The sequence below is a fragment of the Uranotaenia lowii genome, chromosome 1 (assembly GCF_029784155.1).
Source record: "Uranotaenia lowii strain MFRU-FL chromosome 1, ASM2978415v1, whole genome shotgun sequence".
Lineage (NCBI taxonomy): Eukaryota > Metazoa > Arthropoda > Insecta > Diptera > Culicidae > Uranotaenia > Uranotaenia lowii.
The window spans coordinates 119,505,676-119,577,764 of NC_073691.1; positions in this window are offsets into that span (position 1 = coordinate 119,505,676).

The window sequence follows — 72,089 nt, forward strand, 5'->3', positions numbered from 1 at the left end:
TAGAAATTAGTTTAGGTCAAACCCTTTTCACTTGACCAGTCGAAAGTTGGAATCGTAGCAAAACTAGTTTCTACCTGTACTAACATTAGTATCTTGTACTAGCGAGCTCGTGACACTATTTTTCGTCACCTGCAAGTCAAACCCTTTCACTTGACCAGTCAAAAGTTGAAAGCAGAGCAGAACTTATTTCTACCTGTACTAATACTTGTAGCTTGTACTAGCGAACTCGCGACACTATTTTTCGTCATCTTCAAGTCAAACCCTTTCACTAGAGGTGTCGCATGTTGAAATCGGAGCTAAACTAATTTCTCGCGGGTACTAACACTAGTAGCTTGTACTAGCGAATTCACGACACTATTTTTCGTCACCTACAAGTGCATCCCTTTCATTTGACTGGTCGAAAGTTGAAATCGGAGCTAAACTAATTTCTCGCGGTACTAACACTAGTAGCTTGTACAAGCGAACTCGCGACACTATTTTTTGTCACCTACAAGTCCGTCCCTTTCATTTGACTGGTCGAAAGTTGAAATCGGAGCTAAACTAATTTTTCGCGGTACTAACACTAGTAGATTGTACTAGCGAACTCGCGACACTATTTTTCGTCATCCACAAGTCAAACCCTTTCACTTGACCGGTCGAAAGTTGAAATCGGAGATAAAATAATTTCTAGCTGTACTAATACTAGTAGCTTGTACTAGCGAACTCGCGACACTATTTTTCGTCACCTATGAGTCAATCCCTTTCATTTGACCGGTCGAAAGTTGAAATCGGAGCTAAACACATTTCTCGCGGTACTAACACTAGTAGCTTGTACTAGCGAGCTCGCGACACTAGTTTTCGTCACCTACAAGTCAAACCCTTTCACTAGAGGGGTCGCAAATTGAAATCGGAGCTAAACTCATTTCTAGCGGTACTAACACTAGTAGCTTGTACTAGCGAGCTCGCGACACTAGTTTTCGTCACCTACAAGTCAAACCCTTCCACTAGAGGGGTCGCAAGTTGAAATCGGAGCTAAACACATTTCTCGCGGTACTAACACTAGTAGCTTGTACTAGCGAGCTCGCGACACTATTTGTCGTCACCTGCAAGTCAAACCCTTCCACTAGAGGGGTCGCATGTTGAAATCGGAGCTAAACACATTTCTACCTGTACTAACACTGGTAGCTTGTACTAGCGAGCTCGAGACACTATTTGTCGTCACCTACAAGTCAAACCCTTCCACTAGAGGGGTCGCAAGTTTAAATCGGAGCTAAACTCATTTCTACCTGTACTAACACTAGTAGCTTGTACTAGCGAACTCGAGACACTATTTGTCGTCACCTACAAGTCAAACCCTTCCACTAGAGGGGTCGCATGTTGAAATCGGAGCTAAACACATTTCTGGCGGTACTAACATTAGTAGCTTGTACTAGCGAATTCGCGACACTATTTTTCGTCACCTACAAGTCAAACCCTTTCACTAGAGGGTTTGCAAGTTGAAATCGAAGCTAAACTTATTTCTCGCGGTACTTGTGCCGTTAATCATCATTAATTTGTTTTAATTTCGCGTTTAATCTCCCCAAAGACACAACAACTAATTAATATTCCAACCATCGATCAATATGATCGATCTAAACGGTTTCATTTTAACAACCCTTGCGTAAAGCTCTTTAATTTGGCCTTTTTCGCGAAATTTTACTAGTTCATGGTAAATATTTCATAGTTACTAGTGTTGGTAACTATAACTTATAAATATTTTAAAACTTCTAACATTCATTTTAATAACCCTCCCACCAATCCCGTTGCGCGCTACAAACTGTTTAACCAATTCTATTAATTAAATTATTCGTACAGATTTCTTAATCGCCCCCAAAACACGAATCACACGGCCCACACACCGTGTGCTAAAGAGAGCCGCCGTGTGCTCACGGTAGATGCTCGGTGTTCCTAAACGCACGCGGCTAGATAAACGCAAACGCAGTTTTCGAACCGCTCGAGCTCTCGAATAGACGCGCGCAAATTCGCTCAGCTCAAAAATTTTCAATCTGCGTTTTGGTCGCAAATTTCTCGAGAGAATTTCGAGCAATCAAATGTGCCCGTGAACCGAGAACGAAAGAGCTGCGTTTTATTTACTCTTTCTCATTCGACGCACTCCTGCGTGTTGAACCCTGTTTGTACTAGATATACACGGAATCGAAAAACGAGATTTCACGGACGAACGTTTTAAACAGATTTTTTCACTAGATTCAAAATTTGCTCCATTTACTACTCCAGTGTACTAAATTACAAACGAATACACCCATGGTTTCTGTAGGTCAGTGTACTAAATGAATTCACCCATGATTTTTTATATTTCAGACCTTTGAAATACATACACCCTGTCAGCCGATTTAGGTTTTACAGACTGAATAAAAGTGGATAGCTCAAATTGATTAATCGGTTGGCCCTGAGTTGTGATTATTTTTGTATATTTTCCTCTCTCATGCCCAATCATTATTCCTTTGACGCGATGCGTTTTGATCTTGCTGGCTGCAACGTATGTAGTTGAAGCTACGCCCAGACAACCAGAACTCGTATTTTGTTTTACAGATTATATCATATAGAATGTTATTTAAACTCATTTTCGTATATCTGCACTTACAATGTGCGGCCATTGCATATTCTTTGTCGTATTTGAATGCATTGACTTTGGCTCCTTAAAGCCTAATGGTATGAGCCGTTTCAATTAGAGATATTATTTTGAAAAAAAAAACTATAGATTATCATTTATCATCTAGTACCAGGCTAAGCAGATAAGTTGACTCGAATCTTAACAGATCCAGCCAACTTATCTACTTTACCGACGACATTGACATAGTCGGCAGACCATCTGCGGCGATGGAGAAGATCACCGCAAACTAAAACGCCAAGCAGGAAGGATTGGGTTGATGATTAATACGTCTATGACGAAATTTATTCTGGGCTGCGAATCCGACATAGTTACCTTTCACGACCCCCATTAGACCGGTTGTTCTCTACGGTATTAATTTTAATGAATTTAGCTAGTAATTTTTTTTTGTAGTATTTTTTTCTCTTAAATGTACCCATATGTTTCTTCTTTAAACACATTTTTGACAGAAAAAAAAAAATTAACTTAACCAAAAGCTACTGCAATTGGTTTTTTATGCGTAATGAGATCACCAATTTATAAAAAACCATTAATTTTCAAACGTTTTTATTTGATTTTATCATTAAGTTGTTGTAATTGAACCCTTTTTCTTAAAATCTTCTTTTTTTTAGAAATTTTTAAATAACTGGTGAAACCAATTAATTTTGTGACTATGTCAATTTGCCAACATTTTTTTCGAAATTCAGGGAGCTTGGAAATGAAAATCAGGATAAATCCAAAGACGAAAGCAACTGTTAAATCACATACAAGCGGATCATACTGACTTTTTGGAATTAGAACATCAGTTCCCCTTTTAATTTAAATGGCATTTTGGTAAGAAAACGTCAGTGCGGTACTAAAGTGTCAGTTCGGAAATTTTCTTCTTTTTCAGCCCCTTGGATAAATCAGGCTAACAAAAAATTATCGAGCAGAGTGTCTTTTTTAGTCACCGTTGTAAAGTTTTGTGATACTGATACACAGTACCGCTCATAAATATTTTAAATAAGCTACATGCTCACTATCACTTCATCCTTTAAACGCGATATTTTTTGTTTTCATGTCTTTTATTCATACAGGGCCCGGCAATTGAAGTGCTACATTGAAATAAACATATAAATTGATCAAAACAACAACTTTTTATTTAAAATTCATTCAATTTCTCTAGAAAACAAATAACTTTTTCAAAATGCACTGGTAAAGTTCGACTTGTTCGCCCTTGAGTTTAACCACTCGCCGCAGACTGTCGAGGAACGCATCGTATGAGGCCCGCAGGTGTTCTTGTGGTATTTTACCCCAGGCTGCCACGAGATGTCGCTTCAGGACCTCCACACCTTCATGTTTCTTAGAGCAGACTTCGGCCTTCAACATACTCCAAACAGCGAAGTCCATAAGGTTCAGGTCTGGCGAATTCGCCGTACACTCGGAGCTCGAAATGAACCCTGGAAAATGTTGCGCGATCCAAAGTTGGATTTTCTTCGCTTTGTGAGGCGGCGCCGAGTCCTGTTGGAAAACCTAATCCCTGGAACCAAAATGTCGACGTGCCCACGGTTCGACGACGTTCTGTAGAACTAGTTCCCAATATGTATTTTGGTTGATCTTCACTCCTTCAGGGACAAAAACCAGCGGAGTCCGGCCATCACGGGTGATTCCGACCCAAACCATCACCGATGCTGGTCTCTGTCGCCGAGTGGCCGTCAGCAAGTCGGCATGGCTTCGTGATCTGTCTGGCAACCAAACTCGTCGGTAAACACGATATTCTTCAACCTTCCTTCCACGGCCCTCTTCAGCAGCGCCTTCGCTCTTTTTACCCGTTCTTGTTTCTGCTTCACCGTAAGGTCTTGAACCTTTTGGATCTTGTAGGGCTTGGTCTGAAGTTTATCTTTCAGGATCCGACAGAGACTTCGACTCGATATGTTGAGATCCTCTGCCAATTTAGTGGCTCTACAACGAGGATTTCTCTTAAGGCGCTTCTTGACGATCTTCAACATGGCAGTTGTCACCACAGTAGGTCGGCGTTCCCCACCATACCGTTTTTTGGCACTTCTGGTCTCCAGATATATTTTAACTGTACGGTATACTAAACTTCTGCACACATTTATATTGGACAGCTCACGAACTATGTCCTTCTGCCGTTTGCCAGCTAGGAACAAGGCAACCACAGCACTACGTTTCTGTTCGAGATCTATTTTTCCGGATAACACCTGATTACAAAAGTAACACTTACATCCAATGATAGCTAAGACTTAATGTAAACAAAGCAACGAAGGGTCGTTCAATACTATTTCGTGTGCAACGAAATAATTACTGTTGAAGTAATGTAGCAGTTCAATTGCCGGACCTTGTATTTCCTATCAAAGTTTGACCAGGTATTACACGTTTAGCTGATGAAATATATTGTTTTCAAATATGTGATATGTGATTCAGCAGTTATTTTGAAAATTTACCTTTTTGGACTTGTTTTATTTAAATTGTAATATTTGAGATGTTAATCAAAGCCTTTTGCAAAAAATCATAATAGTACCTACCTACATATGTAGTTCTCGCGATGTTAAGCTGAAATGTGGCGGATTTGAGGTTTCGTAGAAATAGATACGCGAAACCAGTTTTATAAACATGAAACAAAAATTCTATTTTTTATACAAATGCGAACGAATGTTTGCATAAGACAGTCATATTATTCAGTCATTAATTCTCTAGTCAATTAATTTTGATAAAAGGTACATTTGGCTTGGTTTTTGACTTTGAAACTCAAATAAATTGTTCATTCCGTTTCTATACTCATTATTTTGAACATTATGCAATTGACAGATTGTTGGGCGAAAACATTAAATGTTTTTCCGTAAAACGTCCAGCTTTCGCAATATTTAAGATAAATATTGTAGTTTGAATGATTTTTTAAATATATTACTTACAAATACTGTTACATATATATGTACTCACATACGTTTTAGAAATGTGACGATTTTTAATTTTTTCCATACATTAATTGTTGCAAATTTGTTACTTTATGAAACGAAGGGTTAAAATTAACTTATGTTTAAATTAAAACTATGTTAAAACTAGGGAACGTTACGTATTGCAACATATTTAAACATTGATTTGGATACATTGAAGTCAAACAAGTGTGAAACATCGTTGAAGACTTGACAACATCGATTCAGCGGGTGGTTTTGTCCAAAAACTGTTCTGCTTCTAGGTAGCCAAAGGGTGGTTTTATCACGCAAACGGCGGGCTGGGGCGTGCAAACTCAAGCTTTGGAGCAATTGTGGACAGTCTACAGCGTTTGTCAGGATATCTTATACAAACATTCGCTGCAAATATGTTCTTCTTTTGCCTAGGGACGGTATAGACAATAGAGCACACCTTTGTGGGTAGGGTGGTAGCCTTACAGGGTCTCGCCATGGCAGTTGACGCAACGCGTAACGAAGAAATTTTCTCTGAATTCGTTCGACTCGTTCGATATGAACAGAGTGGTAGGGTGCCCAAACTGGTGCCGCATACTCCAAGACACTTCGCACCAAAGAGCAGAACACTGTCTTGAGAGCGTATGGGTCCTCAAAGCTCAAAGTATTTCGTCGCAGGCATCCAAACAAAGCGAAGGCTTTAGCTGTTGTTGTTGCGATATGCTGATTAAACGAGATTTTCTGATCAAAGGTTACACCAAGATCCTTAATTGTGACAACTCTTTCGAGCGGAGTGGCACCAAAAGCGTAATCGAAGACCAAAGAGTTTCTGGTTCTAAAAAAGCTGATGCACTTGCACTTATCAGCGTTTACTTCCATTCCATGTTTTCCACACCATGCGAGAAGTCTGTTAAGGTCTTCTTGGAGCGCAGCGCAGTCCACTCTTGAGTCAACGATCCGGTAGATTTACAAATCATCTGCGAACAGTAGTTTTGGCGATTGAAGGACGGTTGCTAAGTCATTTATGAAAATCACAAAAATAAGTGGTCCTAAGTGACTACCTTGCGGGACACCAGACGGCATAGTAAACATAGAGGAGTGAATTCCTCGGATATTTACGAAGCCTTGACGATTAAGCAGGTAAGAGTGCAACCATTTGCTTACCCATTCAGGGAAACCATAGCGTTTTATTTTCTCCATCACGACCATATGAGGTACTTTGTCGAAGGCCTTGGCAAAGTCGACGTATATTGAGTCCACTTGCAGTTTTTAGAATTTATAATTTGGAATTTAGAATTTAGAATTTCGAATTTCGAATTAAGAATTTAGAATTTAGGATTATGAATTTAGAATTTAGAATTTAGAATTTAGAATTTAGAATTTAGAATTTAGAATTTAGAATTTAGAATTTAGAATTTAGAATTTAGAATTTAGAATTTAGAATTTAGAATTTAGAATTTAGAATTTAGAATTTAGAATTTAGAATTTAGAATTTAGGATTTAGAATTAAGAATTAAGAGTTTAGAATTTAGAATTTAGAATTTGAAATTTGAAAGTAAGAATTTAGAATTAGAATTTAGAATTTAATAGTAAAATTTAGAATTAAGAAGTATTAAGAATTAAGAATTTAGAATCAAGGAATCAAGAATTGAGAAGTTAGAATTTAGAATATAGAATTTATAATTTAAAACTTTGAATTAAGAATTTAAAAATACGAATAAAGAATTTAGAATTAGGAATTCAGAATTCAGAATTCAGAATTGAGAATTTAGAATAAAGAATTTATATTTAAAAACCTAGAATTAAAAATTAAGAATTGAGAACTAAGAAGTAAGAATTCAGAATTCATGAATTAAAATTTCGAATTGAGGTTTAGAAGTTTGAATAAGATTTCAACAAAAAAATTGTTCTAGTGGACAAAGACCAAACCCCCACGCTTCGTGAAAAAGAGTGGAAATTAAACTCTTTAATTTGTCCGTTTATTTATCCACGCAATGTGCAAAAGTTCACTTTTTTACTAACTACATAAATGCTGAATGATCTTATTCGAATATAAATTGAAATAAAATCCTAAGAAAACAAACCATCAGCGAGCGCGGGGGCTAAAACATGCACATGATAAGCCGAAAAACAAGCACCTGATGGCGCAATTCTTTATGTGTTTCGACATTCACTTGCGAATCAATTCATCCAACGAACGTCGTGGTGAAAATAAAAAACGATCCAATTGAACGCGGCGAATGTTTCGGGCTTCGTTTCGTTCACCCAAACGTATTCAAAGTTCATGCCTTCGGGATTGCAATCGTTAGTGTTCATTCTGGTGTGTGAACTTTTTCCTTTCCCGATTGCTTCGATTGGCAGTTAGAACTGAATGAGTTCACCACGGATTGCAGATTGAATGTACACCTAGGTTTTTTTTTACGCGGTTTTTTTTTACACGTTTTTTTTTACACGGCTTTTTTTACACGGTTTTCGGGAATTAACACGGTTTTTTTTTACACGGTTTTCGCGAATTAACACGGTTTTTGAGAGAAAATATTCAAAGGTCCTTTTCAAAGGAAAACACTTAGAATGTTTTTGAAGTTGGGGAAATCTTAGCTCTGAGACTAAGAACGTGAAACATGAGACCCCTGAGACCTGAGACATGAGACTTGAGACCTGAGACCTGAGACATGAGACCTGAGACCTGAGACATTAGACCTGAGACTTGAGACCTGAAATATGAGACTTGAGTTCTCAGACACGAGACATAAGACATTAGACCTGAGACATGAGACCTGAGACCTGAGGCATGAGACATCAGACCTGATGTCATGACATGAGACATGAGACCGGAAATATGAGACCTGAGACCTCAGACACGAGACACGAGACATGAGACTTTAGACCTGAGACATGAGACCTGAGACCTGAGACCTGAGACCTGAGACATGAGACATGAGACATTAGACCTGAGACATTAGACATGAGACATGATACATGAGACATTAGACCTGAGACATTAGACATGAGACATGAGACCTGAGACCTGAGACATGAGACCTGAGACATGAGACCTGAGACATGAGACCTGAGACATGAGACATTAGACATTAGACATGAGACATGAGACATGAGACCTGAGACATGAGACATGAGACATGAGACATGAGACATGAGACATTAGACATTAGACCTGAGACATGAGACATTAGACCTGAGACCTGAGACCTGAGACCTGAGACCTGAGACATGAGACCTGAGACATTAGACATAAGACATGAGACTTGAGACCTGAGACATGAGACATTAGGCATTAGACTTGAGACATTAGACCTGAGACATGAGACATTAGACATTAGACATTAGACATGAGACATGAGACATGAGACATGAGACATGAGACATGAGACATGAGACGTGAGACATGAGACAAGAGACATGAGACCTGAGACCTGAGACCTGAGACATGAGTCCTGAGACATGAGACCTGAGACATGAGACATGAGACATAAGACCTGAGATATGAGACATGAGACATTAGACCTGAGACATTAGACCTGAGACATTAGACCTGAGACCGGAGACTTGAGACCTGAGACCCATGCCTCATGTCTCATGTCTCATGTTTTATGTCTAATGTCTAATGTCTTATGTCTCATGTCTAATGTCTAATGTCTCAAGTCTCATGTCTCATGTCTAATGTCTCAGGTCTAATGTCTCATGTCTCATGTCTCATGTTTAATGTCTAATGTCTAATGTCTACTGTCTAATGTCTAATGTCTAATGTCTAATGTCTAATGTCTAATGTCTAATGTCTCATGTCTCAGGTCTCAAGTCTCAAGTCTCATGTCTCATGTCTAATGTCTCATGTCTCATGTCTAATGTCTCATGTTTTATGTCTAATGTCTAATGTCTTATGTCTTATGTCTAATGTCTAATGTCTCAAGTCTCAAGTCTCATGTCTCATGTCTAATGTCTCATGTCTCATGTCTCATGTTTAATGTCTAATGTCTAATGTCTAATGTCTAATGTCTATTGTCTAATGTCTAATGTCTAATGTCTAATGTCGAATGTCTCATGTCTAATGTCTAATGTCTCATGTCTCATGTCTCAGGTCTCAAGTCTCAAGTCTCATGTCCAATGTCTCATGTCTCATGTCTCATGTCTCATGTCTAATGTCTAATGTCTAATGTCTCATGTCTCATGTCTCAGGTCTAATGTCTCATGTCTCTTGTCTCATGTCTCAGGTCTCAAGTCACATGTCTCATGTCTCATGTCGCATGTCTCATGTCTCATGTCTCATGTCTCATGTCTAATGTCTAATGTCTAATGTCTAATGTCTCATGTCTCATGTCTCATGTCTAATGTCTCAGGTCTCATGTCTCAGGTCTCAGGTCTCATGTCTCAGGACTCAGGTCTCATGTCTCATGTCTAATGTCTCAAGTCTCATGTATTGTGTCTCAGGTCTCAGGTCTCAGGTCTCAGGTCTCAGGTGTCATGTCGAAAGTCTCAGGTCTCACGTATCAGTTCTCAGGTCTCATGTCTCAATTGTCAGGTCTCAAGTCTAAGGTACCAGTTCGCAAGTCTCAGATCTCAGGTCTCATGTGTTAAGTATAGGGGAGAATGAGGATACTTGATCCCAGGGGATACTTGATCCTTTAGCTATATCTCGAAACTGGAATGTCTTACAAATATCAAATGTTCTAGAAAAATGTGCCAAAATGAGCAAAATAACAATGCTTCTAATTTAAAAAATTTTAACAAAATAATTGTTTGAGTAATTGAACTTTGTTTGAAAAATTTCACAAAATGTAACTTGAAGATCTTTTTTCATCACTTTAAAATGTTCCTTACTTGGGAAAATTATGAAAAAAATATTTGTTCCAATGAATCAATCGTTCGAGCGTAAAATGAACTTCATAATGCAATATTTTCAAAGCAATGGAAAACTCTCAACTTTTTTCAGAAAAAGTTTTCTAAAATGTTGATTATGGGTACAATTGATCCCCTAGAGTTGGGTACAATTGATCCCCCTTCCAAACGGCATATTCTTCTTCTGAATTGATCGTTATGATTGCTGATTACGAAATTACTAATATTCATCCAAAAACTAATATTTATCAAACAATTGTCTGAAGAAAAGTGCAAAAATAATTAATTTTCTCTTAATTATAAAAAATAGCGCCTTTAAGTATGCAATGATATTAGCGTTTAGACAAAGTTATAGAATTTTCTTCTTATGTCTGCTATAAATTGTGAAATGAGAACAAACATGACCAAAATAGTTAATAAACATTCTATCTTGGGGTTTTGTTTGATTTTTATACAAGGATTAGGGCTTCCTGAATAAAAGATCAAGTCTCCTTCAATAGGGGATCAAGTCTCCCCTAACTTCAGAAAAATCGCAATTTTTTTACTCCCACGAAAATGCTTCTAGTTCATCAACGGGTTCAAGTATCGTTCTAATTTTTGCAGCATAGAAACTTGAAGTTACTAGCTATAAGAAACTGGCAAAGACGACGAGTTGCTAATTTTTTCCAAAAAGATATGATGAAAATAAGAAAAGGGGATCAAGTATCCCCACTCTCCCCTAAAGTCTCAAGTTTCAGGTCTCAAATCCCATGTCTCAGGTGTCATGTCTAAGGTCTAAAGTGTCTAGTTACATGTCTTCTTGTTTCAAGTTTCAAAGCCGCATAAATTTAAAGTTCGTTTTTTACACGGTTTTCCGCAATTAGCACGGTTTTTTTTACACGGTTTTCGGGAATTAACACGGTTTTTTTTTACACGGTTTTTTTTACGCGGTACGTATATCAGTGTAAAAAAAGACCTAGGTGTACTTCGATCCGATTTTTTCCATGCCTGGAAATGTCTAATTGACTCAGATAAAGGTGCGTTAACACAAGGCTATAAAATTAAAATTTTTCCGAAGTTACAAAAATGTGAAAATAGGTTTTAACTAATTTTGAGGCGCAACCAAAAAAAAGCAATTTTGAATTGTTTTCTATCAACTCTGGTTTTCGAAATAACTTTTGAAATTAGATAAAAATCATTTAAGGAATTTTTGCACTTTTCCACAAAACTGTAGAACAAAACATAATTTTTAAATTATAGTTTTTACACAATAATCAAGTTCCCCGAAGACCGCAAGTAATTTTGACTTTGAAATTACAGTCATTTTTTTTGCTTTTCGTTCTTCCCCGTTCTGTTAATGCGGAGTTCAAATGAAATTTCAAACCACAATGAATTTTAGATATTTTTTAAAGTATATGCTAAAACGCTTTGCAGCCTTTAACAATAAATTAACAAATTATAAAAAGCTATCGACTAATGATTTATCATAAAACCGATTTTTTAAATATTCGCCTTAATAGAAAAAAATAGTTGCGATGGACTAAATCTGGCCAAAGGTTCCAGTCTGAACACCAAAATCTTCTATGACTAGACATACAGTGAGCGAAATAAGAATAGCACCACTATGTGTTTTGCTTGTTAAAATATGAATACTTGAAAAATACGAAAATTTTCTTCCACAGTTTGTTCTGAATTGCTTAAGGGATAAATCAAGCATAAGTTCACTTTTTTTGGACGTAGCAATTGGCGTTGAGGACCAAAAATGTGAAAAAAGGGTGCGAAATAAGAATAGCACCACTTGAGTTTTTCAACAAAAACAAGATTATTTTTCAAAATTTACTGTATAAAAGTGAAAAATAATGCTTCTACGAATTATTTGAATAGATAACTGCATTTTAAGGAGTTTTCCATCAAATCAATGTTTCATCATTTTGCATCATACTTATGAATATTAATGAAGAAATCAAGCAGTTTGATACAGTTTTAAGGCTCATATATCAAATTACTTAACGCTAGAGGAGCATCTCTTAAAACCCCCTTTTAAAACCTTTGAAAACCTTTGGAATTCTGGAAAACTCCTTAAAATGCAGTTATCTATTCAAATAATTCGTAGAAGCATTATTTTTCACATTTACACAGTAAATTTTGAAAAATAATCTTGTATTTGTTGAAAAACTCAAGTGGTGCTATTCTTATTTCGCACCCTTTTTTCACATTTTTGGTCCTCAACGCCAATTGCTACGTCCAAAAAAAGTAAACTTATGCTTGATTTATCCGTTAAGCAATTCAGAACAAACTGTGGAAGAAAATTTTCGTATTTTTCAAGTATTCATATTTTAACAAGTAAAATACATAGTGGTGCTATTCTTATTTCGCTCACTGTATAAAACATTGATAAAAGTTTTGAATCCAACAGAGTGTGAAGTTATTGAGTTCAATATTGGAGTGACGACCGCGCGCTGCGAACGCTGAATTTCTATTGAGTTTTAAACGAATCTGTTCAAAGTTCCGCTAACTGAAACATTTTTGGTTTTTTTTAATAAACCGGACAAAAATATTTAGATATTCTGGTGATTTTTTAATGGAAAATTTTGATTTCCTTTTCAAATTTTCAGGTCTGAATGAATCGTTTTAAAAAATTTATTGCTATTCGTGGCAGTAGAAACAACCAAAAAAGTTACGAGAGCTGTAAAAATTCATAAATTTTAAATTTTCAAACCAAGCTTGCATCGGTCGGTCTAATGTTCATTAGGAGCCATGCATTTACCGAGCTATGCGTCTGGATACTATGCAAATCCAAAGCAAAAAGACAGGATTTTCAATGTACTCCATGTACCCTTACACGAGATTTAACTTATCAGAGGCATAGTTCACAGCCTAGCAATAAGCGCTTCGATAGTAGCATTTGGTCCCCAGAAGAAACTCCATTGAATTCCAAAAAAAAAGTGATAATAGTGTTTATTTTTCAATGAATGAAGCTATATTTTCTAGTAATTGACTGTGTTCAACATTAAGAAATTAGTTGTTTCAGAAACAAAGTTATTATATCACCCAGTTAATTTCGCTTTTTATATGAAGTGCAAGAAAAAGGCTTTTCATTAAGTCTATTCAAATTAAGAATCATAGAACTAACTTTACATTTAAGACAAATAATGTAGGGTGTAGGTATATCTTATCAAGGTTGCAAAATGCTCTCGAAGCTAAAAATGATTGAAAATTTTTTTAACCTATATAAAATGAAAAAGTCTTTCAAAAGATTGAGCGTCTCTCAATTCGTTTATTAAATTAGGATAATTTGTCTCGATATAATTTTCTCGTTTTGAATCGATTGAAAAGCAGTTTTTGAGAACATCACTTCAAGTGTTTTGGCCTATAACTCATCATTTACTTCTCTGAAAGCGTGAAATTGAATATAAACACCGCTCTTATAAAGTTGTGAAAGGCATCAAACTTTCAGCGTCGTATTTTTCAAGAAGATCTATTTCAGTGAAACGAGCAGTTTTACCTAAGTAGAAATAAAATCGCGTCCTCGTCGTAACATATGATCCTGGAGGGTGGCAAAGAGGAGGTGTGTTGTCAGCTTCACCATCATATCATATCTGTAGCACCCTCAGAAGTCTAAATGCTCGCTCAGCCAAAGTTGATTCTATCATATTCTGCCCGTAGAAACAAAAACCATACAAGTAGGTAACCGGAGACCGCAACGGGATTGTTTGGCCCAACGCAGTGAAAAGTCATAAATTTAAATGCAAAAATCTTCCCTTTTAGAAGAAGAAGAAGCTTCTTGCCAAGTGACGACGACGATGGAGCGCAAAAGATGGAGCAATTTTCCGCGCCATGAGAATAAAATCTTTCCTTAAAACTCGTCGTCTTGAAAGTCGTGAGTGCGTGTGATATGTGAATTGATGGCAAAGTTTATGAAATGTAATAAATTTTACTCACCCATTTTTAATGCGCTGAAATGGTTGAAACGAAGAACGAGGAGGAGTAGGGGCAAAAAACGATCTCTATTCGAGCTGCATGGGGGGGAGATGGGTCGATGCTGGTAGGGACACAAGATTTCCACCTTTACATAGAGCAACAAAAGCTAGCTTGCGGATGATTACAAAACAAAAAGGTAAATGGTGATTTCGGAGAAGTGGATCTTGCTTTTCTGGCATTCGTCGTTGCATCTTATCCTTGCTATTTGTGGTAAATATAAAGAGGGTGGGCCACAATTGAATAAGAAACGCGCCTGGAATCTAGTTTAGCAGTTTTTGCACTTTCCAGGGAAAATTAGGCTGGAACAAATATCAAATTTTGCTTTTGTCATTCGCATCCCCTCCCCCTCCCTTCGATATTTCCAAAAATCCTAAAGGGGGGAATAAGTAAAGTGTAAGGTATTATTGCAAAATTTTATAAATTCTTCGAAATTCCTGTTCAGTTGGAAGAGTAACAGTCAATCTGAAGAAGATACTACTATATCACCATTCATAATCGAGATTTTTCAATATTTTTATCTCAAATAACTCGATTTTTCGATTTTGTGCAACGAAGATTGTATACTAGTTCGTTGAATGCAAGGTTTTGACCAATATGGATAATATGGAAAATATGGATTATTTTTTATTGCCCTCCTCCCCTCGTGATGTTTTAACTCCGAGTGACAAAAAAAAGGATTTCTAATTGGTTCCGGCCTCATTCCAACTCTAGCATTTTATTTTCGGTGCTTTTGCTTGTACCGATGCAGTGGCGTCAAGCATGAAGATTTCTTACTAAGATCGAATAGATAGTTGATGATATAGTCACAGATATACTTAGGGTAAAGCTTTGACATTGAAATATTAAAAACGCTATAAAAATACACCGCAAAATGGAGTGTTTTGTGTTAAAAAGTCATAGAATTGTAGAAATTCTTAAATAAAATTTAAGTAGACATGAATCAGTGGTTATGTCTGTACGTCACGGTTTGTAATGTCTCCATATTAATACAACATTCATTCCGGTTTCATCCAAATTTTCATCAAACAACCGGGAACATTTTCGAAAGAAAATAAAAATTCCCTTTCCAGGCGATCACCACCCGAATAGAAAAATACTGTTACCCAACAGTTACTATAATAGTTGTATAATTATTCGGAACAGCGTAAAAATATTTTTAGAAAACGATAACTGACATCGTAAAAAACATTCCACTAATTGTGAGTTCCAAAACGACGGTCTGTTGAATATGGCGTTAAGTTATGTTACTGTTAAAAACTGTTAAAACACTTGTATGGAAGAACTGTTTTGCAAAAGGTTGAGGTAACGTCCAAAAAACGCTCGTGGAAAACGTATTCTGGTTATCAAACTGTTTTCGTTACAGTTTTTTTTAAGTTCTCTTGTAACCGAACATTTCCAGTAATAGGTATAACACGATTTGGCAAAACGTTTCTTCCGAAGGTATGCCTACGTTTAATGGAATCATACGGGAATGTGGCACGCACACATGTGCAAATTTTTATACAGGGGTTTCGGATCTTTTTATAAAGCCATTTTCGTTTTATGAAATAAATTTATTTATTACTTAAATTTCTTACTTACATTTTCATTCAACGGAATTGCATCGGCTTCAAAATCATCTGTCCAGAATTTGTAGTTGATAGCAAATGATCGCCTACAACCGTCCCACCCGACAACAGGTGCAGGGAATGGGTGCCATCGTTGTTCCTGTGCTACCGGGAACCTTATTTTCCACCATCCTTAAGCCGATCAATGTGCGGGGAAACTGATCCAGGTTCCAATTGGCTGCAAAGAAAGTGGCAGAGATCGCCAACAGCGGTCCCATCCTGCCATAGGTTCAGTGAATAGCTGTTCCAGCGTCGTTGTTTCAGCACTATTCTCCATTGAATTACGATTGATTGGGGAACTGAAATTATAAATTTACAGTCAATAAACATTCACCCAAGAGATGATATAACATTTCAACTTACGGGATCTTCCGGTAGCTTAAAGGGAACCAAATATAGCTGAAACACTCGGGCCCGGATGGTGGGGGATGGGTCACTAACAAATCCATTATTTGGTTTTTTTTCCTCACACCGTTTGGGTTCTTCTTACAAATTGATGTAGCTGCTTCTGCGGGGCTTCTATTTCGGTAAAGGCGAGGCTGATTTGTGGCTAGAAACGCCAGCAAAATTTTTGATAACGCAAATAAATTTGCAAATTGAACCGCAGCAAGACAGTGATGCCAGATTTATAGATTTTCTGAGTTTTCACTTATTTTGAGATGAGTAAATAAAAATAATTACTCTTCCTATTCGGCTATTCGATTTATGAATCTGAGAAGGATGAAGTTTATACATGTACAATAATTTTTATAATGTATTATGTACTGTAACATGTATACCTACTATTCATTTTGTTTCAATAAATGCCAACAAGTTACCGAGCAAATTATATAATTTAAATTTTTTTTCTTTTTTCAAGTACTGTGTTGAATTTAAAGAATATCGGTTACCTTGTTGCAATAGTTTCAATTCAGCCGCATGGTTTTTAAATAAACTTTACGTAAATACTTCACTATAAAACTAATGTAAATAATGTCAAATATTATATAAAAAAAACTGAGAGTAGACAACTAAATTCAAATAAGCTTTATTAATCATTAAGTAAGCAATTAAATTTTGTAATTTGGCAATTAAGTTTAAAGTTTATACACTGAAAATCGAAAATACCCAAACTTGAGAACTGCCACCCGCCAAACCTAAGTTCAAGATTGACAACTTAAGTTTGTGAAAAAATCACAGCTTGCCAATAAGCCAAACTTGTCCTTCAAGCAAAGAACTGTTTTTTTGGGGGGGTTTTGTTGTAAGCGCATCTGATTCTGTTACCTCCATCGTGGCAGAATTAGGTTTGGGGGGTAAGTTCAAAGCGAAGAACTGTTTTTTTTTGGGGGATAACTTTTATTCCCGCTTCATTCGCAGAAAGTCTCACATATACGATGATGTAGCTGCCTCTCTCAACAACTCTTCGGTGGTCGAGCGGTTAGCATCCTGAGATGGTAATCGCAAAGCCATTGCAGGTATGGGTGTGATTCCTGAACCTGATGATATATTTTTTTTTTTATTTTGATTTCCATTTTATTGTGGTATCAGATTTTAGGGGATGAGTTCTCCTTTAAGAGCTTAACTTTGATCTATGCCACCAATAGCCAAACCTGTAGGGAGGGAGTTTCATTCGGGTTGGCGGGGAAAGTTCTCAAGTTTGGGTATTTTCGAGGTTCAGTGTAAACATCGATCACAGTTGAACAGGATAAGTTTTTCAACTCGCTAAATTTGAAATACTCAGAGCCCGGCTACCTTTTACTCAGACGTCGCCACATGTATGAAGCAGCAGACGGCTGATCTTAATTAACTCAAATATCAGCGGAAAATTTACTCAGACGTCAGAAAATTCGGCACTCAGAGAACTCGAGTGCTGGAAGGCGACAACTGAGTAAATGATGATCAGTTTGTGCGAGGCGGTCGGACTTGGTTGTTTTCGTGCGCAGCAAAAACTAAAAAATGTACATTGTGAATATTCATTCTAAAGGTAATTTCTAGCTATTAATCCGATATTATTTTTATTACAGGGTTTGGTGACGAAGGTGGTCCAAATACAATTGGCATAACGGCATAATATTACGGCATAATGGGTCCCGGGAGACGAAACCCGACGGGCGAAAAAAAATTAATTTTTTTAAATAAAATATGTATACACAACATTTGGACTTATGTTATTCAGCAAATCAACAAATCCATCATTTGTCTAAAAAATAATATAGGTTTTAACTATTCTAGCATGGAAAAAAGAATTATTCGCGCATTCTGAGTAACCATGGCTCAGTTGTCGCGAAAAGGGCTGTTAGTCAGTTCTGAGTAAAAGCCGTTTAGTCAGAACTGAGTAGGTGCGGTTTTGGCGACAACTGAGTAGCCGTCACTCTGAACTGAGTAGCTGAAAGTTAGCGAGAAGGACTGTCCGCCAACTGCATACACGGTAATTTTAAATTATTCAGAGACTGATTTGTTTTGGTTCAGGAGTCGTACCATGTATGAAGATGAAAACAACTGAGTTGAAATCCATCAAAATTTTGAGTTGTTTTTCTTCAGCGGTAGCGAAATTCGTTGACTTAGCGAAGACGCACACTATTTCACTGGGTATGAATGGAAACACCTCAGAGCATCTCGAATACAAAAGTTAGTGATCGTTTTGAAAACAAAAGTTAGATGAACTGCGACTGGTAAAATTTTAAAATTTGTTGTATGTCTGTATTTATCTAATTACATAGTTCCTTTCTAGATTGGTTTTCTCCAGCTGCGGCGCAACTTTTCGCCACTGGGATCGGTGTCCGTCTGAACATCAGATCGCTTTGGATGCTCTCGGTCTGATGTTTTCATCGGAAAATTTATCTGTTGGCCGCAGGGAAATAATATGGGCTGCTCATAGAATAGCATCTAGTGCTGGTTGCTGATCATCAACTACGGCGAAAAGTGCGACAGGTAAAGTTGATAAATTAAATAGTTTTGTTTATTTTCAGCGATTCATAATTTTGTTACTCTTCTCCAGGTCTATTCCCGCCGGATGTGGCAGTTCCTATATGCTAAGGGGACGTCAACGAGTATGAGATTGTAAAATTTGTTTTGTTTTTATGTATTTAGAAATTTTGTTCACCTTTAGGTTCGTTTCTACTGGATGCGGTGCAGTATTTCATCACTGAGATCGGTGGAAGTCTCAGCTGAGTAGCAGACTCCTCCGGTCGTCTTCCAGTTTGTTAGGTGAAATTCCACCGGATGCGGCAAAGGTTTTCGCTTATGGGATCGATGGAACCGGCTGACCAGCAGACCGTCAGGACGCCCTCCAGGATCGAGAACACAATCGGAAAATTCGTCGGTTGACAGGAGAAAAACAAACGGTCACTTTCGAACATCAGAAAGTGATGGCTGCCACTCACCAACTTGGACAAAAAAAGTGATGGGAAATAAACTCATTTCACACATTTGATTTAATTAAATTTGGTCCGAAATTCCAATTAATTGCTTTAAAAAATATATAATCCCTTTTGAAACCGTGTCAAATTTTTGAAGATTTTGAGTTGTTTTGGCTCAGACCGTTCAGATGTTGCTTAAAAAGGCCTGATTGAAAACAACTCAAAATTTGCGAAAACCCCTATTATTCATATCTGAGTTGTGCCGTTCTAATCAAAATTTGAGTTTCCCCAGTTTTGGCGAATTTTGAATTGTTTTCCTTCAAATTTGAGTCAGGGAGAATTAGAGTGTAGTTGATATAGTCGCGAATGACATAAAGATGTTATGACTATAATCGAAACAACAAAAAGTAGCTTTGTATCTTATATTTTACCACTATTTTACTGCAATCAACTATAATGCTGTTTTCGACTCAATTATCTGAATTTTATGGAAACGCATCTTCGTTTATTTTTTATCCAATAGATTTGTTCATAAATATGTTTTTTTAATCATCTGGCACCTCTGACCCGCGTGTCGGTAATTTTTGACAGATTACATGAACGGTTTGCTTTATGGTTTGAGAACAATTTTACGATGATTGATAAAATTGAAGAAAATCGTTCAACCATTCATTCACCTTTCCAGATACCATCACTTATTCACTTTAAAGTTAATTTTAAGTTCTTATCGTTGTCGAAGTAAAGTTTAAAATAACAGCTACGTTTACAGAGACAATCACTTTTTCTGGAGCCGTAGATGTATCGTATTGACTGTTTAAGATATAGTTTTTTAGTATGCGGGCATCCAACTACCTCTCCTCCATTCTCCACGTTGTTATTTTACATTCCATATTTAATTTTTTTTTTTCCAGATATCACTTTTTATTTATCATTTTCAGTTAGGTACTGTAGTATGGAAAAGGATATAAACATAAGTTAAAAAAAATATATTAAATATATGTATATATAAGTAAATTATAAAACGACTATAAACCCAATTTTCTTTAATTATATGATGACAAAAATAAATTTAAATAAATTTAAAACAATTTTTTTAGCATTTTGCAAAATATGCAACTAATAAATTTTAAGGGTGTACATCGGTTCGATGCCGTCGCGTCGTGTGCAAAAAAATGCTTGCGCTAGGGGAAAAAAGTATAAATACAGAGGCGGTTTCGCAATCTCGTCATTCGTTTACAGATATTGTGTAAAGAAGAAGCTCGGACAACGCGGTTGCTTCTAGGAGAAGAGATAGAACACTCGGTAAATTCTCACAGTTTGTGTTAGAGTTTGCTGAGTTAAGTTGTTGGGCGTTCTGTTTCGACTCTTGGGAAGAAAATAATAGAAGAGAGCAGGAACGAAATGGCACCTACCGAGAAGAAGGACCTTACGGCATCGGGTTCCCAGAAGGATCCCCCTGCAAAAAAGAGCGCATCAGTGACAAAAAGTGCGACCGAAAAAAGCGACAATGGCGCAGCTGCTTTCGAAAAACGGTAGGTCTACAAGATACAAATCGCTAAAAAAAGGTGCGACACACAAAAAAATGGTGCGTTTATAGCAGCATGCAAAAACAGAAAAGGTGCGTTGAAATTTAAAAAAAACTAACACGCAAAAAATATATGAAAAATTGCGTTAGGTTATACTTGACCGTCGTAATCAAGCGTCAATAAAAATACAAATTTCAAGATTTTGTATCTCTTTTGACTATAGGAAACTGTCTCGCGATAAGTTACTCGAGCAGAACAAGAGAGCAGGTCGGTACACTCACCAAAAAAGTTGCAGAGATCGACAGAAACACATTCGAAAACTGGAAAGAAATCCTAATGTCTTCATTCGAGCTAGCGGGCTCAATGGACGAGAAGAAATAGTTTTCGATCTTCAAAACAAAAGCTGGTCTCAAACTCAAAGAAATTCTTGCCACTTCAAATACTACGCCAGATATGCCCAACGAATCGGATGCTCCTTTGGCTAATGCTATGGTACGGCTTAAACAGTACTTTGGCTCCCGGTCGTATACGCGCATCCAGAGAGGCAAGTTGATGAATATGATCCAGAAGGTGTCTAAATCCAGCGTCGATTTCGTTCGTCGAGTCGTATCAGCCGCAAAGCTTTTCGGCTACTCAATCGATAAAGGGACAAAGTGTGGTGAGAGTCATCACTCGAGTAGCTACCGATCAACGGGCCCAGATTCTAGCCAGAAAAATTGGGTAAAACCGGGAACGGGGAAAGATCTCCTTGACATGGTACGAAACAGGGAAGTGGAAGATTTCAGAGAGGAAGAATACCAGAGAGCCCAGAAACAGCCGAAAACGGTAGCCATAGCTGCAGTTACTCATTCCAGGATGCACTTAGGTCAGAATACCCAGCCAAACAGGCGGAAGGCAGGTTAGAAGAACTGGTGGAAACTACACTGGATGGTTCCAAAACACAAAACGGAACTTCAATGACGCACGGTATAAGCCTTCCGGATGTCAGCAGTGTGAAAGAAACTTCCGCTATCCACAGCAGTGCCGAGTTCGAGGAGTTGACTGTCGGATCTGCGGGAAAATTGGACACTTCGCTCGCCTCTGCCCTACAGCTAATCGCAACGTAATTGAGCCCTCTACAGGGTCTTCAAAGGAAGAAGCAGCTATCGAAATGGCTTCAGCACAGGAAATTGAAAATGCAGAGAAGGAACCCTAATAATATGATAACTGTAATCATCGCATCAAAAACAGAAAGAACCCTAATAAAAGCTAAGTGTGTCGCACCTTTTTTGCGATTTGTATCTCATAAACCTACACTCAGAAATGAAAAAAAAATGTAAAAAACATGTATATTAAATTACTCAGTAATTTCTTTGCGTGTAGTTATTGCAGTTATTAAAAATAAGTATCCAGTTATTATTTTTTAATGCATCTGAAATATTACTCGAGAAGAAATATTTCAGTGCTTAAATCTAGATCTGAAACATTTCGATCTGTCATTTTTCGGCGGTTACGTTGTTGTTGTTGATGGAATGTTAATTCGTTTGGTAATCGTTTGGGATCACGATTAAATGAAGTTCTCATAAAAGTAAAAAACAGTAAGTGATTTTTACTGCCATCCGACATAGACCTGGAATTAAACAGCACTCCCAGTCAGCAGAATCCGTAACGGTAGGAAAGTATAGTTAAAAAACAATTAATTTAAAATCAATTATAATTTAAGCAGAATTAAGATTTTCTCCACTTCAAGAATATAAACTAATTAGGCTTTGTTTTCTTTTTTACAGGTGGTCCAGCAACACGCCAATCATCAAACAAAAATTTACCATCCGTTAGAAAGATGCATGCTTATTATAAAAGATTCTATTGCCGCCAGACATGCGCCAACACTTTTCCTCCCGGGTCTACGCAGGAAAATATCTACCAAAGAAGTGATTTGCTCGGAATGGTTAGGAAAGGATTTCCTCTTCGAAAAGTATGCAGCCAACATTTAATGTTATTTATTGGTTAAGATAGTAATGAATGTACCAAGAATAAATTTATTAAATGTATATTATTAAATTGAAAAATCTCAAACATTTTTTTTATTCTTCCTGAAAATTTTAAATATCAACCAAAATTTCTGATTTCAACAGGCGTTTTGAAATTCGTTCCATTTACCACCACCAGATGTCACTGTCGTAGATATTTCTCAATGCATAAATTTTAATAACCGAGATATTTCTCGATGAGAAATATTTCAGTAATTACACGCCGAGAAATTATTCTGGGAGTGGGCACGGTAAAGCTTGAAAATACATGAAAAATAATAAATTTATATTTTTTTCATTTCTGAGTGTACCGTTTTTAGGAAGCAGCTACGCCATTGTCGCTTTTTTCAGTCTCACTCTTTGTCACTGTTGCGTTCTTTTTTGCCGGGGGATCCTTCTGGAAACCCGATGCCGTGGGGTCCTTCTTCTCGATAGGTGTCATTTCTTTGCTGCTTTCTTCAATTATCTTTCTCCTAAGAGTCGAAACAGAACACTCATCAACTCATCGCAGCAATCTCTAACACAAACTGCGAGAGTTTACCGAGTGTTCTATCTCTTCTTCTAGAAGGAACTGCGTTGTCCGAGCTCCTTCTTTACACAATATCTGTAAACGAATGACGAGTTTGCGAAACCGCCTAGGTATTTATACTTTTTTGTACCCCTAGCGCACGCATTTTTATGCACACGACGCGACGGCTCGACGGCATCAAGCCTATATTACACCCATAAAATTTATTAGTTGCATATTTTGCAGCTCTTGGCCTCTGTCTCTGAGTCTATTCTCCTATCGATTCCCTTCATGAAGAGGCTAAGAGCTTTCTATCAATATATCGCAAGTCTCAATCCTATAACTTTGACATATTTCGTTCCGGAACCGGCCAGATTGGCCATGGCCACAACCCAGTGTCCCCGAATCACTTCTCCTATCGATTTCGTTTATGAAGAACTTGTGATTTCAACTGGTGTCTGATCGCCGGTAAGTCCACGAAGTACAACTTTGAAAGGACGATCACTTTTAGTGTTGTACGTAAAAATTGGTGTTTTTTATTATTCAAATAATTTAAAATTGTTTGAAAATCCTTAAAAGATTCCGCCAATATACGAGCAGTTCCCCTTCGACCGATCTGAAAAGAAATCTTCACATCCTTGACGGAACATCCTTGTACTCTTATCAGGATTTAATATGAATATTTTCTTATCACCGATGCGATGTTATGAAGGACATCGAAAGAGTTGGAAATTTCAACTTTTTTGGCAGATGGACCTGGATTAGGTTCGGCAATCCGTTTTTTTTTTCAACTTTGACTCCGGCCGATGACTTCCCCATGCAAGAAAGAAAAGAGAAAAATATGAATAAAAGAAAATGAAAATAATGTTAGCACTGAAAAGTGCCGATTGAAAAACAGGTAAGAATAAAATAAATAATGTAAAATATTCCTGCAGGTACACAGCAACGATACGATGCTCCAGCGTACGTGTTGACGGCTCAACGGTACAGATGGAAGTGAAATCTTTCACCCCGAACCGTGTGCGTCGAGTACGACAGTACCTTTCGATAAATTGGATGTTCGCTCAACTGGAAATTTTGCCCAAAATTTGCCGGTCGGATCACCGGGATGCAACGAACTTAGCACAATGGAGGCCCCCAAGCCCTTCGTCACAGTCTCGCAGTTTCCAGCCAACGTCAACAGTCGTCCCGCCCCTGTGTTCGAAGAAGGCAACGGGGCTCTCGAGCTTGTGCTGTCAGACAAGTACCCTTCTTCTTCTCCCGCTGCGTTCAATGACTGACCCTCAATTTGCAGCTCTCGTCCTATCGACCATCGCAAAACATGCTCAATTGACGCATCCAATTCATCGCGCTGCGCCTGTATTACCAGAACGTGCGTGGAATGAAATCGAAAATTTGTGAGTGCTTCGTTGCTGCATCAGAGCTCGGCTACGAAATCTGCTCATTCACCGAAACCTGGCTCGATTCTTCAGTACCGTCTAGTCAGCTATTCGGCTCTGATTATAATGTATTTTGTTGCGACAGAAGTAGTGTCAATAGTCGTCGTAGCAGGGGTGGCGGAGTACTTATAGCGGTGTTAAACAAGCTCAACGCATCATTGGTTACTTTCACGAATGCCATAATGCTGGTAAAGTGTCAAAAATAAAAAATAAAAAAATTGGTTACTTTGACTAATACCAATTGCATAGAAGCTTTGTGAGTGGAAGTTTCTCATGCTCATAGCTCGTTTTTAATTGGTACAGCATATTTTCCACCGGAAAGAAATCAGGATGGATCAATTATCGATCTGCATGTTGATAACATATCTGAAGTTAGATGGCAACATCCTTCGTGCAGCGATATTCTTCTCGGTGACTTCAACCAACCGCAATTGATGTGGATTCGTGGTGACAGTAACAATATGGTGATAGACTCTACTTCAGTATTAACATCGGCTAGTGCATCACTTTTGGATGGAATGCAACTGAATGGAATGAATCAAAGAAACTCTCTACGCAATTCTCAAAACCGAACGCTGGATTTGGTTTTTACGGACGAATCTATCTCAATTAGCTCGGTCACTGAGGCCATCGATGCCGTTGTTCCGATTGACATGTACCATCCTCCGTTCAATTTGGATATCTCTTTTCCAAACCCTATCGTTTTTGATGAGGCGTTCGATACTTCAGCTCGCAACTTCAATCGGGCAGAATTTGACACAATGAATCGAGTCCTTTCTGAAATCGATTGGACGGATTTCCTCAATTGTACGGACGTTGATATTGCCGTGAGAGTTTTTTGCTCAATTTTGGACGATGTTTTTAACGACTCGGTACCCTTGGACCGACCTCCCTGGAGTAATGGACGCCTAAAGCGGTTAAAACAGTTACGTCCTAAATTACTTAGAAAGTTCACTAGCTCCAGGTGCCTTTTCACTAAAACGAAATTAAACGCTGCTACAAGAAGATACAGCAGCTACAACCGTTTTTGCTATCGACGTTATGTTGCTCGTACGCAAAGGAAGCTTCGCCGCAATCCGAAAAAGTTCTGGAAATTCGTCAACTCAAAACGGAAGGAATCCGGTCTGCCAGCGGTACTCCATCTAAATGACAGAATTGCCAAGTCTCCTGCCGAAAAATGTAACCTCTTCGCGATGCCCTTCTCCAGTGTTTTCTCTGATATATCGCCTACTGCTGATTAAATCTTCGCAGCCGTCACACGGTTGCGCATAGATGTGCTTAATCTGGATGTTTTTTTTTTTTCTATAAGCGAGGAAATGGTTCTTGAAGCCATCGGTAAACTGAAGTATACTACATCAGCCGGACATGATGGAATTCCGGCGTGCGTTCATAAGAAGTGTCGCACTCTTTTAGTGAAACCACTTACTCACATCTTTAACCGGTCCCTAGAACAGCAAAAATTTCCCGACCTCTGGAAAAGATCGTTTATGAGCCCAGTTTATAAAGAAGGTGATAAGCAAAATATTCTCAACTACCGTGGTGTCACATTACTAGCTACCTGTTCGAAGGTATTAGGGAGGATCGTAAACGATGTTATTTTCTCAGCTTGTCGGAACTGGATCTCCGAAAATCAGCACGGATTTTTCCCTAAACGTTCGGTAACCACGAATTTGACAGTTTTTATATCATATTGCATATCACAAATGGATGGTGGAAGCAAATTGATGCAATTTATACTGATATTTCGGCTGCATTCGATTCAGTGAATCAGGATATTCTCCTGAAAAAATTGCAACGTTTGGGATGTTCCGAACGACTATGTGCTTGGATAAAAAGTTATCTTACGAATCGCCGTTTAGCTGTTAGAATAGGTTCTGCAGAATCTCCTGATTTTATTCCAAAATCTGCGGTTCACAAGGCAGCAACTTGGGCCCTCTGTTGTTTACAATGTTCTGTAATGACATTAATTTGCTTCTTGTTGGCTGTGGAGTTCTCCTGTATGCCGACGACCTAAAAATATTTTGGTCAGTTGGACAGTTTAGCTAATTGTTACGAGTTACAAGGCTTCCTGGACATAGTGGTGAACTGGTGTGCTGATAAAATAAGCGTTGCTAAGTGTTGTGTTTTTACATTCGGTCGGAGGAAACATCCATTCATATATGAATACAGCATACTGGGTGAGTCACTGCAACGTGTGGATCAGATAAAGGATCTTGGAGTTTTATTGGACCGTCATATGACTTTCAAGCCCCATTACTCTGTGGTACTCGAGAAGGCCAACAAGATGCTGGGATTTATTATTCGCCTAAATACAGAATTCACTGATCCCGTCTGCCTGCGAGCTTTATATTGCTGCCTGGTTCGATCAATATTGGAATCTGCGAATCTGGTATGGTGGCCGTTTGAGGCTTTGTACCGTATGCTCTCCGTGAACTACCTTGGGAAAACCCGTTAAATCTACCGCCTTATCCACAACAATGTGCTCTGCTTGGACTCCATACGCTGGCTGATCGTCATTGGTCGATCACTGTTCGTGGCAAAGATCTTAAGAAATGAAATTGACTGCTGTTGGCTGCTTTCCCGTTGTAACATTTATGCTCCAGAACGAACCCTTCGTAATCGAGACTGGCTATCATTGGAACCATGAAGTACGCGCTATGACAGTAACGACCCCCTTCGTTCCGGAAAATAAGCTTCCTCCGTTATTATACCCTATTCAATTTTAATGTGTCCATTGCAACTTTCAAACAACGAATTGAGCAGAGCATGAGTGAACGATTAAGAAACTAGCAAACGATTTATGTAAACCAAGATTTTAGTTTTATTAATTCAGACACCCACCCTTGTCAGATAATATCAAGATAATAAACAAATACGATAAATACGATAGGAGTTGAATCTCTATTGGATGATGACTATGCCTTTCCGAAATCTTATGTTCAACATATTTCATTGGGTGGCCTCATAAAGCCTTCTGATCAATGGTTGGGAATGGGAAATCGGATTGAAACGATCCACGGAGATAAAATTTCGAAAAATAACCCTTGGTTTCATAAAGTAACAGATTTGCAATAATTAATGTATGGAAAAAGTGAAAAATCGTATTTTATTTTAATTTTTTTTCTTGATGTACTCATAATTTCCAACAGTTGAAAATGTTTTTCAAGGAAAAATAAAAAATCATGAAATGAAGGGTTAAAAAATATGTAAAACAGGTTGTCTCAGATTTGCCAAAATCTAAAAATCCAGATATTCTGGATAAATTGGGTGTACGTTTCACACGACATCGTACATATATAAGAATCATTATCCATAATAGAATTTTTAAAGAATAAAAAGTTTCAGGAATATGTATCAAGCGTCTTAACAAACAAGGACCTTTTCCGTTGACCAAAACTCGAAACCAAAATCTAAAACGATAACTATCGAAGTATGTTTTCGTTAGGTTGTAAGTCAGAGAAAACAATGCAATTCAGGAATGATTATTGTGTAACATACAGGTTTGCAGAACGCCCACCTTTATAAATAACGCAGCACTCCCCTGCTTCAAATAGCTGTAGTGGCCGGACGCCAGACTCTTCGTCAGGCGCCATGTTTCCGACCCGCTTCCTTAACTTTTTCCAGAGCTACAACAGTCATCGACTGCTCTCGTCAATTCTATTTCCTTAACTGACGTTCTACCTTCTCGGCCTCTCGCATGGCACGACACGAGAGTCGCCAGAATAAGATTAGTTCACCAATACTTAGGCTGCGCTCTCTAGAACTCATTTGTTATATCGTAACGACGCATAACGCTTACGCTTATTTCTTCTAGGGCATTTTCCAAAGGTTTCATGCTACATTAACAATGGGCTCATATTATTTTACGCTTCATATTTTGTCCTGATCTCTACATCCGCCTCCTTGCCCACTCTTAAAATTGAAAAGTCTTGGCAAAAAATCAGCTGATATTCCTTTTTGTTCTTAGTCTATTTCATTGGGTATCTTTAAATTACTTTAAATAATATTAGTTATAAATCTATGTATAATCCTTTTATTTTTTACCTACCAATTCTTTGGTTTGATATATAACACTTATTTATTTTTAAAATGTTTGCTTTCTCATTTTTTTCTTTAAATGAAACAACAATTTTAAAAAGTATAAATTTTCAGTTTGCAAATGGTTGGAGAACACGATGTAATAACATATCAATCATTCATCCCTTTTCAGTAATCTCAAATTTCATTGTAGTTGCTCTTCGCTTAAGCTGTCAGCCTGTTGATATTAGAATTGCAGATTCAGAAACTATTTCTTCAGTGATCGCTAGTTTAAAATTCTTAATTTCCATATCCATAACCATCAACGGTCAGTTTCTCATCTGAACTGTTATTCTTGAAAAAATCCCTCATAGGCCAAAAAGTTCTTGTTCGGATCTTATTACAATTTCTAATTTCCTAACCTTGTACAGAATTTGAATAAGAAAATATCAAACGTTAAATAAAACAAAACATTCTATTCAATCAAATTGATCAACTAATGTATTGAACAGTTTCCCTTTTTTTTAATCACAAAAACCTTCCTAAATTCTAAAGAAATTTGAATCAATTCCAATATTTAATTGGTTGAATTTATCAAAACCTTCATAGTTTCTGTTTCTTGATCATTAATTTTCGTTTCCATATTTATGAGCTAACCATGTTTATTCACATTGTTAAATCCATATTAACAATAAACATAATACGAACATTTGTATTTTCAAAGTACAGTACTCGATTTCTTAAATATATAGATTTTTTCGTTACATTAAGTTCACTTTTCAAATATAATTATCAATTTTCGTTCTTTTATTTCAACGGAAACGTTTAAAATTTTCGTAAAATCATTCGGTTTATCTTTTTTTTGTGGTCTCTTCCTTATTCGTTAAAATTAAAAAAAAAGTAACATCCTTTTTCTTTTAAACTTCTTCAAATTTTTCAAATTCCCAATTTTTCCAATAACTCATCAAACGTGTTAATTGACTGTTCGCTTTTCAAAAACTTTCTTCAAACCATTTTTTAAAATTTTTCTTTTCTCTTACCTTTTATCGGCAAAGCTTAATATTTTCTTTCAATAAAATATCTTCCAAATCTGCCAAATTTGGCATTTTAAAACAACGCATACTGCTTTTCCTTGTTTCTCACTTTTCATCTGCAAGATTTCTGGTTTTTTTAATAATTTTTTTCAAATTCTTGTTCACAGAATTATGTATTGTCCTCACCTTTCGTTGGCTGAGCTTTTAATTATTTTCGCCTTTCAACGTTTCATTTTTCAATAATTTTTATCTTTATTTCTATTTTTCCTTTCTTTTGATCGGCAGAGTTAAAAAACATTCTACTTTTTTCAATAATCTTCCTTAAATATTTATATAAAGACGTTTAAAATCTTCGTACTTTCAATACTTCTTCGAGTTATTCTGCTCTTTCGATGGAGCTTTCAAATTTTCATTGAATAAAAATATTCTTCAAAAGTTTCCATACCATTCAAATAATGTTTTTTTTTTTCTTTATTGTCACCTTTCGCGGCAGAGATGAAGCTGTTTTGCTTTATTAATCCTTTCCAAATCCAATGTTCCTCTTTTCTGCTTTTCTTTCCATTCATCGGCAGAGTTTAAATATTTCGCTTTTCTTAAATCGTAAATTCTTTAATCAATACCTTTATCTTTTATTTTCTTTTACCTTTCACCGACAGAGCTCTGTGTCGTTTGTTTAATAATCTTCTTCAAATCGTCAAGTTTTTCTTGTCTCATGCCTTCCCTCAGCTGAGCTTTAAAATTTTCATTAAATAAAATATCTTCCAAAATTTTCAGATCATCGCTTTTTTTATCTCACAATTTATCAACAGAGCTTTAACTAAAATTGGCACTTCAGTTTCTTTCCTTTTTTCATTTCTATTCGGCAGAGCTTTTACATTTTCCTGTTTTTAAAAAATCATCATATTTTCTCCACAGTTTATGTAGTTGATTTCTTTTTCATTTAATCAGCAGTGTAATCGTAATGAATAGTTTCCTTTTTTTTTAATCACAAAAACCTTCCTAAATTCTAAAGAGATTTGAATCAATTCCAATATTTAATTGGTTGAATTTGTCAAAACCTTCATAGTTTCTGTTTCTTGATCATTAATTTTCGTTTCCATATTTATGAGCTAACCATGTTTATTCACATTGTTAAATCCATATTAACAATAAACATAATACGAACATGTTTCTTATTTCTTGTTCTCAATCTCTACTTTTGAATTTCGTGTTTCAAATTTTCAACAGAAAACTCAGGTTTTTAAATGTCGATTACTTACAAAAATATTTTGTTTTCCAAATTTAAATTTATTTTTTTTCTAAATTTTTCAGGTTTATATTTTGGATTTTCAATTGTGTGTCATCATTTTCATTTTTTTTTTTTTTTTTAATTTTCCTAATTCCAAATTTTTGTTTGTTAATTTCTTATAACAAAAAATTTTTACTGAAAAGTTTTTAATTCTAAACTCAAATTTCGTATTTACAAAAATATTTGAACTTTATTGTAAAGTTTAAAGTTTCCGTTAGAATTTTTAATTTTCATTCGTCATTTTCTGTTTCGTATTTCAAATTCAATTGCGAAGTTTGTCTACTTCAAAATTTCCATGTTGTAATTTCTCGTTTAACATTTTTAGTAACATATTTAAACTTCACTTACAAAGTTTTCCATTTTCATGTTTCCATTTCATGATGTTAATTTTTTTAATTGTGTACAACCAAATTTCACATAATAAATAAACCTTACCAAATGATCGTAAGCTTCACAGTTTTCCTAGTCCAATTTTAATTTTTTTTTTTTATTGAAAGATATCCGTTTGGCAACTTCCTTTTTTAAGTTCCACTTATTTCAGTTTAATATTTCTATTTTTCATTTTTTTTTTTTTTCATACAAAGAAGTTCACACGTTCATTAAACATCCTTTTTAAGTGTTGAAAACAAGCTAAATTGGAACAAATATTGTTCATATTCCAATTTTTTAATATTCCAATCATTTCAATGTAGTTGTTAAAAAAAAAGTTGATTATTATTTATTATTTATCTCTTTCGTCAATTTGAATTTCCTGCTTTGTCAGGCAGAAATATCTATGATTTCTAACTTGAAAATTTCTTAAATTCAAAACTGTTATTTCAATTAATCTTTTTTTCTTGTTTTTGAATTTTCCAGTTTCTGGAATCTTCTTTTGAATAACATAGTTTTAAACTTACGTTTAGATACATGTTACATGTTTCAATTTTATTTGAAGTTTACCTATTTCTGTTGTTAAAAAACTATTTCATTACCATTCATAATTCAAATTTCGCATTTTCGATTCAAAGATATCCGTTCTGCAGTTCTTTATTTTCAAATTTTCTTAAGAAAATTCTAATTCCACATTTCAAGTTTTTCAATTTTTTTTTTTAATATTGTTGAACAAAGTTTTCCATTTCACAATTTTCAAATTACAATTTTGTTTTTCTCTCATTAAAAAATCATCATTTTTTTGTTAATTATCTAATATATTAAATTTTCGTTTTGAAATGCTCGATTCCAGATAATCCAATTACACATTCCAAGTTTTCGATTTAGTGCTTGTGAAAAAAAATCCTTTTAACGAATTCTAAATTGCATTTTGTATGCTTCTTGAAATTTTTCCATATTTTGATTTTTAGTTTATCAGTTTATTTATTTTTTTTTTTACAAAATTTCGATATTTTGTTTTGTTTTTGAAAATGTTATCCATGTTGGGATCTTTATTAACAATTTTCTTTGTTCTAATGTTCTAATGACAGCACACGTTTTCTGATTTCCCTTTTTTTAGCGATTCCAAATTTAAATTTCGTATATTCGATTCAACAGCATCCGTTTTGCATTTTCCCGTTCTAAACTTCTTAAACACAAATAGGGTTTCATATCACAGTTTTTCAGCTTTTTTTTGCCTGCTAAAAGTTTCACGACTTTTATTGAACAATTGTATCTTTAAACTTCATACGTTTAAAAATACTTCTTTACCGTTACAGAAGCTTCACCATGTTCCAAGTTCAAAATTGTGTTTTCCTTATTCTATCTTAACTTTGCTTGAATGGAACTTTTCAGAAAGAATATATTCATATGCTCTCTAAACATTTTATATTTTTTCAAACAATCACCAATTACAATACAGTGCATTTGTTTTAAAAATTGTATCGTTCTAGAAAAATAATTAATAACAATTAATTCCTGTTTGGTTTCAAACCTTTTTTAGATTTAAAGTTGGTATAGCTGTTTGTTCGCCGCCATCTTTCTTCAAAATTTCTCGATTTTCGAACGTCATTTTTTTTACTGGTTTATTTACTTTCCAAACTTTTTTAGTATCGTTCAAAGTTTTACGATTTTTATTAAACAATTGTATCTTTAAATTTCACACGTTTTTTTTTTTTTTTAAACTTCTTTTACCGATACAAAAGCTTCACCATGTTCCAACTTCAAAATTTAATTTCAAAATTGTGTTTTCTTTATTCTATCTAAAATATGCTTTAATGGAAATTTTCAGAAAAATTATATTCAAATGCTCTCTAAACATTCCATATTTTTCCAAACAGTTGTAATCACCAATTACAACACAGTGCATTTGTTTTAAAAAGGTTATCGTCTGTAAAAAAATAATGCAAAATGATTTCCGATATTTTCTCTTTCACTTCATTTTGTTTTTGTTTTTTTTAAAGTAAAAATTCCTTTTTTTTTGCGTATAGCTTAACAAGTTCGTTTAAATTCTTGTTAGCTTTCCAACTTTTTTCCCAAAATTCAAATTTGGTATATCTGTTTATTCACCGTCATCTTTCTTCAAAATTTTTCGGTTTTCTAACATCGTTTTTTTCTACTGATTTATTTACTTTCCAAATTTTTTCAGTATCGAGGTGAATTATACAAAAAAAAAGTTCCGTTTAAATTCTCAACATCAAATGTAACAAAACTTAAAATTGTACATCTCTGTTTGGTCAACTCCAATTTCCTTTGAAAATTTTTCGGTTATTTTTTTAAATCGTTTGAAAATGTATTTTTCGTTTTTTTTTTACATTGTGAACATAAAAATTATAATCGAATAATAAATTTCGTTTGAATTTTCGTTTATTTCTCATATCTGTTGTAAAATCTCAAAATCTGTAGAACTCTCTTTGGTAATTTTTCGGTTTCAAAAATCGTTGAAAATTTTCTTTTTTCTTTTTATAATTGTGTACTTCAAAATAGATTTCCATTTTATATTTTTTTAAGAATCGAAACTTTAAATGAAAATAATTATCATTTTTCGTTACATGGAAATATTGGATAAAAAATCTCGTTTTAATTTTCCCGCATCCTTCGGTGCAAGTTCAATGTTGGTTAATTTCCTTCTTGTAACCGCCATTTTCCTTTGATACTTTTCGGTTTCAAAAACTTTTTCAAAACATTGTATTTTTCGATTTGCAATTGCGTACTGAAAACTATATATAAAGTATAATATAACATTTAAATTTTCAACATAAATTTGGAAAAAAAATCTAATTTATTCATCCCTGTTGAATGCCGCCATCTTTCACTGAAAATTATTTTGAAGCTTTTCTCAAAAATTCCTTGTTTTCAGTTTTGTACTATTTCAGCATTCTCAATTTAAAATCACATCTTGTCACTAATATTGCACTATTTCACTTACATTTCGGGAGCGTACGGTGCGCCAATGTAGTGGCCGGACGCCAGACTCTTCGTCAGGCGCCATGTTTCCGACCCGCTTCCTTAACTTTTTCCAGAGCTACAACAGTCATCGACTGCTCTCGTCAATTCTATTTCCTTAACTGACGTTCTACCTTCTCGGCCTCTCGCATGGCACGACACGAGAGTCGCCAGAATAAGATTAGTTCACCAATACTTAGGCTGCGCTCTCTAGAACTCATTTGTTATATCGTAACGACGCATAACGCTTACGCTTATTTCTTCTAGGGCATTTTCCAAAGGTTTCATGCTACATTAACAATGGGCTCATATTATTTTACGCTTCATATTTTGTCCTGATCTCTACAATAGCGATTGTATGATATTGCTATAATTGTTAACTCAATTTGAAACACAATTTACGAGCATATTTTGATAAACAGCACACTTGAAACAATAAACAATGTGAAAACCAAGCCTTTCCACGGCCATCAAAAAACGACAAAAGCGTTGGAAATACGGATGCGGCGTATGAGAAGCGATAGAAAAGATTGTGCGGTCTTTGGATCCATCTGAGGGGCCTGATAGACCTGAAGCTAGGAAACTTAGCTGTTGTCTTCTTCTGGCCCCAGTAAGGCGTATGTGCGCTATGGGGCAGACAATTCTATATAGAAAACCACCCACACTCTTTCAGAATTTAGGAAACCTTGTCTTCAGCTCGAAATGTTCCATCGCATAGACAGCAATTTAACCCGACAGAACTGGCGTTGAGCTCCCTGTAATGGTGCGGTTATGTAAGGTGGTTTTCATTTAGCCGTTTGGATGAGATCTGGCGAGTTGGTGCGGTTGAATAATAAAAGCACCCATCAAAATGGTTCTGGGGTTGAGTGCTCTGAAGGTTTATGTTTAAGGTTTTGGAGCAAACATTGTCGGAGTAGGTAGGTATACTCGATATGAATTTTTATTTTTACTTTGAAGACTTTTTTTTAGATTCTCAGTCAAAATTTGTAAAATTAGTAAATTCAGAATTATTGGAGCCTTGGAAATCAAATAAAGCTATTTGTGATATGAAAGTTTTGAAGTCAGTTTCAATTGGGTACCAAACTGAAAATATGCTTTGATTTCTACATATACCTTCTTTAATCCGTCAGTTTCTTTTTTCATCATTGTAAGAAAGAAAACATAGAGTTATTTCAAGTTTGAAAACGCCTTTCGATATGCAATAGCTTTCCATGTGCAACATCAAATTGTTGCGTATTTCTTTTTAGTACATCTCTGCACCACCTTTTAGCACAAATATGAATGATCGTCACTGTACTGCTGTTCAAGGGATGAATGACAGTAGGGGAAAGGTTTCCTAAATGGGCCTATCGGGTTAAATGACCCTAAGGCTGTTTGATGGAATGGCTGACTAGACAGCTTATATGACCAATGCATTTTGAGGGTGATACGCTTAGAACATAAGGCAAGAAAGAATTTTATGAATTTACAAACTCAAAAAAATTTAAAAAATCATACAAGGTTTTGATACATTTTGATGTAATATTTCGACTTTTACAAATTTATACGTAGAGAAGCTTAAAACAAAAACTAGGATGGTTTTTGTTTCTTACTCAAATGAACTTTAGAAATTAAACATATTTCAGCTTTTGTGGAGGTTTAATAATGATTATATAGTGGAATAAAAGAGTGTTTTTGTATGCCCCCATCATGTTTGTAAAATGCCTCCATCCTAAAATAACAGGTTAAATAGAATAAATAAATGATTTTTATCATTGAACCTTCAAATCTAAGCTCTGAATAACATCTTAAGAGATAATTGAAGATCTAAAAACAGATTTGATAAAGTTTTTCTCATGGATGAACAGCCTCCATAGTATGGCAACCCTAACTTTTGTTTTATTCCATAAAATTCTAATATACATAGATTTTTATAAAACTTCAGCTTTGTCATACGGAAATTATTACTTTCTAGCAGTTTCAATGAAATTATAAGGAAATATTGCACGAAAAACAGAAATTTTGTTCGAAACATAAATAGGCGCATTTAGCCCGCACGATTTGAGGTTTGGCATTTTAGACAACACTTATAATAAAATCATTTTCTTGGAAACAGAAGAAAATTTTAACATAAAAATAACTCCAATGTATAGAAAACAGATGCCTGCACACGTGTATATAGTTTTTGTACACGTATTCGATGTGATATTTGATTAAATCAGTGTTCTGCTTAATAGGCGCATATAGCCCGCTCCTCCCCTAGGTTAAAGTCCCTCCCTCATAACAATAAAAAAAATGTACTGTTGTTCGGAGGCTTTTGGGAAGAATGACTGCTTGCTGTTAAATTCCTAGAAACAACTGCTGTTTAGGGAAACTAAGTTATGTTGTTTTTGGTGGAATAACTTTCTTGAAATAGAATAAAGGTTTAAGTAAATCCTGAATAAAAGAATCTGTGTCCCTTTTAATCAATCTGGGACAATTTTTTCATCCTTATCTTAGATTACTTTCAAAATATTTATCAAAAAAATCAGATATCGTATAATGGGTTTAATATAAACACGGGGGTGAATCGGGACAAAAGTGAAAAAAAAAACTGTAGTACAGTCCCCCCACAATCATCAGTCACTTAATGTATCTTCACCACAAAATGTTCGTTTATTCGGGGGGAGGGGGGAAGGGGGTGATCACCCCGATCCCGGCAAAAAACCGTTACAAAATATTCGTAAATGCTCGAATTTCATTAAAAACTTTGAAGTGCCCTCAGTAGATGTGCTTTTGAAGTTTCAAAAATTTTCAAAAAACTTTTTAAAGATTTCTAAATTCAAGTTAATGCGTTAATTAAACACAACAGATAGAGCAACAATATATCAAAAGAAGAAATTGTGGGCAGTGTTTGTAATTTTTGCGTTTCCTATGAGTTTTTAGAGCCAAAAAAGGAATAAAAACTATTTATAAAAACTGTTTCATCTTGAAAACTCAAAATCTGCATTCACAATTATAACACAAGGAAACAAATTTACATTTTCCGAGGTGCAGAGAATTTGAAAACTGCCTTTGACTTATTTAAGGGTATTGAATGCAAATTTGTATTTTTCTTATCTGCTCTGTTTTTCGAAATAACTTTAAAAAAAGAAGATTAAATTCATTGAAAAAATGTGTGCACTTTCTAGTAAAACAGTAGGGGAGAATGAGGATACTTGATCCCTGGGGATACTTGATTCCTTAGCTATATCTCCAAACTGGAATGTCGTACAAAGATCAAATGTTCTAGAAAAATGTGTCAAATGGAACAAAACAGCAATGGTTGCAGCTCAAAAAATTTTAACAAAATAAGTTTTTGGGTTATTGAAGTTTGTTTGAAAATTTTTACAAAATGTGACTTGAACATCTTTTTTCATCATTTTAAAATGTTCCTAACATGGAAGTATTATAACAAAAATATTTATTCCAATACATCAATTTTTCGAGTGTAAAATGAACTTCAATATACAATATTTTCAAAGCGATGGAAAACTCCCAACTTTTTTCAGAAAAAGTTTTCTAAAATGTGTGTTTTGGGTACAATTGATCCCTAATATATGGGTACAAATGATCCCGGTATATGCTTCTTCTCAATGGATCGTGGTCATTGCTGATTACGAGATTACTAATATTTTCCAACAGCTAATATTCATCTATCAATTATCTGAAGAAAAGGGCTGAAATAATTGATTTTCTCTTGTTTATAAAAAAAATGCGCCCGTAAGTATGCAATGTCATAAGGGTTGAGAATCTATAGGGGAGAGTGGAGATACTTGATCCCCTTTTCTTTTTTTTACCATATCTTTTTGGAAAAATTTAGCAACTCGCCGTCTTTGACATTTTCTGACAGCTTGTAACTTCAAGTTTCTATGCTCCAAAAATTAGAACGATACTTGAACCCGTTGATGAACTAGAAGCATTTTCTTGGGAGTAAAAAAATTGCGATTTTTCTGAAGTTAGGGGAAACTTGATCCCCTATTGAAGGAGACTTGATCTTTTATTCAGGAAGCCCTAATCCTTGTATAAAAATCAAACAAAACCCCAAGATAGAATGTTAATTGACTATTTTGGTCATGTTTGTTCTCATTTAACAATTTATAGCAGACATAAGAAGAAAATTCTATAACTTTGTCTCAACGCTAAAAACATTGCATAGTTAATGGCTTTCAAGCACTTCCATAATTAAGAAAAAAATCATTATTTTTGCTCTTTTCTTCAGACAATTGTTTGATAAATATTAGTTTTTGGATAAATACTAGTAATTTCTTAATCAGCAATCATAACGATCAATTCAGAAGAAGAATATGCCGTTTGGAAGGGGGATCAATTGTACCCAACTCTAGGGGATCAATTGTACCCATAATCAACATTATAGAAAACTTTTTCTGAAAAAAGATGAGAGTTTTCCATTGCTTTGAAAATATGGCATTATGAAGTTCATTTTACACTCGAACGATTGATACATTGGAACCAATATTTTTACATAATTTCTCCATGTAAGGAACATTTTAAAGTGATGAAAAAAGATCTTCAAGTTACATTTTGTGAAATTTTTCGAACAAAGTTCAACTACTTAAAGAATTATTTTGTTAAAATTTTTTAAACTACAAGCATTGTTATTTTGCTCATTTTGGCACATTTTTTTAGAACATTTGATCTTTGTAAGACATTCCAGTTTCGAGATATAGCTAAGGAATCAAGTATCCCCAAGGATCAAGTATCCTCACTCTCCCCTATATGTAAAAAGCATTTTCTGTGTGTTTGTTTGTTTGTTTGTTTGTTTGTCCTCTATAGGCTCAGCAATCTTAAGAGCTAGAGAGCTGAAACTTGGCATGGATGCTTATTTGGACCAGGAATGATAAAAACGTTTTCAGATTTTCGGATGACCCCTTCTGAAGGGGGTCGTCCTTAGAAGACAAACATTGTTTTCGTGTTATTGACGTTATTTTTCGTCGGATCGTGATGAAAATTTGCACATGGGGGTTTTGAAAGATAAGAAATCGATTTCAGGTATTGAATTTGGGGTCAGGGGTCGGCAAAAGGGGTCTTTCATATTGACATTTCAATATTTTTGTTATATTGCCGTTATTATTCATCGGATTGAGAAGAAAATTTGCGCTTGGATGTTTTAAGGGACGATCAATCGATTGCTGGTATAAAATTTTGTGTAAGGGGTCAGCCAAAGGGGTCGTCCCTATTCACTATTCGCTATTTTTGCGATATTGACGTTATTATACATCGGATTCAGATGAAAATTGGTACACGAGAGTTTCGAATGACATGCAATCGATTTCAGGTATCGAATTTCGTGTAAGGGGTCGCCAAAAGGGGTCGTCCATATTAACTTTTCAATATTTTTGTGATATTGACGTCAATATTCATTGGATTGAGAAAAAAATTTGCGCTCGGATATTTTTAGTGACATGCAATCGATTGCCGGTATCAAATTTCATGTATCTAAGGGACCAGCCAAGGGGGTCGTCCATAGTAACTGTTTTTGCGGAATTTACGTTATTATACATCGTATTCAGATGAAAATTGGCACACGACTATTTTTAATGACGTGCAAACGATTTCAGGTATCAAATTCAGTGTAAGAGACCGGCAAAAGGGGTCATTCATATAACCTTTTCAATTTTTTTGTGATATTGACATTATTATACATCGGATTGAGGTGAAAATTTGTGCATAGGAATTATTAAGGACGAACAACTATTCCAATTATCTAATTTTGGGTCAGGGGTCTGCCAAAGGGGTCGTCCATATTAACTTTTCACTGTTTTTCGCGATATTGACGTTATTATGCAATGGATTGTATTGGAAATTTGCACATGGGAGTTTTGAGGGAAGGGCAATAGATTTCAGAAATCAAAATTCGTAAAAGAGACCACCGGTCTGCAATGGTCGAGTTGAAATTTATACACGGAGGTTGGGACTGTCAATTGATTTCTGATTTCAATATTTATATAAAAGGATAAAAATGGGGGTCTTCCATATAAACTGTAAAATATGATTCAGCAACAATTACGTAAGTTTGTATCGCATCAAGACAAAATTTCATATACGGGGTTTTTTTGGCACGGTCAATTGATTTCTGATTTAAAATTTAGTAACAAACGACAGAAAAAGTGATCGAACATATAACGTGCTCCACATTTTTGCAATGATTGCTCAACAATGCATTCGAAAATGCGTCTGGAAAATGCCTGACAATTAACATTCATTCAAACTGTTCATGACATATTCTAAATTTAAAGCGAAACGGAGTTCGTATGGGATCAGCTAGTAAGCTATAGAATTTTTTTCTGACAATTATACACGCCCATATTTTTTTAACCATAAATGATTATTTTTCATTCTTTTTATGTTAATTTTAGTAGAACTGCTAAAATTGTTATTTTTCCGCCGCAGATCCAACGAAATTATAACAGCTGCCTTCACGTCTTTGGGTAAGTACACCATTTTGAAGATCTCTGTTGATTGTTCCGAGATTAAAAATCATGGAAAAAAATTACAGAATGTTCCGGAAACTCCCTACATTGGCGTCATCAGGAGGCTCCATAAATATATGCTATAAAGAAAAACTGGCACACAGCAGAGTGGGAAGTTGAACATTGAAGGAAAGGCAGCAGCGTATGATCCGTAGCAGTGGCCGACGCAATCATTCGTTACGCCGGCTGAACTTTCTTCTGCTAAAGCAACAAAGTAGTGCCAGTAGAGCTATATAAATAACTATTTATATACATAAAACTTAATATTAAACTTATTGAATTTTGATTTATTGAAATCCTATTTTATGAGTTTTCACTGAAAAAAAAAACGACTTAATCCACAAAACTGCCATTATGGTTATTTTTCAAACATAAATGGTTCAATGTGGCCCAGCGTGTAGATTGTGAAATGAGAACAAACATGACCAAAATAGTCAATTAACATTCTATTTTGGGGTTTTGTTTGATTTTTTCCATGAATTAGGGCTTCCTGAATAAAGATCAAGTCTCCCTTAACTTCAAAAATATCGCAATTTTTTTTTACTTCCACGAAAATGCTTCTAGTTCATCCACGGGTTCAAGTATCGTTCTAATTTTAGGAGCATAGAAACTTGAAGTTACACGCTGTCAGAAAATGTAAAAGAGTGCGAGTTGCTAAATTTTTCAAAAAGATATGGTGAAAATAAGAAAAGGGGATCAAGTATCCTCACTCTCCCCTACAGTATAAAAAAGATTAAGAATAAAAAAAGATTCTAACTTCATGATCAATTTGTCTGAAGACTGGGAGTAATTAACCGTGACTTCTGGGTGACTAAATTGTACCTAGAATAAAAAAAATAATTTTCAAATCATTGATTTTTAGGAACAAATCTGTATCGTTTTTTTGGGAATTTGCCACTTAGTGGCATTCTTCCCTAAAATCTGCATCGATGAATGAATAAAAGATAATTTATAGATTCAAAATAATTATTTGTTGTCCATGTAGATCAGTTGCTTCATCAGTTATGATTGTTCGATTTAGCTCTAAACTAATGAGTTTTCTGACAAAAAGTCTGACAAAAAATGGAGTTAAGGATGCAAAAATTTTACAAAATCAGTTTGCCTATGTTTTATTTTTTCCCTAGTGGATTAAAACTTTCCCGTTATCAGTTGATTATTTTTTCGGCAACAAGGCATTCCATCAAGCTAACATTCGAAAGAGCTTTTTCTGATTTTTGACTTAGACTGCTGGATTTCAAGATCTACACTAATTAATCATAATCATTTTGAAATTTTAAGTTAAAATCTAGTTTAAGGTTTGAACCTCTACATCTGAAAGTTTGCCTATTTCAATTGCAATTGACAAATACTCTTCACTAAATAAACCTTTTATGGGTTCATTTCTTGTTTTTTTTTTAATTAAAAATCAATATTATCTTAAGAGTTTGGAATAATGAATAGGTACGTACATGAAGAAAAAAAATTATTTTTATTTTCTTTATAATTTATGTGTTGCTATTTTATTTGTTTCAGTACAATTAAAATTGAAATTTTGTATTATTTCCTTTAATTTCCCCACGTTGGAAGCCAACTATAACCTATGGGTTGGTTAGCCTGCCCAGCACCAATGAGAACCCCCCTCTACAAGCCTCAGGGCCGGCTATCCGCGTTCTAGCTTGCACAAGAAAACACTATGCTTCGCAGAAACGAACTTTCCAGTGTATTTTATTCGTTTGTCGACAAAATGGTATCTTTACCCGCACTTTCATGGAAAAGACGATTTCAGGGATTTTTAGTCCTACCTTGGTTGAAGCTGATAGGGACACCTTGGGTAGCTGACTCCTCACTAGGGTGTCCCAAAATTACGTTACTTCTGGGAATCTGGGGGCTCACCCTCCAAATGGTAGATTAGGATGTGCCGAACAAACTTTTGTATGGGGCCGACTAAAAAAAATCATGTTTAGAGGTTCCGCAAGCGCGATCTTTAAAAAAAGTCCACTTTCAAAAGATTTGATTTTAAATAAATTCTGGGTCCAAAAATTTTTTAAAAAACTTATATATTTTATATTTTTTTAATTTTGTTCGAGTTAAAAACTACACGTAAAAATACAAAATGAACCATATTTGTATCAAAATGTAAAACTAGCAAGCTATTTTCAAGGAAAAAAAATTCTTTGGTCCAAAAATTTTGAATTCAACTGACCAAAATGTGTACCAAGCGTAGAATATTTTTGATACCAATGCCATCAAAAGATGCGGATTTTTGTGCACTTAAACTTTGCTGAACAAAACATGTGGTTTGTATCAACTTGTGAACAGCTATTCACGATTTAATGCTTAACAAAAATAACAATTTAGGATATTTTTTATTTAATTTATCAAATTTGTCTTAATAAATACCTACTTTAAAATCAAAATATTTGCAAAAAAAAGACTTTGATGGTTTAAAGGAGTCATCAGAAAGCCACATGCCGAATTTGAGCAGAATCGGACAACAGGAAGGGGTTTCACTGCATCTAAAGTGTGAAAGGGATTCTGAGACATAGTGTTCTAAAGAAGCATAAAAAACTGGTTTTTCATCATGCATTTTTGTCTTTACCAATAGATTGCTTGATTATGAAGGTTTTATTAATATTTCAATTAAGACTAACATTTCACTTGAAGACTGCAACTCGATTGGACTTAAAACAAAAAAGTTATGGCTGTTCCAAGATTGTATTTTTGTGGCAAATTGTCGTTTAACACACAATGAGTACTTTTTACTCATTGAGTTTTACAGGACAATTTGTAACCAAAATACAATCTTTGAACAGCCATAACTTTTTTGTTTTAAGTCCAATCGAGTTGCAGTCTTCAGGTGAAATGTTAGTCTTAACTGAAATTTTAATAAAATTTACATAACCAAGCAATCGATTGATAAAGACAAAAATGTATGATGAAAAACCAGTTTTTTATGCTTCTTTAGAACACTATGTCTCAGAATCCCTTTCACACTTTAGATTCAGTGCAACCCCGAAAAGTAGGTGCAACATTTGTATTGACAGGACAGGGTCGGTTTTCAGCATTTCAGCAGGGATGCAATCGATCCCCGGTGCTTTGTTGAATTCCTGTTTTTGATTGCCGCTTCTATTTCAGCCTGCGAGGTTAATGCAAAATAAAGGTTTGCATGAAAAACTTGTGAAAAAGTTGTTGTGGCATAAATATGTTACGGAAAAGGATGTCAATTGAATCATCTTCATCTGACGTCTTTTCAAGTTTAAGTTTCTCCTGTTTATTTCCTTTTCCTGTAAAATTATTTAAAGCCCCCTGGATTTTGATGCTTGAAAATAGCATCGGAGAACAGAAACAAGAAGTGGAAGCCTGGAACTAGGCTATAAAAAATGCACTACGTTACGGTTCGAGGATCGGTTTCTCTAAAAAATTGATTACTTAATTAACATCTTCTGACAGCTTGGAAATAATATTAACAAAGTGATAAAGTTTAATCGAATTCAGTTTTATGTGCTTCGTTATAATCACTGTAAAAGATATGTAGAAATTCAATCGTCGGACCGGAATCTCTCCTCTATCTATTCCAATATATGGAGGTGAACTGCAATATTAACATTTTTCGTAACTTAACCCTTCGTTTCATGATTTTTTATTTTTCCTTAAAAATCATTTTAAACAGTTGAAAATGATGAGTACATCAAGAAAAAAAATTAAAATAAAATACGATTTTTCCATTTTTTCATACAATAACTGTTGCAAATTTGTAACTTTATGAAACGAAGGGTTAATAACGTTACATATCACGTTTGGCTCCATTTACTTTATAAGTTCTCGATTCTCATTGGCCTATAAAATAATTTCTGAAGTTTGAGATTTGATTCTGGATTCCAACTTTCTAAGATTGTCATGATCGTCATAAAAGATTTAGAAGACTGATATCCAACTTATTAAAGCAAATCAAATAATTGGCTTCATCAAGTGATGTTATCAGGAAATTGGTACGTGTATTAAATCCATCAAAATACGTACATAAATAGTATTATACGGGATCACTGCTGGTGTTTATCATTCTGGAGAGCAAACATCACTTCAACACGCGGTTCCATCACAAACCACAAACCGAATCAGACTAAGTCGAAGGTAGGTCATAACGGGAAGTTCGACGACAACATTTCGCTTCAATCTTAGCTGCGGGATGCCGCGATGACACTCAATGGTAGCCGAATATGTATTGATTCCCGGTAAAGCTGACGACCAGCCAAAGTGCATCGAATGTATCGAACGACCCTCCTGGATGGACGCTCAGCTCAGCGTCGCTGGCCGTCTCGCCGTTCGTTGATGGCCAACCGGGGCCAGAGCATGCAATCCATAATTGAATATCAACTTTGTAATCGAAATTGTGTGAAAGCCCTCGGTGGCCGGAAGGCCTAATCCGTCCATCCGTCGTCGGCCATTTCGTGCCATTTGATGGGGCGGGACAGAAGTAGGGTGATTATGCCATTAAAATTTCAATCACGTCTAATCGCGCGGTTTGACATGCTGCTTCTGCTATGCAGCTACTCTCTTCTGGCCAGACTAATATTGTAACCACATGCTTTTGTTGGATCAATTCATTAAATTCTAGCGCGCTTAATTGGTCGCCATGAGTGGTACGTAAATGGGCAACTGAGACATCTTGATTAAGACTGGGGCACACCGGTGATTTAGTGGAACTTTCCAGCCAGGGGTGAGCACGAGACACACCCCACAGAGCTAGTTTACCTTTCATCGAGTTTCCGAACTCAACCTGAAATATAATTAATTTCGATTAAATGCCATTAAACTATTCAAAGATTTGATCTCTCATGCAATATCATGCACCTCGACATGCTTAAGTGTTTCTGTTCTTCAATCAATGAAGACTAATTTTATCAATTGAAAATTGGAATTTGAAATGGTGTGACATAAACAATAGTTTTTTCTTATTATTCTGTCAAGAAAACACTTATTCCGAATTCCCTGTTATCACAAAGACACGAAAACGGAGATATAATTTGAAATTCGATACAAGTTCTTCTCCTTACGATTTTCCACTTGGATATTACAGCCGATCCATTTTGCATACCGAAAATGTAAAGATAAAATGCATTAGGTAGGAATTGCTTCAGTTGAATACAAGCTGACCATAACACTCGCTGTTTTGAAACCTCCAAACCATTTTCGTATCGCTGATGTCCTTCTGTTAAATAGCCTGAAAATGCAAAATAAGAGAAATAAACAAGCAGCAACGAGTTTGTTTAGTTTTTTTTAAATAAATTTTGGTAGAACGTTTTTAATGATAAATTAAATGAAAACGCTTGAAAACTTATAATTGCAAGAGCAGGAGTGAGCAACCCGCGGCCCGCGGGCCGCATGGCCCTCGATGCATGTTTGTGCGGCCCGCGGAGCTAATCTCAAATTAAATTTATTTCACGATTTTTTTCTACGAAAGATTGTTAATTATAAAATAAAAAATAAAATAGCAGTCCCTACTAAACCAAAACATGATATATCAATAACTTGATTTGCACGTCGCCTGTTTGCAGCTGCATTTTTCCCATAATCATCCAGATTGTTGACTTTAGGATTTAAACTTTTTATTGAGTTCTTTTTATTTATCGGGAACACGTTATAAAGGAGGTAGTTAAGATTTTATTTTTCGTTTCAAAAAAAGTTAAAAGTGTATTATGAAGTGAAATATTTTTGTTATTGATTAATGACAGAAATAAGGAAAATTGTATAATAAAAACTGGGCTAACGATTACAGATTTCCTATCGATAAAACTCAGCAAAATTCTGATATCTCGACAAAAACAATATCTGTAATTCTGTGATTCAAAACAAAAATTTTGTAACGATTCCACAGTTAAACAGCATTTTTGGTGCCTATGTTTCAACTGATTTTGTAAGAGTTTGGCGTCCTTCATTCAAAATATTTTACATATTTCGGCTATCACTTCTACATAGTTTCGGTAATATGGCGTGTGGAAATTTTTATATTGATCAATTTTGGGTTAAATCGATCTTCCATAACTGATAAACCAATAAACCTACATAACAATCAATAGCTGATTTTCAATCAATTTATTGTCAAGATATTGTCAAGATTATCTTGTTTCACAAATACAATGCTTACAAAAATTGAATTCTACAATCTATATAAATTCAAAAAATAAGATTACAACTTCTTCTGACCTCATTAAAGAATTTTCTTGAATTGAAGATTTTAATTTTTCAGCAAGTATGTTGAAGACTGCGCAATGATTTGACTTATGGTTTTAAAAATATCAAAGATTCAATTTAGTTTGATTTTTCTTTAAAATTTCGTATAAATTCCCGGTTTTTGCAAGTTTGAATAACAAAAAGAAAACTTCCATACCTTTTTTTTCTCAGAATTCTAAATTACTCGTGGTTTTTTTGGAAGTTGATCATTCATTCAATAAGTATTTGTATTTAACAGTTTGGTTAAAAAAAGGACAAAAATTGAAATTAATTGTTTACCTATTTTTTAAGTTTTTTCGAAAACTAGAGCTGACAAAAAAACTAATTGAATACATATTTGGATTCTGCGCCCCTGAATAAGTCAAAATCAGTTCTGAGATTCCTTGCACCTTGGAAAATGTATTCCAAATGTATATTTGTTATCTTGTGTTATGTGTGATGCTATTTTCAGAAATTTCATAGGCAATTCATGCAAAACATTGATTAAAAGGAGTCATTCAACTTAAAAATTAGACATCCACATGACCAAAGTCATAAGATTGCTATGATTCAGCCTTAGAAAGCCAGTCCCAGAGGTGTGTAAGTTAAATTTAAAATTTATGAAATCTGTAAATATATTCTAGAATCGAAAATGTAAACTGTAACATTGACAAATCTGGTTAAAAAATTTTTTACTATAATTTTGAAACCTTGCTCAACATCTCTTATAATATAAATTTTAAATTTTATTTTGATGTGGCCCGCCGAAAGAATTTCAAATTAAAAGTGGCCCGTTGCTTCAAAAGGTTGCTCACCCCTGTCATAGCGCATAAAGCGCCCATTGCAGTAATTTTTTATTTGGTTCGAATTAAATTTTACATTTTTTTCTGTCAAAAATGTTTTTAAGGAAAAAGCATAATAGTGCTGCAAACAGGGGTAAAAAATACTACAAAAATTCTACAAGAAATAATGTTTTAGTGGATGAAATTTTGTTATTAACAAAGGCGTGTAGCAATAGACTGAGTCGATTTGGGGTCATTTTGGAATTTCTCAAACCCTGGGGTCTAAAAATGTTTTTTTTTTTCAAAATTTTTAAGTAACGTTTACATGAGCAAATTTGAACTTTTAGGTTTGTATGGGAAAATTGAATATTTTGTACTGAAAATTCAACATCATTTTTGTTTCGTTTGTGGAACCGAGGCAGCTTATGGTTTTTACGCCAATTTATGAATTCCTCAAGGAAATTTTTCTCTGAACAGCTTTGTCGAAGATCGTAACTTCATATCTTATTAGGCAAAAAAATTATTAGCTGTTCAACAGGGGTATGTCTTTTCGCAATGATTAACAATAAATTCAAGTGACAGCACTACTTGAGCCACGTGTTGCATTGAAAGTAGTCACGCAATAGCTCGCTAGGCATTCTACAGGGATGTCAATTGAATTTATTGTTTATCAGTGCGGGAAGACATACCCCTATTAAACAGCTAATAACTTTTTTTTCCTAATAAGATACGAAGATATGGTCTTGGACAAAGTTGTTCAGCGGAAAATTTGCTTTAGGAAATTCATAAATTGGCACAAAAACCATCTGCTGGCTCGGTTCCACAGACAAAATAAAAATGATGTTGATTTTTCAGTACAAAATACTCAATTTTCCCATACAAACCTAAAAGTTCAAATTTACTCATGTAAACGGTAATTAAAAATTTTGCAAAAAATCATGGATGAGTTTTGGACCAAGACAAAGCTTTTTAGACCCGAGGGTTTGAGAAATTCCAAAATGACCCCAAATCGACTCAGTCTAGTGTAGCAAATCAGTCATATCCCATTAGGTATACAGAAACTAGAATAAAAATTTGAATCTTTTATTTGCATTTTGATGTATTTAAGCCCAGACTGGAAACTGAATCATAAAAATATATATATAAAAAAAAGGTGATTGTTCGAATTTGTTTTTCACTCCAACAATTTTGGTATCTACATATCTATATGTATAAAAATGGATTTCTGTCTGTCTGTCTGTCTGTCTGTTCCCTATAGACTCGGAAACTACTAAATTGATTTGCGTGAAACTTTGCAGGTGGGAGTATTGGGGGCAGGGCAAGGTTCCTATTATGATTTGAGATCCCTCCCTCTATCATGAAGGGGGGAGGGGCCTCCCAAACAAAAGACAATTTTATGCATAACTATAGAACCAATCAAGCAAATGGTACCAAATTTGGCACGGGAAAGTATTTGGATACGAAAAATATTTCAATGATTATTTGAGAACCCTCCTTCTTTCCAGTAGAAAAGGGGAGGGGGCCTCTTTCATATTTTTTTTCATAACTCAAAAATTAATAAAGCAAATGGAACCAAATTTGGCATGGAAGTCGACAGCCAGGAAGTCTGGATCGGGGGGAAATCGAAAACCGCAAACCGCTGAGACGACAAAGAGAGTTGCCAGTAGTTTCAAGCGAAACCCTAACCTCTCTCTCCGATATGCCGCAAATAAGCTGGGTGTATCGTCTACAACCGTGCATCGAGCCAAAAAATAAGCCGTACTATCGACTTACAAGAAGGTAGTGACTCCAAATCGCGATGATAAACAAAATACAACGGCCAAAGCGCGATCCCGGAGGCTGTACACGACGATGCTGACGAAGTTTGACTGCGTGGTAATGGACGACGAAACCTACGTCAAAGCCGACTACAAGCAGCTTCCGGGACAGGAGTTTTATACGGCAAAAGGAAGGGGAAAGGTAGCAGATATTTTCAAGCACATGAAACTGTCAAAGTTCGCGAAGAAATATCTGGTTTGGCAAGCCATCTGTACCTGTGGCTTGAAAAGCAGCATTTTCATAGCTTCCGGGACTGTCAACCAAGAAATTCACGTGAAAGAGTGTTTGAATAAACGTCTGCTGCCTTTCCTGAAGAAACACGGTTGTTCCGTACTGTTTTGGTCGGTTTTTGGCATCCTGCCATTACGCTAAAAAGGCCATGGAGTGGTGCGCCGCCAACAACGTGCAGGTGGTTCCCAAGGACAAGAACCCTCCCAACACGCCAGAGCTCCGCCCAATTGAGAAATACTGGGCTATTGTCAAGCGGAACCTAAATAAGACCAAAAAAACTGCTAAGGACGAGCAGCAGTTCAAGGCAAACTGGCTTTCTGCGGGGAAGAAGGTGGACAAGGTGGTTGTACAAAATCTGATGGCAGGGGTGAGCGTAAAGCCCGGCAATTCGGATTTGGAAAAGCGGAAGACTAACGGAATATTTTTCCTGAATCATATACTAATTAAACTTGAAAAAGAAATTTAATTTAATTTTTTAAATAAACGATTTCACCAATTTACACGCGTTTTCCCTTAACCAAATTTTGACCGTAATGCTCTTTATTCTCACGCCACGTGGTAGTAACCAAATATTCGTAGCGTAGCGTAGCTTGCTGATATGAAAAATAAACAGAAACCTGACAACGACAAAACTTTCGCAAGTAAAAAAGCTATTTTTTCGGTTTGGTGCTATACACATCATAGGTATAAATCGACAAATCCACTGGCTGAGCAATGCGGTTTTTTTGGGATTTTTCGTTTAATTCCTTAAATTTAAATTTAATTAAAAAAAATTCAAAAAATGGATATGTTGCAACGCACACAGTTGTTAAGCTAGTCAAATATAAACACAATTTCTTTTGACGTTTCAGCATTGTTTATTATACAAAAAATCAGACTCGAGGTTCACACAAGCCTTTCCTTCTGGGGATTGAAGCCTGGCATCACGACTTGAAGCCCGACTTCTTCACCAGGATTCAAAGTTCGCCAAGTTTTCTCGCCGTGTGCCGGTCGATAGCAGCTTATCCTGGACTCGCGACTGTCACAGCACACGCATTCAGATCTTAATTTTAATCATATAAGTTAAATTAAATTGCATCCTCACACCTATATTTTAAGAATTAAAAGATATTTATTTAATGAACAAATTTTTGCAAATAGATTTCAGAAACTAACAAAACACAGTCGAAGTCGCTTCACCTTTCAGGCCCATTTGAAACTGAAGTACCTCAAAATTTTGATGCTGTGTCCTACAAGTGACGAAAACGGGTCAGAGTTCGCTCGATGCCGGGCCTCGGAAGGATATGCCATGTACTTGACAGTCAACACGTTTCCGCACCAGAACAAACTGATTTTCTCCTTGAAGGAACTTAAGCTTTTCACAGGACCTCCTTGGCTGGTGGGCGTAAGTCTGTGCAGTGCATGTCCTATCAGAAGAGCTGATTTCCGTTTCCCCAAGGAAGTGTGGTTGCATCGGGTGAAATTGCACCACACCGAATCCAAAACCCTTTTTCGCATGAAACCATGATGGTGGTTTTTTCTATGGTGAAGGCTTTTGTGTCAGTTTGCCTCCACTTTGACCCCGTTTAGTCACTTGTCACGTCGACTCAGTGTTTATGAGAGTGCGCACCCTCACGAAATTGGATGTAAATTTATGCTGAGTACATTTCAGCAGCCATACCACAACGGCACAGGCGGGGAGTGTTGGACGGAAAATCGGAACTGTTTCTTGCCACCCACCGGTTGCATTTTCTTGTTTTTCTATTTGTGGCATACGGTTGGTCGTCTGTTCATAGCGGTTAAAAAAAAGTATGCATGTAATAAATGTAACGTTTTGTGTTTACAGTCTGTGAGACCTTTTTCCAATCAATGTATTTTTTATTTATTTAAAAAGCCAAATATATGTTACAAAAACATATGTCAACATATTGACAGTTATTTAAACGACATAAGTTATTGAAAGTATGCGTATACATTTTCGGTCCCTCTGATTTAAAAATTTTCACCAATAAAATAACTGAAAGGGGAAAAACACGTCGAAACAGGTGTCAAGCAATATGAAATGTTTATTAGATATCGAATAAGATGAAAGTCAAATTAAACAAGATATCTTTAATATAATTGTTAAAAAGAATGATGATCTTCAACCTTAACCATACCATACCATGGGTAATTCAAGACAATTTTTGGAAAAATTTGTAAAAAAAGGGCAAATCTGAAAAAAGTCTTGATGCCACTAAAAACGTTTTTACTGGAATGTCAGCTGGCAAAATCTGATGAGAACGGAGCAAAACCATCACGAGATTGAAATTAATTGATTAGTTAAGATAGTACAGAATATAATTTTTTCATAAATGATGGTTTGAAAGTTAATCAGTTATCAATGATTGATTCCACTTGAAACTGACACATTTTTAAACACCATATAACCAAAACTATCAAATTAGATAGTACAAATTTGATTAAAGATTCGAATTCAGTACCAAATCAATTATTAAAACAAAAGCACCAACATGCTTCTCCCTCGAGTTATCAATTAAATTTTATAAATGAGTTTTTATAATGGAAAGGCGGGTTTAATGAAAAATGATTAAAACTTCATATTTTGTTTCACTTTTCAGGTAAATTCCCATCATAGTTTTTCAACAATTCTTCAATTGAAAATTTAGGAAAGAAATGTAAATGAAAACGAATAATAAATAACAATTATATTAGCATTTTGCTAACAATTAATCATGTTAACTTTTAAGATGATCTGACATTTATTTTAGTATTATTTTTTTAATCTGTGTTTAGGGTATATTTATTTCAAATTTAAAACAAGACTGCTTAGAAATTATTTCGACGCAAGTTTCTAGTTCAGAATAACAAACATCATTTAAAAAAAAAGATCAACAACTTATCGAAAATATTATTGGTTTGAAATTTTCATTGTGATTTGTTTTGGAAGTTTTTATTTTTTTTATCAAAAAAAATTATTACTTTTTTAGTTAGTGTGATAACTATCAGTAATAAATGATGGTAGAAATATATTTCCTTATTTATGGTGTAGTTTTTGGTATTTTTTTAAAAATATTTTTAGCACCATATTTTTTTTCCTTCTCTTTTGTATCGTAAAATCTCGAAAACGCGATTATTTTGAAATTTAAAAAATGTATGTCAGATAGTACTTTTTACAGGCAACAAAAGGCTGTCAAAATAATGTATGTCCGATAACTAGGAAATAAGCTATCAGCAAAATAAAATCTACCATTTCCAAGTGAACTAAGCGTTAGCAAAATCTTTTGAACAAAAGTTCTATAAGAATTTCTGGATCTAATAAAACCGCAACCCGAAAAACACATATGAAAGATCAAAATTATAAGTAACTCCTCAATCGCGAGTAAAGTCCGATGAAAATTCCTGCATAAATCTTTTTAATTAATTTCAGTAGATTTAGATATTATGTTATATTTTGCAGTATATTTATGAGTAAAACTTTTGGACAAATCGAAAAGTTCATTCCCATCATACTTATCAACACTCTGTAAAACTGTAAACCCAATGCTGATGGTCGTTTTTGAGGTTGATTTTCAAAAAAACTTAAAAGTGTTGGTGAAACAACCAGCATCATATCACGAACACTATCAGCGGCAAATAAGACTGTTCGGTATCGATTTTTATGAAAAGGGCCAAAACGCCAAGACCTCTGTTTTGAGAAAAACGTATTAGCAATTTTTTGACCAATTTTTCTTTCCAATTATTTTTTTCCTTGCTAAATTGATATGAAAATATAAGAATGCCCTTTTCGATCCCGGAACTACTATTGGCCTTTATGTTCGCGCTATAAAATTTGGAGGGGAAAAAACCTAGCCAGATGAAAATAAACAAAAATTACTTTTCGCCCTAGGATGAAGATGGCGCAGAGCATCGTGATTGCACACTCAGAAAAAAAGTATTCGCCTTTAATATAAAAATCAAATTTAAATACACTGGAATTAAACAAAAAATAAAAAAAAATATTTTTAGATGTAAGATAGAAAGTTAAATACGTTTATGCTAGTAACTGGATTTGTTTACAATTAGCGCACACGCCCTTTTCAAAAATCGATACCGTATTGTGGTTTTGAAAAACTTTGATTGTATCGGTAAACAGTGCTTTTGCCATTCTTACAGAAAGGTATTGTTATCGTTCGATTTGGGAGATCATTAATTATGGGTCTTAGATATACCTTTATAGATACCTATCGAATCAGCTTGACGAGTTCAGACGATGTCAGTGTATTTGTGTATATTTGTGTGATTTTTTGTAAACTTTGTTCCACACGTTTTTGCGAAACTGGGCAAGACAATAAAACGATATTTATCTTAGAAAAATGGATTTTTTTAATGTATAAAAAGAAGAGAAAAACAAAATTGTTTGAAAAAAAATTTTTATAGTAAATTTCATTAAATGATCACTCCAAAAAAACGTATCCATTTGGCTTCCCAGCAATGTCCAACAATCAATAATCAAGATGATCGAAAAACATGGCGCGATAAGCGCTGGGCACGCTTTCACTCTGCGTATGTCCTCATAAGGAAAGTAGAGGGCGCCTTCGATTGAATGACAAACACGATTAAATTGACAAATGTATGTCAGTCAAACAAAGATGTCTGCAATAAAGTTTTAACCGATGAATATGATTGTGTATACCAGTCCACCCTAAGGTAGGACCGGGACCCAAAAATAGTTCTGTGGTTAAAACTCCGAATTAAAATTTATGAAAAGGGATTGCATCATGAGGTACAACCCCGAAATTTGAATGACTCAAGCATAAGGACCTGACTCTCACATCGCATATTTCGCTAGTGATAGTAAGTCCCATCCTTCGCCCAACGATAGATTCTCAAGCACAGATTGCTCTGAGAAGGGGAAAACGACACGGGAACGCGGACGATGTATGCACACCATCTCATCTTCTCACGTGCCGTTCGTGCTCAATAGACAAAATTGACAAGATTGACAAAATTGACAAAATTGACAATATTGACAATATTGACAAATTGACAAAATTGACAAACTTGACAAAATCGAAGAAAATTGACAAAATTGATAAAATTGTCCAAGATGACAATGACAAAATAGACCAAATTCACTAAATTGACAAAATTAACAAAATTGACAAAACTGACAAAATGACAAAATGACAAAATTGACAAGATTGACAAAATTGACAAATTTGATAAAACTGACAAAATTGATTAGATTGACAAAATTGACAAGTTTAACAAAATTGACAAAATTGATAAAATTTACAAAACTGACAAATTTGACAAAATTGACAAATTTGACACATTTGATAAAAATGAAATTTTCATGATAAAAATAATGAAAATTGACAAGATCGAAAAAATTGACAAAATCAAGAAAATTGGCAAAATTGACAAAATTGACGATGAATGAATCGAAAAAAAATCACTTAATTGACAAAATTGATAAAACTGACAAACTTGACAAGATTGACAAAATTGACAAGATCGATAAAACTGACAAAATTGACTTAACTGACAATGTTGACAAAACCATGCAAATTGATAAAATTGACTTTTTTGACAAAATTGAAGAATTCGACAAAACTGACGAAATTGAAAAATTGACAAAACAAACAAAAATGTCAAAATTACAAAATTAAAGATATTGCGATTTCAAAATTTTCAATATTTTTAATTTTCAAAATTAATTCTACCGATTTTCTACGTTTCGGTGTCGTATTTTAGTCTAGCAATTGAAATTTAATCGAACAATTTTATGTATGTATTTGTTTCCATTACTTGAGAGGTTGAATTATTTGAAATACATGGTCAGACATCTTTTTTCAAATTGAATTCTTTATTTTTAAACCCCTTCCATTTGGAAGTTACCATATGCTGTCACTCTAAAAGGAGTATATTGAGTTAGATTATCATGTCATAGAAACGGAATCATACAAGATATTCCAGAATCTAGTCATTCTAAAATCTCCAATTAGTTGCGAATAATGTTATTTATATGAAAATTATGATTATTTAAAAATAGTTTAATCCTATTAAAAACTTTGAATCTTTATTTCCTAAATTCTTTTTGGAATTACTGCGTATGAAATTCATTAATCATAATTCATAATTCATTTTGTGCCCATTGTACCCAAATACAAATTACAGGCTGTAAGAAAGGCTACAATCCACTGTCAAGTGTATTAAATCGGTTTTTTCAATAAAACTGATCAATAAAGAAGATCATATTTGAAATCTGTGATTGACTGTTTACCTATTTGAAACTAATATATAACAGGGTACGGAAATTGAAGTGCTACATTAAAATAAACATATAAATTGATCAAAACAACAACTTTTTATTTCAAATTCATTCAATTTCTCTTGAAAACAAATTACTTTTTCAAAATTCACTGATAAAGTTCGACTTGTTCGCCATTGAGTTTAACCACTCGCCGCAGACGGTCAAGGAACGCATCGCATGAGGCCCGCAGGTGTTCTTGTGGTATTTTATCCCACGCTGCCACGAGATGTCGCTTCAGGACTTCCACACCTTAATGTTTCTTAGAACAGACTTCTGCCTCCAACATACTCAAAACAGCGAAGTCCATAGGGTTCAGGTCTGGCGAACTTGCCGGTCACTCGGAGCTCGAAATGAACCCTGGAAAATGTTGCGCGATCCAAAGTCGGCATGGCATCGTGATCTGCCGGGCAACCAAACTATGTCGTTCTGCTTATTCACGAACTTCTGTACGGTGAAAAGTTTGTCAACCGGCTGAGCAAGCTCAGCTGCATGATAAAAGAAATTTGATAACAAAAAGAACGACCGGTGGAAAGAATACAACCTTTTCCCAGACAGCCGCTAGGTTCGCGGCTCAGAGCAAAAAAAATAATTAATCGATAATCTAATCACGAGAATACCCCAGAACATAAAGAACCGCTTCAACGTCACAAGAGATTGAGGTTAGTTTTAGTGGCATGATTTTATTAATTTTCCTCCCCAGTTAGAACTTAAAATACGGTTTTAGTACTTATCTATGGTGTAGTGTGTCTGTAGTCTGCATTGGTGTATCCCTTCGGCGTTCAGCTTCGGTGGTACCACCCGAAATAAGAACTGCCCAGTCTGCGACTGGGTGATCCTGAAGGCATCGTCCGAACACATCCAATGACTTGCCACGTTTCAGGCTATCATTATATTGTAGGTATATTATACAGGCCTATCGCATGGACAAAGAAGCCAGCATTAGATACAATCATGTTGGGGTTCGATTTTTAGATCCATCTTACCGATCTTCTTAAATTCCCTCTTTACTACTACTCCATCATACACGTGCTTAATACCGGTGATAATTTATAAACTCGAGTAATCTTGGAATGAAAGAACTGATATAGGAAAAACGTGGCATGCATACTAATGACGTTGCAGATTTACCTCAACTAAATCAGTGGGTAATACTAATTTCTGCACTGATTCAAAACTCTTCATGCAACGGACAGAGTTTGAGATAACACATTAGCTCAGTTGATTTCACTGTAGGAAAAAGAATTGTGATAAATCAGTGCACAATTTATATGGCTATATGTGTCCTCACGTTGCTGGGTGAAGCGGCACGCACAAAATTCACATAATAAAATCAACGCTTCCTTAACGATTAACTCGCAAATGTTGGCGGGATCAGCTTGTGCAACCAGTTTTTATATTTCGAGTTTTGTCAATCATATTCACCACGTATTGTTTGCTTTCTTGTGAGCATGAGTGTCGATTAGTATATAATTGTGGAGTAGTTGAGTATCGGAGTAGTAGGAGTAGTTGAGTATCGGAGTAGTAAAATAGTGGATGCGATGTTTTTCTAGTCTCGCCAATTCTAGCTAAAATTCCATTCCACTCAGTATTTTTCGGGAGAGCACAGTATACGATCATGACCAAGGGATTGAGGGATTGTTAGATATCGAATCTACTTTCTGTGGTGGATCTCATTATGCACCCAACACGTTTTTAAAACACCATCAGTTGTCTAATTGGCTACAACTGCGGATAAGCGACGATGGGTTCTGTTGTTCACTGTTGTGAGTGTTCTGCTACATCTTTATCGTTATTGGAGCTATTCGTTAGTTCTGGGGGGATAATACCCTTCCAAGGCCCGAATCAAAACCAGTAGCATGCTACCTTGGGAGCAGGTTACAAGTTTCTCGTCGGTAAACACGATATTCTTCAACCTTCCTTCAGCGGCCCTCTTCAGCAGCGCCTTCGCTCTTTTTACCCTGTCTTGTTTCTGCTTCACCGTAAGGTCTTGAACCTTTTGGATCTTGTAGGGCTTGTTCTGAAGTTTATCTTTCAGGATCCGACGGAGACTTCGATCCGATATGTTGAGATCTTCTGCCAATTTAATGGCACTACGACGAGGATTTCTCTTAAGGCGCTTCTTGACGATCCTTGCCCAGATGTCAGCGAAAAGACGGTGCAACATTTGTGCTATGAAATCGATCCCAGGTGCTTTGTTGTATTTCATGTTTTTGATTGCCGCTTCTATTTTAGCCAGCGAGGGTGCTTCCGAGTTGACGCCCTTTATGCGACTTACTGTTGGCGCTCCGAGCTGCGGATTTTGTTGGCCATCGCTATTCGTGACTCGGAAGAGTTGTTCGAAGTGCTCAGTCCATCGTTTGAGCTGATCTGTTCGATCGGTCAATAACTGACCTGCTCGGTCTTTCAGCGGCATTCTTGCATTAGTCCTTGCACCACTGAGGCGGCGAGAAAGGTCATAAAGTAATCGGATATCTCCATTGGCGGCGGCTCTTTCTCCCTCTTCGGCTAGGGAGTTTGTTCAGGCTCTCTTGTCTCGTCTACAAGCTCGTTTAACTGCCTTTTCCGGCTCCGCATATCGTAAGCGGGCGGCTGCTTTGGTTGACCCGGTACATGCCTGCTCAATTCTGACTTTCGCCTTTCTCCGATCATCGACCATTCTCCAGGTTTCATCTTACATTCATTCACTTCTTCTTCCACACACTTTACCGAGAGTACCTTGGCTCGTCGTGATAAAGGCATTCTTGATTCCACACCACTGTTCTTCGACTGTTCCGTCTGTCGGCAGCTCCGAGGCTCGGGAGTCTAGCTGTTCAACTAATGCCCTACTCACCTCTGGATTCTCCAACCGGCGGACGTCGTATCGACACCCGACTTTCGCCTCTCGCCGTTGGACACGCGCAACTCTCAGTCGTATCTCGCCAAGGACGAGGTGATGGTTAGATGCAATGTCTGCGCTTCGTTTGTTGTGGACATCAAGAAGGCTCCTTCTCCATTTTAGGCTGATGCAGATGTGGTCAATTTGATTTTCTGTTCGGCCATCTCGGGATACACAAGTGACCTTATGTGCTGGTCGATGGAGGAAGAGCGATCCACCGATCACCATGTTGTTGTTGCCACAAAGTTCTACAAACAGCTCTCCGTTTTCGCTCATCTGTCCTAGGCCATGGCGCCCCATGATGCGCTCAAGGTCCTGATTGTCGGAGCCAATCTGTGCGTTGAAGTCGCCCAAATGGATTTGAATGTCACCCTTCGAATTTTTCTCTACCACGCTGTTCAGTTGACTGTAAAACTGCTCTTTCTCCTGCAAATCGGCAACGTCAGTTGGCGCATAACACTGGACCATTGTAAGGTTTCTAACCCGTGTTCTGAGTCTGGCTACGATTATTCTTTCGTTTATCGGTTCCCATCTAATGAGGGCCGCGTAGGCCTGCGGGCTTAACAGGAAACCAACTCCTCGTTCCCGAGTAGCATGTTCTCCTCGTATGCCAGAGTAAAGCAGGACTTGCCCGGCCAATGATAGCTAAGACCTCATGTAAACAAAGCGACGAGGGGTCGTTCAATACTGTTTCGTATGCAACGAAATAATTACTGTTGAAGTAATGTAGCAGTTCAATTGCCGTACCCTGTAATACTCAAATAAGGGAGCATTTTTTAGTGAAAAGATACTTGTAATGCGAGTAGACTGTATTACATAAAAGTTATTGCGTTTGGTTATCGTTAATTATCGTAATCAAAGTTGTGGATGATTCATGAAGATTATAATTTTGCTGAAATTTTGAACGCGAAAAGTATTAGCAATCATTTTTGTACTCACTTTTTCGATCATTACACCGTATTCTTTTTTGCCACTTGATAGTGTTGTGTTGTGTGATAGTGCGTGAAATCGATAGTGCCAAATGTTAACATCAAGTTGTGAAAATCCATCATCAGCTTGTTTCCGCTTCCATACAGATTGTTTACATCGGGAAGCACGACCTGTGTGTTCAGAGTGTGCCACCGTCCATACTATTGTGCACTACCAGTGCACCACTTATCGTGGAAACGAGCACGAAGACAGCAAAAAATGCACTACCGGTAGTGCACCGGGGCAAAACTGAATGAAAACGAATACGGTATTAGAATTATGATTGCGAGATTTTTTTACGAACGGAATTTCTTTAAGATTTCAACTTGTCTGGTAATTATTAATGGTATGCATATGGCAACCAAACCTTCCGATTGCATTACCCTTCTCTCAAATCCAAATCGCCTGTAAAATATGCTAATTCCAAGTTTGTGTGGAACAAGCCATCTTCATCCGGAACCGGAGAGCGCATTGGAACTGGTTAGTGAAATATTTTTTCGCTTGCTCGTTCAATCTGAAACTTTATTCAGTTAAGGTGAAATACGGCGGAAGTACTGAAATGTTAAAGTTTAAATTTCCAATTTTTTTAATGTTTGAAATAGTTTAAAAAAATCAGCATCCATAAAAATAGTACTAGTTTTAATACTTCAGAAAGTGTCATTCAGATGCAGTTGAGCTTCACCTTAATGGGCAAGTCACTTGTTCCGACTGCAGATAACAACTGGTAACAGTTTTAGGGAAGTTTTCAAGGCTGAACACCTACTGATCGTGGTGACATTTAAGCGACGGCATCGAAAGGCTAGGCCCCGGATCGGAACCATAACGGAAGATGATTATTGTTCTTGTGGTGAGCGTTCGAGAGCCGAGCGACGGCGTCTGAAGGCTGTTAGAAGTAGGTTAATCGATTGAACAAGGCTGCTTCTAGAATTTAAATTAGATGTCATCCTTACTCCGATTTTATCTCAAGACTTTGCTCAAGGGTATCTTTTGCAAATACCGATTGGACATTTGAACATTCGTTGTTTATATATATGTGATTCTAAAGTTTGGATTAAGGATAGTTTTTTCACTCGCTCAACCGCTTTTCTCCTATTTTAGATACATTTTTGCCGATTAATAGTAAACGTGTTAAATGGGGTTAAAGTTATGATTAAGAGAAATAATCATAAGTAGACCCTTTGATGGATTAGGAAAATTTTCAAATTTAACATTAAAAGCATAAATCTAGACTGCCTTTTTTTAGTTGAAACAATTTCGTCGATTCAGGAATATGAGAGTTCGAAATCTCGTGCTATTACCCATCTCACGTTGAAAATCCTAACCACGACAAATAGCCAAATACATAATCAAAAGAGTTTTTCTGTAATTGTGTATTCATGCACAAAATTCGATTTTTTATTTGATGAACTATGATAACTGTATGTTATGATTTTAATAGCTTAAACCTCAGTTTTAAATTATTTCAATCCAATTTTCCGTATCAGCGAATCGTCAACGAATTGTCGATCTGGCAGCAGATGGACAAAAGCGAATCGAATCGTCGCTGTAATCCTTCCAATTAACTGTTGAACTGACTTTACGCAAGATTTTCCGGTGTCGCGGAGCAAAAAAGTACAATCACATGAGAATATTGATTACAACCTAACGGCTTTATGCATGAATTTGCATTTGCATCATGGTTAAGCCTCGTGCAGAACCGCGTGGAAACAAAAGTTATAATAAATGTGTCCTCCTGAATGGTCAAAAGTGAGAATGTAATCGGCCATTCCAATAAATTCCATAAGTCAATCAAAACCACCACTCAAAATGCGTGGAAAGAGCGCCATTAATAATTGCAATGCAATCGTCATTTCACAAAAGTTTATTCGCCACGTTTAAACAGTATTTTTATTTTACCCGAATGACATCGCCCCGTTCGAGAATGGGACTCAATGCAACAGACATTAATCCGCCAATATTGAAATATCATTCAACCTTTGGTACAATCAATGAGATCTGCTTTCAAGGGTAGTAGATCCTGTTTGCCAGGTACCGTTATTGTTTTTATTACTTTTACTGGAACTGCAAAGTATTTACTACAGGCGTGAATAATTAAATTTGATTAGCTTTCTTTAAAATTACAAAATCCATGATTTCGCATTTTTTATGGCTAGTATAATATTTAACCTATATTCTAGTAACAATAGAAATCTTGATTTTTTACCCGTATCAATGATTCTTTTTTATTGTGCGAAAAATAGGTCAAATGAGATAAATTCGAATTCAATTGTGTCATCCTGTTGTCTGTGGCAGAAAACTGCAAGGGAGTAGGTAATCTCGAAACGATTTTAATCTACTGTCAGAATGCTCCCAGCATTTAATGAAAGAATGGGGTGCAACTGTGCTTTCGAAAATTTATCACGTGAATCACAGTTAGAGATGTGATAAAATATTCCGTTTGAATTTCATCATTAAGTTAATTATAAATCACAAATATCGCGACGAGTCTCTGACATCCAGATGAAATATAATGAAGATAAATAAAATATTTCATGTGACTTTTCGTTTTATATAAAGGGGGAAGAGGGTGCCTGCATTTCATACCGTAAATATCAATTGGACGGCAATGCTTTGTGAGATGAAAGAGAAAAATTAGAATTTGGGTTGGTTTCAAAATTCAAATTTAGCTTAAAATAATAACATTACCAAAAATGCACAGTAAATTAAGAAACTGATTCCAAAAACCATTTTCCTACTAATGACCATCACACAAACTCGAAAAAAATATAAAATTAAATAATAAAATAAAATAAAACTCAAAATAAGCCAAAATCTAAGTTTCAAATCAATGCTTTTTCCGGTGAGTCATACATAAATTATCGAAATTTATGTTCCTTAATCTGAACTACTATTTAGCTTGAAAATGAATTTTAAGCAGTCTTATTTACAAATTCGAAATCAATGTTTCATAAACACCAGAAAACGAAATTTTTAATAAACCAAGAATTTAAAGCTCCGGAAATTCCACGATAATATCATTAATTTGAAAAGATTGTTAATCAAGATTTGAAATGTGGAATCTTGAATGTGGATGTCGTGAAATATGGAATATCTATTTTTTTAAACTCAAGAGAATTTGTAAAAAAAACACGCAATTGATAAGTGATTTGAATTTGATAAAAGAAGAAAATTTTTAATTTCATATCAAAAGAACTAATGATCAAAATCATAGATAAATTTATTTTTTATGTTAATATTCTTCCAGTTATTTAAATAAATGGTCAAAAAGTGCATTTTTGCAGTTCACAATTATATGTTATTGACAATATTGAAATTCATCTTTGAAAGCTTAAACTGACAAAATACAAACTTCGAAATTATATTGATTGAACTATCAATAAGAAACTGATAAAAATATAAGACCCAAACGTCACGTGACGTCAAAACGTTATCAAGGAAAGCACTCATTTTCTCCCATATTCCAACAGATAGGAGCCTGAAAACTATATACACATGAGCGGACATCTGTTTTATATTCGTTAGAGCAATTTTTCTGTTAAAATCTCTTACAGTTTTTGTGAAAATAATTTTATTATAAAAGAAGTCAAAATAGCCGATTTCCGAAACTGGCGGGCTAAATGCGCATATTTATGTTTTTAGCTATATTTTAATAACACTTGCAATAATTTGATATCATTTAATTTAAAATGGTAAAAACGGATGTTAAGCATACGCCAAGGCTGAAAGTTTGGTGAATTTTTTTACATCACTAGTTCTTTTGCATGAGATAATTCGGTATGCCATATGGCCATATTTCATGGTAATATTTTGTTCATATCGTATTTTTATCGGAATTTATAAGACTAATCCAATTTTCTTGATATAGGCATTCAACCTGCCTCAGGTGGACCTGCGGTTACTTCCGGATCAATAAAATTCTTTACTGATGGGTCAAAAATGGATAACAGAACTGGGGCAGGGGTCTTCGGACCTAGACGCAGGATCTCAATTCCTATGGGAAACTGGCCAACAGTGTTCCAAGCAGAAGTTCAAGCAATTTTAGAATGCACTTTAGCCTGTTTGAAAAGAGGATACAGGTACACAAGTATCTATATATTCTCTGATAGTCAGGCCGCTCTTCGAGCACTAAGTACCTTCACATGTTACTCCAAGCTAGTATGGGAGTGTATTGTTGCACTAAGAAACCTGGCCATACGGAACAGAGTATTTTTATTCTGGGTTCCAGGCCACTGCGGTATCCTAGGGAACAAAGAAGCAGACCAGCTAGCTAGGGAAGGATCTCAGGGCCTGTTAATTGGACCTGAACCTTTCTGCGGAGTATCTAGGAGTGCCTTGAATATGGAACTCAAGAACTGGGAAAGCACCACTATTGTCTCCAACTGGAGAACAGCAGAGGAAGCAACTCAGGCGAAAAGATTCATTGAACCAAGCGCACGACTCTCCAAAAACATGTTGAACTTAAGTAATCACGAGTTAAGTACTTACACTGGTCTATTGACAGGACACTGTCCAACAAAACAGCATCTCAAAAGGATAAACATTATTCAAAACGACGACTGTCGGTTCTGCGGGTTCGAAAAAGAAACTGCAGAGCATCTCTTATGCAACTGCTGCGCCCTCCTTAAGAGGAGAGAGCGTGTTCTTGGGGCAAAGTTAATAAGCGCACAAGACATATGGTTGCATATCAGCCCTAAGAAGGTTATATCATACATCTTTGATATCATACCTGATTGGGATAAAATGCTTAGTCAGCAATCAACTGTCACTTCAACCCATAGTGCAGGTGAGCCTGATAGCATACAGTAACGCGGGGTAATTACCACAATAGATCAACTACTGGTCGCAGTGAGCTCTCCCCTACAAGGAAAAAATAAAAAAAACCTGCCTTGAAATGGGCACTCTCTTAATCCAATATCTTATCTGTAGTATCTAAGAGCTGGATCAGTCTCAAAAATAAGTTATGTTTACTTCAATAAATTAGGAGCTAGGTACGAGCGTGTAGAACAAAAGTTTGAAGTTGACAGAATCCAGTTGAAACCGACTTTTACCAACGATTGAACGAAGCTAATGAATATAGAGTTAATGAAATGAGAGCGAGATAAGTTTAGATGACACCGTATTCACTCTCAGAGAATGCAAAGGTGTAAACGAATAGGCATGTTTTAGGAAACGACGAGTCCGATGCATTCATTCTGTTTCGTCATTCAGTTAACGATTTTTGGGAATGAAAGTTGCGCGTCCTGTTCGCGGAAGAAATGAAAATTTAAAATAAGTTACGACATTATCATTTACAATTTAGCCAAAAGCTTCAATTTGTTGAACATCCGATTTCCAGATGATTACGAAAGAATAACCATTAAAATTGTTGTTCACAGAATCTGTACGCACGAAAATTAAAGTTCAATATATTTTAACAAAAATCTTGTTTGAATTTTTAAATTTTTTTCGACTGTATATAACAAATCAATCTTTTCATGCCATGTGTCAAAAGCGTATTGCCCTGAAACTGCACTGATTAGATATGATGAATGAAGATAGCCGCCGACCGTGGCCTAGAGGATAGCGTTCCAGTCTTCTAAGCCAGAGGTCATGAGATCGAGTCTCGGTCACGGCATACATAGTACTCTTTCTGTGGGCTGGTGGTGTTAGCATAAGTAAGATGCTAGCCATTATGTCCTTGAAAGATGTACGCTTTAGTCTTAAGTAGAATTTAGATCTCTTCAAAGAAACATGAAGTTTCACTGAGATCCTATATGTGTGTGTTCGTTTTAAAAAAAAAAAATCTCCAGCCATATCGTTATTTGGCTGCATGCGCATATTACCCAATATGCGCATATAGGAACACTTCCCCCTATATTGTTTGTAGACTTTACAATTCATTTCGCACATTGAAAAAAATTATACCCTTATTTTTATTGATCAAATAACTATCAAAATATAAGCAAAAGAAATCGTGACGTCACTCTTTGACAATAATTTTTACAACGAACTCTACATAGTTATATCATAAATAATATTTATTTTTCAAAGTACGGACCGCAACCTCAACTCAATCCAACTTTTTCCAAATTTGTGGTGGAATTTACAGATCGTGTGAGTATTTTGATAATTTAAAAATTGTAATTGATTTTTTTACACACTGACGGTAACTTTTTTTTTGTAAAATTATATCAGGTACACAGAGCAAAAGGAGTATAAGTGCAAAAATGATCGATTTTGAGTAAATAATGCTGAACGATTCTCCATGTTGAATTTTTTAGATTTTCAAAATTATACTTTGAGGTTCAAAAGAAAATTACAAATGGTCGAAAAATGTATGAAAAATGACCAAACACAACAATTTCTAGAAATTTGTGTTTATACACTTTTACCCCTTTAGCTTATATCACTTCAAAGACATGTTCAGATCTTTATTTTGAATGTAGTTAGGATAGATTCAGATTTATTTTTCCAAATGATGTACGCAGACCAAGAAAACCGATCAATTCTTAGAACATCTCTTTTCCAAAATGAGCTTCGCGGGCCATGGTTTGGCCACCCATGCTCTAGATCAGCGGTCGGGGAACCGGGGTAAATTACCCCAAATGGGGTAAAACTGAAATTCGGGGGGGGTAAAAGTGAATATTATGTGAATGAAAAGTGTATAACAAAAGACAAAGATTGACCAGCAATTTATTTGGTACATTTGATCAGCGTTCAGCTTCGAGGGCTAGCTTTGAAGTGGCCTGGTTGATTGCTCGAATTAGAAATCATACACTATTGGTGAAGATTTGATCAAACCAGCTGCTGTTTTAAAATGGCAGAGATTATGTGTGGTGAAACATAAGCGAAGAAACTGAATACAGTGCCCTAGTCTGCTGGAATAGTTAAAGAACCGATTTCAGTAGCAATTCACAGATAATGGAATATGTTCGCTACAAAAGAGCAGATAGTTTTGAATTGCTGTTTTATTCTCCGCTCGAGTTGAGATCTCGTGGAATTGATGTCTATAATAAAGTGAATGAATAGTTCAATGCACATAATTTAAAATAGGAAAACTATATTTCTGTATCTTTGGATGGAGCTCCATCTATGCTAGGCGATATTAATGGTTTTTCGGCTTTCGTAAAAAATATAATCCGAATATTCAAGTAACTCACTTTATGATCCATCGCCAGGCTCTTATTGTCAAATATTAAGAACCTACACTGGAAGCTGTCATGAATGATGTCATCAAAATGGTTAATTTTATCAAGAGACGTGCACTCAAGACGCGGCTATTTCGTGAACTATGGCAGGATGGAGAAGCTGAATATACGGACCTACTTTGTTATACAGACAAATGTGGCTCTCTCGCGGGAATGTACTAAATCGAATATGGACTCTCAAAAGTGAAGTCAAAATTTTTATGATTGGTCAAAAAAATATTCTTGCAGATAAGTTCGAAAACTCTTTGTTGCATATCTCGCTTATTTAACTGACATTTTTGAAAATATAAATATATTGAAGAAAAAATTGCAAGGAAAAAATATTGTTACATTTCAGCGGCAGAAACGATGTCAGCTTTGGTTTAATACTGAATTATTGGAAACCGAAAATAGAAAAGATCAAGATAGCTTCTTTTTCAAGATAAGCTTTGTTTTTGAAAAATGATGAAAATATTACTATTGCAGACATCAAGGATACAATTATAAGACATCTTGTCGAACTCAGAAAGTGGTTTTCTGATTACATTCCAGATCTTGATACACGTACTGTCAGTTGGATTGTAGATCATATTAATTGTGAAAATGCTACGATACCAGAAGAACCTGTATGTTTGGCAGAAGCAATTCTCGAACTTCGGTCTAATACGGAAGCACGCATTCAATTTGAGAACAAACCAAATCTGCCGTCTTTTTGGATGTCAAAAGCTGTAGGGGAGAGGCGGGCTATATGCGCATATTAAAGAAAGCACTCATTTTCTCCAATATTCCAATAGATAGGAGTCTGAAAACTATATACACATGAGCGGACATCTGTTTTATATACGTTAGAGCAATTTTTCTGTGAAAATCTCCTACAGTTTTTGTGAAAATAATTTTATAATAAAAGATGTCAAAATAGCCGATTTCCGAAACTGGCGGGCTAAATGCGCATATTTATGTTTTTAGCTATATTTCATTAACAGTTGCAATATTTTTAAAATTATTTAATTGAAAATGGTAGAAACGGATGTTAAGCATACGTCAAGGCTGAAATTTTGGTGAAACTTTTTACACCACTAGTTCTTTTACATGAAACATAGTTAGGTATGCCATATAACCATATTTCATGGTAATATTTTGTTCATATCGTATTTTTATCGGATCAGTATGAAGTTCTTCTTTTTTCGCTGTAAGATCGTGATTTGAGTGTAGATTTAATGTTTCAATGATAAAAAGTAACAAATTTATAAGACTAATCCATTTTTCTTGATATAGGCATTTAACCTGCCTTGATATGGGCATTCAGAACCTGTCTTTTATTCCAATATCTGATCATTTTCAACCTTGCCAAAAGCTTCAATTTGTTGAATTTCCGATTTCCAGATGAATAAGAAAGAAAAACCATTAAAATTTTTGTTCGCAGAATCTGTACGCACGATAATTAAAATTCAATATATTATAACAAAACTGACAAAAATCTTGTTTTAATTTTTAAATTTTTTTGGCTTTATATAACAATCAAATTTCTCAATGCTATGTTTCAATAGCGTATTACCCTCAAACTGCACTGATTAGATACGTTGAATCTCCAGCCATATCGCCAATCGGCTGTATGCGCATATTACCTAACATGCGCATTTAGGAACACTTCCCCCTAAAGGCTTTCAAAATTGCACATGAAAAGGCGGTTAAAAAATTAATGTCCTTTGGAGCAACTTTTTTGTGCGAACCAGGCTTTTCCATTCTAATTAATATAAAAACGAAGAACAGAAATCGATTAAACGTCGAAGATTGTATTCAAATCACCCTTACATCAAAAAGTTTTAATTTTTACGCAATTATTTCGAACATGAAACAAAATCATTTCTCCAAAACGTACAAGATTGTTTTAATTTTTTTTTCTGTTTTTTTTAAATAAAATTTTTGTTTGTACAACCATTATTGTTATTTTTATTACTTTTATTATTAAAATAACAATATTTTAATTTTTTGTTACAGTACCCCAAATTGTTATCCCTCAATTGTTTTTAATTTTTTATATGTCTTCTATTACTATTATCATCGTTATGTATTACGATGTTTTTTTTTATCAATTAACTTAATAAATGATGTTTGAATTAATGTTTTATTATTGTTTTTTTTTTTCAAAATTATCATGGGGGGTTATGGAAGGCATAAATTGAAGATCCTAAAAAATTAGATTTCGTTTTTCTGCTTTTCGTCATGGGGTAATATCAACTTAAATAAAAATGTTCTGGGGTAATGATTCAAAAAGTTCCCCGACCCCTGCTCTAGATGGAACCTACTCTCTTGAGCATGATAGTCCCGATGAAGATACCGATTCAGAGCAAAATCACTTGTTTGGTCAGGCATGCCATGAAGAAGAAGCAAATGAAGCGATCGTTTCTGAGGAAAGCTTGACAAGTTTTCTGCGGAACTGGAGTATTCAGTACAATATCCCACAACAGAAAGAACACTTCGGGAATGCCCAAGAAAGCTTCTACGTACCCCTAGGACAAGAATAGGACCAAAATATTGGATTACAGCTGTAGAGTCTGGTTTTTATAATGTGTGTTACGATTTATTGCAGTGTGTGATGTTTATTTATTAGGAGACCCCACGGTTGTCAAGTATGTTCACCTGTGAGTGTATGCGTATTGGCGGGACAAGACTTCAGCAGGACCGAGTGAAAGTCGCTCTCTTCTACGGCAACCACGAAGCGAATCGGACGCAAACTGATTATCGTGCTAATCAAGAATATTGAGGATTCAACAACAGCTTTAACGAATTTCTTACTGTTTGCCTTCTGCTCAAGAGATTCCATCTCCGCAAGTTTTTTTTACTGGACTGAACGGAGAACTCACTGTGCCAATGCATACAAAATCGGTTTGTTGTGTCTGCGATACGAAGTTATCAAGCTTCAAGCTGACCTGATTCGCTAGGACGTACAGTTTAGCATTGACTTGAGACAAAAGTGCCACAGATTTGTTTCCGATGACCTTACATTCTTCGATGATCCTTGCGTTCATCTCCACTTTCGAATGCAGTGATTGCACTAATTCAAGCAGATTCGGTGCACTTTCATCATCAACCGATGGTACTTGTATCTGCTCAGAAGTAGGCGATTGGTTTCCATTCCCGATTTGAATTCTCTTTCCAGATTTGGGAAATAGTGCATCTGATGCTTTTGCCGCTTTGGAGCCGTGGTGAGAAGCATTGGGTTAACTAGATGGCCCAGGTTTAGATTGCTGGATTTGGTTGAAAAGATCAGCAGCTGTCGACACTTTTTTTTTATCTTCTTCACTGCTCCATATTACTCTGTGTCGGAATTCGTTTCCATCAACTTCAACTCTCTGAATGCCTAAAATTGTGATAAACAATTATTAATAGTTGGAATTAATTATACAGAAAAAAAATTGATCTCCGAAAAACTGACAAATGTGGTCCTTTTAATCTTGCATCGGAAAACGCGCAGTACTTGTAGGTCCGGTTTGATGGAAGGATCTTTCAATCGATCGATAGGAATGTATTTTTATTTTTGGATGTCTGGACGACACAGTAGTTGTTCTCAGCTGTCGTCACTGAAAAAGGTCACACTGTTTTAAATTTCCAATAGTAATGGATGTACAAGCACTTACCAATCAATATTTAGGTAAAAAACAATTAAAAATTGGTATCAAACACCACGAAAGAGCGAAACGAAATGATGAAAATGTTGAATGCGTAGAAACGTCAAACAAGCGTGTGAGTAAGCAAGACAGCGAACGAAAAAAATCAGAGCGGGCAGTTGCATTTGTCTTCTCCCAAAATTGTTCCAATACATTTCCAAACCCTCTCATGCATACATTGTCTATGAAGTGGTGTGATCCGAACAGTACTTGAATTACCGGTTTTTTCACCTACCTTATCAGCATCAAGAGTGGTCGAAATGGTAAAGGCGCAAGGAAAGATAAAGGCTGCTGCGTTATCCTCGGTTCGAGACTCATCATAATTCAATTATAATCACTTCTCATTTCATGAAACCCTTCATTAAGCAGGCATAAACCTTCGTTCAGCAGGTTGATTGATGTTGTAGATAATAATTTTATTTTTTAATTTTTGGTCATTTTAAATAATCAAAGAATAGTATCCCGTATCAAATTTCCGTTTCACATCAATCATGATCAATCAATTAAATAATCAAAAGGTGTTATAAGTATGCATTGTTAAAGCTTTTATACGGCTGGCGAAAAATGACGTTTTGATGGTGCTCTAATTCAGCATTTGTAATGCTTATTAAAGGCTATGTTGTGATAGCATTCATTCAGCCCGCTATTTCGTCTTTTTAGCATTAATTCTGCATATACGCATATAGTGCAAAACTAGCATTATAAAGAGTTATAAATGGGAATATAGTGTTGTTTAAGGGCTATGTTTTAGTGCTTCTGGTTACTAGGGATGTGCACCATTTTTCAGAACGAGGACGAAGATTGTTAAAATTATCTTGCACCTAATAATTCTCTGAAATTTTGGAAGTACTAAACAACAGCAAAACCCTATAAATATGCAAATAAAAATTCTAATCAAAATTATGTATAATTCATAAACTTTCGAAAATTTTAAACGATGAACTTGATTAATTTGTTAACTTCAAAATAAAATCAACTATCGGATACGGGTTACGAAATTAACTGTTTTTTCAAAGGCTTAGCTTGAGTTACAGTAGAAAAGCGTTTCAGATAATGACGAGCTGTTCGTTCATCAATTTGCAATGGAGGCACACGCGGTTATTTATCATTCTTTGCTTGATGAACTTTGACATATCGCATCTATATCGTTGGATGCTACG